The sequence below is a fragment of the Peromyscus californicus genome, unplaced genomic scaffold (assembly GCF_007827085.1).
Source record: "Peromyscus californicus insignis strain IS unplaced genomic scaffold, ASM782708v3 Scaffold_6__1_contigs__length_162567912, whole genome shotgun sequence".
Taxonomy (NCBI): domain Eukaryota; kingdom Metazoa; phylum Chordata; class Mammalia; order Rodentia; family Cricetidae; genus Peromyscus; species Peromyscus californicus.
The window spans coordinates 37951464-38023552 of record NW_026294584.1 but is presented as its reverse complement, the minus strand read 5'-3'; the positions used below and the strand labels follow the sequence as shown (position 1 = coordinate 38023552).

Sequence of the window (72089 nt, the reverse complement as noted above, 5' to 3'; positions counted from 1 at the left end):
ACCTGTACATAGAACTCATTTGACACAACTAGATGTTTGCCAGTCACCAGGGGAAAGTTAAAACAGATTATAGGGCTGGTAAATGTATTTTGGTTGGTAGAGTGCTTGCCTTGAATGCAAAAAACCCTGAGTTTGATTCCCCAAACCAAAACATCAGAAGTGGTGATGTATGCCTAGAATCCAACACTTGGGAGATATCAGCAGATAAAGGCAGGAGAAGCAGAACTGCAAGGTCACCCCCAGCTACTTAGTGAGTTTTAGGTAAGACTGAAATGTCTGAGATCCTGTCTCAAAAAATAAAGGTAAGAAAATAAAGAGGAAGGGAATCTGATTTCATTCCTGACCCACTTGTAATTGTCTGTGTTATCTTGGCTACGCCACTTAACCTCCCCCAGCCTTGGTCTTCTCATCGTGGAAACAGTTACAGCTTCTTCCTGAGGTGTAGTAAAGCAAAGACTAGAGCACTGGGTGTAATTAGAGTCTCCTGGGAGTTCTACTAGTGGCCTCTTGGTTAGTATTGCTATGGCTATTTGCTATATACCTTGAATAAAAGGGGGAGAACTGTATCTAGTATGTGGAGTGTTTCACATACTTTGATGGCATTCTGGACAACGCAAGACAGCAGGCACAGGCTGAAATCCAACTGCTCCCTCCTTATCCAAAAGTAGGTAGTAAAGGTTAAAAAGGAAAAATAAATTATTATCTGCAGTTATATAGATAAACAGCAGTGTTTAAAATCAAACCTGAGCAGCTTACTCTGTCATGATAGTTGAGCAATTCCAATATAACTCAGTTTCTTAGACTTATTTACAATATCACATTGCGACATCTTATTTTTCAATTTTATTTAGATTATTGTGATCATTAATATTGATTGTCAAGTTGACAGTACCCAAAATCACCTAGGAAACAAGCCTGTGGGCATGCTTAGGATTGGGTTAATTGAGATAGAAAGCTACACCTTAAATGTAGGTAGCATCAGTGCATGGGCTGGGGTCCTGGGCTTTATAAAAGGGAGAGTGAACTGAGTGCCAGCATTCCTCACTCTTTGTTTCCTGGCTATGGTTGCAATGTATTCAGATACCTTAAGCTCCTGCGACCAAGATTTCCCCATCATGCTGGACTCTACCCTCCAACTATGATCTGAAATAAATCCTTTCTTCTGTATGTTGCTTTTGTTAGAGTATTTTATCACAACCATAGGAGAAATAACTGAAAAAATATTGTTTCCATAAGTAACTATGACAAACCTGACCACTTGGTTCATCTTAGTTAGGGAGGGTTATTGTTGCTGTGATGAAACACCATGGCCGAAAGCAAGTTGAAGAGGAAATGATTTATCTGGCTTACACTTCCATATCATAGTCCATCATTGAAGGAAATAAGGGCAGGAACTCAAACTGGGCAGGAACCTGGAGGCAGGAGCTGATGTAGAGGTCATAGGAGAATGCTGCTTACTGTCTTGCCCCCATGGCTTGCTTACCCAGCCCAGGAATGTCTCCACCCACAATGGAATGACACCCCAGTTAGTCACCAATTAAGAAAATGCCCAACAGGCTTGCCTAAAACCATTCTGTCTTACGGAGGCTTTTTCTCAGCTGAGGCTTCCTCCTATATGATGACTCTAGTTTGTGTCAAGTTGATATAAAACCAGCATATGGTTCTCAGACTTCTTCCTTAAACTTCATCAGAGTATTTTACCACAGAACCAAACTCAGTTGTCCTTTCTCCTCTTCTCAACCTAATAAACTGCAGTCCTTGAAGTTGCAGTTCAAAAATTATCATCAGAGCATTTATGAGATTTTTCCTACAGTCACCAAGAAATCAGCTTTCTCCCATGACTGGAGTCACACTACCCTCGTCAGCTTCCTCCCAACACTAGAGTCACACTACCCTTGTTATCTCATTAGATTTTCAGGTCTGGCCAAAGCTTCTAAGCACTCCATTATACAAGGGATATTAATTGGATGTCCACAAATAGGTGTTCCAGGATACTCTGGGAACCATGCAATGAAAATGTTTACTATGAAAGACAAAGAAAACAAAAAGAAGTGTGGGGAGGTCATTTTCTTGTTTTACCAAGTAATTTGGGTATATAAATAATTTTTATGCCTACTAGGACCTGTACAGGTACTGAGTACTCATCAGTGACAGCATATGACAAAACAGCTCATCACTAGGAGGGATTAAAGCATATGAGATGTGGCCTAAGGGCTGGGAGATGGCTACAATGGTAAAACGCTCACCACTCAAACATGAGGACATGAATCTAGAACCCTAGCATCCACATAAAAAAAACTGTGTGTGCCCATACACTCCTGTAAACCCAGTGCTGGGAAAGCAGACAGGACTATTCTTGAGGACTGAAGCTGAGAAGCCAATCTTCCCAAATCAGTGAGATCCATTCAAGATCAATGAAATACTCTTAAAAAACACAAAGGTGCAGAGCAATTGGGAAAACAATGTTGACTTTTGACCTAAATGTACGCCTGCACAAACACACTTCTGCACACTTACTTACACTTGCACACAAGCACGTACACACATATACAACATGCCATTTCACATAAGAAAGCATGAATATGTGTCCTGCTGTTACAAGGATGAAGACCTGTCTTTATTTATTTCAAGATGAGCTTGAGCTAGAAAAATGTCCAGGAAGCTAATAGAGAAGAAAGATAAACACCCTTGGCTTTGCTTTCTGCCATGAATGACAACCCTAAGTACTTTTTGTGTAACAAACAGTGCTCTTGCCAGTGGAAGCCAAAAATGCAGATGTAGCAGTGTGTTTTTCTTCCAAAACGATAGCAGCATTGAATTTTTTATTCTAAGAAAGCAAAAGTGGGATTATCAAACTTTGGTTTTCTCTTGCCGAGTAAACTGGTTTTAAAATAGTGATAAGGTAAAATCCAGATAGCCCAGCATGGGTCAAGTTAACAGATGCAATAGGGGACTCCAGTGTCCCTATGAACTGAAATCAACTGTTTCATGGCAGTTATCTTTTAAAAAATTATTTTTGGGACATGTGATGGAGAACCCGATGCCATGAACGGTGAGTTCCTAGGTGCCAAGTCCTTCCTGGAGCTGCAAACCCATCCCCCTCATCTCAGTAGAGAACTCTACAGATGAATCTCAGAGGGCACTTATAGTGCCTAGAAATGCATTATCATGCATGATTTTTAACCAAAAGATAAGATGACTAAATCTCTTCTGGAGACAACTGGCTATCATTTCTGTTTCCTGAAACAAAATGCCTTCAAGAGTACAGACCCATTACTGTTAAGGGAGCTCAGGGGACCTGATGTCACTGTCTTCGTGTCCCTGTAGCTCTGTGATTAGCTCATGTGCTCATCATTGTGTGTCAAAAATCAGGCCAAGAGAGATGAAGATGAGGCAGAGTTTCCCCTGTCTTCAGTTGCCAGTTTTTCCTTTAATATACAAAAACAAAAAATGAATATATATATAAACCTAAATGGCATTTTGATCACTTGGACTCAATGGTCCAGCACTTAGAAAACTTGTTAGACAGATTTTTTTTTTAGATGTGGTTCTGAACCTGGAATGAAAAGAATACGAATTGTTTTAGTCTTCATTGTATTGTACAACATAGTCTCATGGGGGCAGCATTGTGTTAATAGTGGACAACAAGGGCTTAAGAGTCAAGATCGATCTAAAACTGATGCATTTCATTTGAGGGAGGAAAATATTTAAGGAGAGATGGAAGATAAAGCACACAGTGTTCAAGAAGAGACAGAAACTCTTAGTTCTGAGAAATCAGAGAGCAGCGACTGGCATTTCATCCCCGCAGATTCCAATGTCTCTCAGGAGCAATACTTCACTGTAGTAGTGATGGCTGAAGTTGAGCCTCACCACTTGGGAACCCAAGTTTTCTATAGACTACCTACTTGTAACTGCTCGATTCTCACAAATGTTTGTGTACTACCGATGACAGATTTTCTGCTTTTTGTTTGTTTGTTATTGTTTAGCAATGAATCTCTGTTTTTATTCTTATTGTTTTCAGTATTTCATTAGTTCTTTGGGAATTCTGTACAACATGCTCTTATTATATACACTCCCTTCCCAAAACTCTTCCCAAATCTAACCCCTTCCATATCCATGCTACCTTGTGTCATTTCTGCTTTTTCCATCAAGACCAACTCCTGCTGCCCAAATTTCTTTCTTGAATGTGCAGCTTTCAGCGAAGCGTGGTCAAGACCAACTCCTGCTGCCCAAATTTCTTTCTTGAATGTGCAGCTTTCACCGAAGCGTGATCAAGTCACCCAAGGCTATGCTCTTTAATAGAATGGATTCTCCTTCTCTGAGAAACTAACCATTGCCAATAGCTACTCAATTAGGGTGTGACTTCATGCCTTTCTCCCTTTACCACGTGAGAACTTGGTCTGGTGTGGACTTGGATAGTCTTTTGCGTGTTGTCACAACTTTCGTTAGTCCATTTGTGCAGATGCCCTGCTGTATACAGAAGACACTGTCTCCTTGTAGTCATCCACTGCGTCTGTCTCTTAAACTTTCTACCCTTCTGTTACACTGGTCCCCAAGCCTTGGGAGAGAGGGGGGAAAAGTTCCTATCTTAGTTAGGGTTTCTATTGCTGCATCCAAACACCATGACCAAAAAGCAAGTTGGGGAGGAAAGAGTTTATTTGGCTTACACTTTCACAGTACTGTTCATCATAGAAAGAAGTCAGGACAGGAACCCAAACAGGGCAGGATTTTGGAGGCAGGGACTGTTGCAAATGCCGTAGAGGGGTGCTGCTTACTGGCTTGCTCTTCATGGCTTGTTCAGCCTGGTTTCTTATAGAACCCAGGACTACTAGCTCAGGGATGACACCACCCAAAATGGCCTAGGGCCCTGCCACATTGATCACTAATTAAGAAAATGCCCTACAGCCAGATTTAATAGAGACATTTTTTTTCGATTGAGGTTCCCTCCTTTCAGGTAACTCTAGATTGTCGATTCAAGTTGACATAAAACTATCCAACACAGTTCCATTTAGGGCTGGACATTCTGTAGTGTCATATTCTTTGCAACTTGGCTAGTTGTGGGTCTTTGGGTTAATCACATCTATCACAAATAAAATCTTTTCAGGTGGAAGCTGAGAGATACACTAATCTATGGGTATAATGGTAAGTTATTAGAAATCAGTTTAATACCATGTTCATTTAGCAGAATAATAGTAGTACATTTTCTTCTAGAGTTTATGGTCTATTTATCCATAGGTCTCTGACTCAATAATTGTGCCAGATATGGATTTCATCTTGAAAGGTAGGAGTTAAATCAAATCAGAAAGTGAATGGTTACTCACATGATGTTCATGCTACTGTTGCACCAGTAGCCATATCTTAACAGGACAGTCATTATTGTAGTTCCCAGGGTTCACGGATGAGTAAGATTGACAATTACTTTTCTTATCCAGTGACATATGTAGCACCTTCCAGCACTAGGAAAGCTAATCTGTATGCGTGGAGCATACAGTTAGCACCAGCTTGATTTTCCATATTCTATGACTCAAGTATGTATATCTTCAGCCATAGGGTTTACCATCAAGTTCTAGAAAGCAACCAAGAATACTGGCAATAGCTTGTAATGTTTGGTCATCTGTGACCTCTCTGGCTAACAACTATAAAAGAAGTAACCCATCCCTGGCACTGTGCTTTTTATTTGCTATCCTGTGGCATCTAATAGGGGCACTGTTCTCCATTATAGGGTAACTCCATTTTAGCTCGTGTGTGTGTGTGTGTGTGTGTGTGTGTGTGTGTGTGTGTAGCTTCTGCAGTTGTAGGTTTTCATATATGTTCTTAAGAAATGTTACAGTTTGAACATAAAATAGCCTCTACAGACTGATGTATCTGAACACTTGTTCCCCAGCAGGTAATATTGTTTTGAAAGTTGTGAAACCTTCCTAGTATGGAGGCTAGCTGGAAAAGGTCAGTCTCCTGAGGTTGGTCATTCAAAGTTATTATACTTTGGGTCTGATCTCCTAGGCTGGGCCATATGAAGATACATCAGCCTTTATTACAGAGCCACATTAGCAGCCATACACTCTCCAGCTTGATAGCATTAAACATTGACATTCTGAATGAAATTATACCCCTCCCATAAGTTATTCGTGCCAGGAATTTTGTCCCAGTGACAGTAAAATGAGCTAATATTCCAGGTTCCCAGAAAATAAATAGCGAACAGAAGCCTTTTTTACTTTTCATCGTTTCAAAATTAGAAAACAGCAACAAAATAATTTATAATAACTTATACCATAAAAGTTATATAGCTATGTTATTCCAATCTCTTTCTTTTTATGTTCATTTTTTTCTATATTTTCATATACAATGAGAAATTTTTGCTGCTTGGTAAAAATTTCATATAAAACAGAAAGGACAAACCCTTATAATGGTTGCATCTGATAGAGTTAGAAACAATACTCTATTAAGTAGTCAAATTTGGATTATATTACTGTAAAACTTTCTGCAGAAAACCAACTGTGATCAGAAATCATCATAGTGAATAACAGTGATGCTCTTGTTTCTGCTTCTCCAGTGCTGGGATCACAGCTGCCAGTCCTGCCTGGCTTTTTTTTTTCCATTTTTTTTTTCTTTATTAAGAAATTTTCTACTCACTCTGCATACCACCCACAGATCCCACCTCCTCCCTCCTTCCACCCCCGAGTCCTCTCTCCCAGGCCACCCCACATCCCCACATCTCCCAAATCGAGGTCTCCCATGGGGAGTCAGCAGAGCCTGGCACACTAAGCCTAGGCAGGTCCAAGCCCCTTCCCACTGCACTAAGGCTGCGCAAGGCATCACACCACAGGCACCAGATTCCCAAAAGCCTGCCCATGCACCAGGGATGGATCCCTATCCCCCTGCCTGAGTGGCCCCCCAAACAGTTCGAGCCAAACAACTGTCTTCCATATCCAGAGGGCCTAGTCCAGTCCCATGGGGGCTCCACAGCCATTAGTCTACAGTTCATGGGCTTCCTCTAGTGTGGCCAGTCATCTCTGCGTGTTTTCCCATCATGATCTCGATATCCCCCGCCTTCAGAATCCCTCCTCTCTCTCATCGATTGGATTCCTGGAGCTCAGCCTGGTGCCTAGCCATGGATCTCTACATCTGCCTCCATCAGTCACTGGACAAAGGCTCTATGATGACAGTTAGGGTATTTGCTAGACCGGTCACCAGAGTAGACCAGACCAGACACCCTCTGGACCACTGCCAGCAGTCCAAGGTGGTGTCATCCTTGTGGATTCCTGAGAGCCTCCCCAGCACCCTGCCTCTTGGGCTGAGAAAGAAATCAGAGAAACCTCATCCTTTACAATAGCCACAAATAATATAAAATACCTTGGGGTAACTCTAACTAAGCAAGTGAAAGACCTGTATGATAAAAACTTTAAGTCTCTGAAGAAAGAAATCGAAGATATCAGAAAATGGAAAGATCTCCCATGCTCATGGATAGGTAGAATTAACATAGTAAAAATGACAATCTTACCAAAAGCAATCTACAGATTCCATGCAACCCCCATCAAAATCCCAACACAATTCTTCGCAGACTTGGAAAGAACAGTACTTAACTTTATATGGAAAAACAAAAAACCTAGGACAGCTAAAAGAATCCTGTATAATAAAGCAACCTCTGGAGGCATTATGATCCCTGACCTCAAGCTCTACTATAGAGCTATAGTAATAAAAACAGCTTGGCACTGGCTTAAAAACCAATCTCTTTCTTGTATCTATATCTCTTACGTAGATTTAGTACCTTGGGGTATAATGATCTATAAGCAGTCATTAGATTCCCTGAGGATGCTATTGTTTTTCAGATAACTGATTCACACATTTAATATTTGACATGAGTAAATAGCACAGTGCTAATGGTAGTTTGTATTTTTAGTCAAATTAAATATGTTCATACTAGAAATGCATTTCACTTTGTATCCTACCTGTCTAAATGAAGTCATCAATCCATTTTTGTATTCCCACTGTGAACCTCAGCTCATCAATGGGAAGAACATTGGGAAACAGGTTAAGCCTTTTAAACTGCTGCTGCTTTTTGGGTAGCTCCTATGTGTGCCTAGTGTGCCAGTTGACTTTGGCTGATCTCTCATCTTCTCAACAATTGATCTTTTGTAGTCGATGAAGCATACAGAGAAGAGGAATAATTATCCCAAGCCAGAAGCTTACTAATGGCTGTACTAGAGTTGGCTGGCTTTCCTTGATTTTTGCTACTTAGGACAGGAATTCCCACAAAGATTTAGATTTGTGATTTATTCTAAAGCTCTTATTGATGAATTGTTTTTCTGTATTAAAAAACCTGCAGTTACATGATGTATATGTGTGTGTCTATTTAGGAAATTTTTGAGATGTCATTTCAGCTATCAGATGAACAGTGGCTACAGAATTTGACAAAGTCCAGTCAGTGAGGGAACACCTGTTATTCACTGTTGTGTTGGTATTAGTCATGGTTCTCTAGAAAGACAGACTCTACAGGATGAATATATATAACGTTCTACATTCTTCTGGATTTACCCTATGCATCAGCAATTCCATTTCCTTGCATATACTGTGCCAAGATATAGATGTCCATGGTACTAACTGCAAGATTTTCGAACAGAAAAACATTTCCAGAAAACAGTATTTCTGTTAATAAGACCATTCTATAAAAAAATACCAAAATGGCATACTGGAATATGATGTGGTCCCTGCAAGATATGCTGAAATGGGCACTCAAAATATATAATGCATAGGAAGAGTATGTTGTATGTTGTATGTATATGTATGTATAAGAGTATGTATAACGGTATGTTGTAGAAAATTATGGGCAACACAGTTCAAATTGTGGTAAATCTACATACACACATTTGCATCCATAATCCTGAAAAATTTTATGCTATAAAACTAACCAGAAGCTAATAGTGGTAGAGTGCAGGAGGGTGTGGTGATTTGAGCAAGAAACATTCCCTATGGGCTCAGGTTCTCAGTTGGTGGCACCATTTAGGGCAGTGCATCAGGATGGGGCATTGTTGGAGGGAGAATGACAGTGGAGGCAGGCTTTAAAAGTATATAGCCCCACCTTACTTCCAATTCACTCTCTCTACTTTGTGCTTGTGGCTGTGAATGTGAGCTCTCAGCTTCCTATTCCAGCCATTATGCTTGCCAGCTCTCATGTCTCCCTGCCATACCAGCCTCTAATTCTTCCTTCTATAAGGTATCTTCACCATGGTGTTATACAGCATCAATGGAAAAGTAAATAACACCAAAGGAAATATTTGACTTTGACTTTTCATCATGTGGGCATGAGCAATATTTTGTTTACAATGCTAGAGAAGTTCAGAGTAAGATAATATAAAGGATTATGCAAAAAAAATTCAATTTAAAATATTGAGCTCAAGAATGCATAATTAAAATTTTATTGCTTTTGCAATTATAATTCAATACAAATATTTTTTAAGTTACACATAAAAACCTAAAATCTACAACACGTTAAATATATCTTTTTTCCTAATGGAAAGTTTAATGACCAAAGAATTAACTTTAATATCATACTGCCTTTAACTGAATCTATGTTAGTTTTAAAAAAAAAGACTATACAGATGGCATATCTCATACTGTACTATCACTCTGTCACTTCGTTTTGTTTCTGAAAAGAATTGAGAAGGCTAGAGAGATGTCTCAGAGGTTAAGAACTGCTCTTCTTGAGGACCTGAGTTCTGTTTCCAGCACTCACACTGGATAACTCACAACTGCCTGTAACTCCAGTTCTAAAAGAGCCAACTCTCTTATACCATCGAATGCTTGGCATCCTCATACAGGTGCCACACACGCACACACACACACACACACACACACACACACACACACACACACACAGAGAGAGAGAGAGAGAGAGAGAGAGAGAGAGAGAGAGAGAGAGAGAGAGAGAGAGAGATAAAATATTTTTAGAAGAGGCCAGGGACTAAATGAGAGGAAGAAGTTGGCAGTAACTCTTCTGGGAAACCACCAGGCATTCAATGTAACTGATCTTGGCTCCACAAGAAGTTGAAAGTTGATTATGTCCACGTCAAATGTTCTTCATGATCCTGTATAAATCTATGTTCTCAACAGGACCAGTGAAAGCAAAGACTGCCAATTCTTCTCACTTCCCTCTCCCTCCTTCCCTCTCCAACCTCCCCTCCCACCCTCGTCACTCCCACACACGCCCCTTCTTTCTCTCCCGTGTAGGTAGAGGAAATAGTCAGGTTGTCTTCAGTTTTATGGATGAGGTTTCACTTTCATATCCTTAATCACTCTATGTAAAATACTAATTTTATCAAAATGTCGTAACATTGTGCAGAATAATCATGTTAAAGCAATCTTGGCAGTTTTATGAATGAAAATGAGCTCACATACTCTTAGAAATAGAATACTGGCAGTTATGCTGTTGAGCCCAGGAATACCAATCATGAGTTCAGGACTCACAGTTCATACAAAAATTGCTATAGTTATTGTATTATTCAGGGTTCTCTCTTTTTTTTTTTATTTGTTTGTTTGTTTTCCAAGACAGGGTTTCTTTGTGTAGCTTTGGAGCCTGTCCTGGAACTCACTCTGTAGACCAGGCTGGCCTTGAACTCACAGAGATCCACCTGCCTCTGCCTTTCAAGTGCTAGGATTAAAGCCATTGCCTGGCTTCAGGGTTCACTAGAGGAACAGAACTTTGCAGTACACAAGGCTGGATGTTTCAGCTGATCTTCAGTACACACCAGAATCCTGAAGAAGTAGGCTGCAAGGCCAGTGAAGGAATGAACTTTCCAGAAAGAGCAAAAGCAAGCAGGAAAAGAGAGCTAACTTCCTTTTCCCATGTTCTTTATATAGGCTGCCAGCAGAAGGTGTGGCTCAGATCAAAGGTGGCTCTTACAACCTCAAAAGATCTAGATTAAAGGAATATCTTCCCACCTCGAAAGATAAGGTTTAAAAATAGCTCTTCCCACTTCAAATGATTTAATTGAGAAAAAAAAATCCCTCACAGGGGTACCCAGACACTTGGGTTTTAGTTAATTCAGATGCAGTCAAGTTGAAAACCAAAAGTGGTCACCACAACTCCATCTCTTGTCAACTTGACACACAATAATATCTTCTTATGTCTTGCTTGATGTTCAAATGAAAACAATAACCATGCCATAATTATGCCTACTATAACTATCCCACATATGAACACATTACATATTTACCCAGGTCATAATTATGCCTACTATGCTATAACTATCCCTTATACAACCACAAATGCATTACAAATTTTAGAACAGGGGACAATGTCCCTTCAGGGATTTTTTTTAGTATCTCAAACTTAAATATGATAACCATTGATGCCCTCCTTATTGAAGTTATATTACATATAAAGAAATTAAGGAAGGAAAACACAAATATCTGTATAAATACATTTATAACAAAATATGACAGAAACACTCATGTCGATAATAATCCTAATTTCTGCAACTAATCACATGGCCTTAGCTGGTGTGTATAACTACCTTCCTCTACTACCCATTCTGTATTTCCTCCACCTTCAGTGAGCATCTCAACACGTCTTGCTTCTTTTCCTGGAGGACTGACCCATACCTTCATTCCTGGAGGGTCTGTCCCCTTGCCATCCTGCCTATATTAGGTTGTTGTAGTTTCCCATTGACTTGAATCAGAGGCATATACCAAAGACCAGCTGAGACCTCCAGCCTCATGGCCTGAACAACTGCTGGATCCTTGGACCTTCTGTTGGTAGACAGCCATTATTGGACTAACTGGATCTGTTCCTCAAAAGAACCCTGACTAATACAGAGTTTAGTACCAGAAGTGGTTCTAGAGCAACAGAAATATAAAAATGAATTATTTAAGTGTCTGGCATAGGCTTACCAACACCTAAAGTAAATAAAACCTCTAGAATTACTAAGATTTCTCCTAGAATTTCAGAAAGTACTGACAATCCAAGGTGTAAACTATTTTGAAACTTCAGGAGACAGATAAATTTGACTATCTTATTTTTTTCATTTTTCTTTATTAAGAAATTTTCTACTTACTCCACATACTATCCACAGACCCCCCTTCTTCCTCCTTTCACCCCCAGCCCTGTTTCCCAAGCCACTCCGCAACCCCACATCCCCCAAATCGAGGTCTCCCAAATCGAGGGGAGTCAGCAGAGCCCAGCACACTGAGCCTAGGCAGGTCCAAACTCCTTCCCACTGCACCAAGGCTGTGCAAGGTGTCACAACACAGGCACTGGATTCTAGAAGACTGCCCATAGACCTGGGACAGATCTCGATCCCCCTGCCTTGGTGCCCCCCAAACAGTTTGAGCCAAACAACCACCTTCTGTATCCAGAGGGTCTAGTCCAGTCCTATGGGGGCTCCACAGCCACCAGTCCACAGTTCATGGGCTTCCACCAGTGTGGCCAGTCATCTCTGCACGTCCTCCCATCATGATCTCGACATCCCTTGCCTGCAGTATCTCTCCTCTCTCTCATCAATTGGATTCCCGGAGCTCAGTCTGATGCCTGGCCATGGATCCCTGTATCTGAATCTCTGTGTCTGCCTCCATCTGTCACTGGACAAAGGCTCTATGATGACAGCTAGGTTATTTGCTAGGCTGGTCACAAGAATAGACCAGTCTAGGCACCCTCTGGACCACTGCCAGCAGACCAAGGTGGGGTCAACCTTGTGGATTCCTGAGAGCCTCCCCAGCACCCTGCCTCTTCCTATTCCCATGATGTCCTCATCTAATTTGACTATCTTGATTCACTAGTTGTGAAAGGCAAAGGATTTGGTGACTCTGTATATAAAACTTTTGACAATTTGAAAAAATAATGATGATGATGATGATGATGATGATGATGATGATGATTGGTAGCTCCTAGTATCTCTGGATAAATTGGAAAAAAAGAATAAGCTCCATGATCAAATTAACCAACCTCTGGCATCTCTGAATATGGTGAAGGACAGCAATGAACTCTGATAAAATTGCCTGGATCCAGATGTACATAAGCAATCTAAGCATTTTAAAGTGTATCCCGGAAGAGGATTTTCTCTCTAGCAGCCACAGAGCTAATGTTGTAGGAAATCAAACTGAAGGACTCATTATAAGATTGGCTCAATTACAGTGAAAATTCAAGCTCTAGACTTGGAGGTTGTTGGCAGTTGAGTAAGGGCATTAATTGGTGAAGAATGGGATCCTATAACCTGGGATGGGGATGTGTGGGAGGACTCGATGGAAGCTGAGAACTTTGAGCCTTCAGATTCTCAAGAGTTTACCTCACCTGAAGACATAGTCTTTCCCCCATCAGCAGAAGATGTACTCCCACTCCCAACCCCTGAAATACTGCCTTTTCCACCATTGACTGAGGAAATTCATCTTTCACTGTCTGCTAAGCCAGCAGTAACTACCTCTGAAGTAGATGCCAGACAAGACAATGCTAATGTACCTCTGGGCTCTAGATGTTTAAGGCTAAGTAGGCTCCTTAGAGAAGACACAGAAAGTGTAGTCCATGAGGAGATTCACTATACTACTAATGACCTTAATGAGTTTGCCAATTCATTCAAACAGAAGTCTGGAGATAATTGTGGGAATGGATGTTAAGGGTGTGGGATCATGGGGGAAGGAACACAAATCTGGATCAGGCTGAGTTTATTGATATGGACACATTGAGAGGAAATTTAAGTGTAGTATGAAATCTCATAGAGTTTTCTTTTTACAGTGTTAAAAGTTTGTTTGATTGGTTGGCTAAAGCATTTGTCAAAAGATGGCCTACTGGAAAGGAGTTAGAGATGCCTAATATTCCTTGCCTTAGTGTTGATGAAGAGATTTAGGGCTTGGAGAAATTTCAGTGCTAGAGTGGGTATACTGTGTAAAACCCAATCCTCCACAATGAGAAGGTTCAGAAGACATGCCCTTCACTAATCCTACAAGACGCAACATGGTGAGAGGGGCACCTGCACATTTCAAGGGTTTTGTAGTAGTCTTTTCCCTTGTTCCAGACCTTAGGGTGGGAGATGCTGCTGCTCAGTTGGACAAATTAAATGCAGTGGGTTTGTTGAGCCCCAAATTAGCAAGGATCAGGTGGCAGGTGAATTACCAAAGGCAACGTAATCATAGTTATTGTAATGGACAGCACTGACGAAGCAATGTCCATAATGGCCTAATCTGTAATGGGCAGCACAGGCAAAGTAATTGTTATTATGGCATGACTTCTATGGATTTTTAGTACTGCTAATCAATCATGGTGTGTCCAGGCATGAAATAGATAAGCCTACTGCATATTTTTTTTTTGATCTGTGTGAATAGAAAAACTCAAACAAATGAAAGAAGGTCTACAATGGAGCATGGCAAAAAGGAATCTCAGCCTGTGGACCAATTTCCAAATTTGAGCCAGTTTGCAGACCCAGACCCTTTGAATGAAGGAATGGCTAGTTGCCCCAGAGCAAAGACCTTGATAAAATACGGGAGTTTTACTGTTAGTCTTTTTAACCCCAGAGGGATCTACAGCCTTTCACAAGGGTAATTGTACATTGGGGGAAAGGAGACAACCAAAATTTCTGGGGTCTATTGGATACTGATTCTTAATTGATGCTGATTCCTGGAGACCCCCAAGAAACATTGTGACCCCCCAATTAAAGTAGGGGCTGATGGAGGTCAGGTGATTAATGGAGTTTTTGATGAAGCCCAACTCACCATAGGTCCAGTGATTTCCCAAATTCATCCCATGGTTATTTCCCTAAACCTGGAATGTAAAATTGGGATAGATATGCTCAGAAGTTGGCATAATTCTCACATCGGTTCCTTGACCTGTGGAGTGAGGGCTATTAAAGTTAGAAAGGCTAACTGGAAGCCTTTAGAGGTGCCTCTGCCAAGGAAAATAGTGAATCAAAAACAGTATCACATCCCTGGAGGAACTGAAGGCATTAGCACCAACCCTCAGGGATTTGAAAGATGCAGCGATCATGGTTCCCACCACATCCCTTTAATTCTCCTATCTGGCCAGTATAAAAGACAGATGGATAGTAGAGAATGACAGTTGACCATGGAAAACTCAACCAAATTGTGTCTCCAGCTGCAGCTGCTGTACCAGACATGATGTCCTCAGCCTGAGCAGATTGACACATTTCCTGATACATGGCATGCAGCTATTGATCTGGCAAATGCCTTTTACTGGGTACCTGTCCATAAGGACCACCAGAAGCATTTAGCTTTCAGTTGCCAAGGCCAGCAGTCAAAATTTACAGTTTCACTTCAAGGATATATTAACTCTCCAGCACTGTGTCATAACTTAGTTAAAAGGGGTCTTGATTATCTGTTTCTCCCACAAAATATGACATTGGTTCACCATATTGATGAAATTGTGCTTATCGGATCAAGTGTGCAGGAGGTAGCGAATGTTTTGGACTTGTGGGTAACAGAATAAGCCTCAGAGGATGGCAAATAAATCTACCTAAAGCTCAAGGTTCTTCTACCTCAGTAAAAGTCTTAGGAGTCCTGTGTTGTGAGTCATGCAGATATTCCTTCTAAGGTGAAGAATAAGTTATTGCACCTGGCACCTCCCATCACCAAGAGAGAAGCACAATGTTTAATGGACCTATTTGGATCCTATAAACAGCACATTCCTCTCTTGGGTGTGTTACTCTAAGTCATATACCTCGGGACTAGGAAAGCTGCTGGCTTTGAGTGTGGCCTGCAATAGGGGACAGCTTTTCAACAGTGCGGGCTGCTGTGCAAGCCGTTCTACCACTTGGACAATGTGATCCAACTGACTGGGTGGCAGTGACAGATAGGGACGATGTTTGCAGCCTTGGGGAGGCCCCTATGGATGAATCACAGAAGAGATCTGTGGTGGTATTGTGTTCCCCAAAATATTGTGCACCCTAATAAACTTATCTGGGGTCAGAGACAGAACAGCCACGATATTAAACATAGAAGTTAGGCAGTGGTAGCACACGCCTTTAATCCTGGCATTCCAGAGGCAGAAATCCATGTGTTCAAGGATACAGCCAAGCATGGTGACTCACGCCTTTAATCCCAGGGAGTGACGATAGAAAGCAGAAAGATATGTAAGGCGTGAGGACCAGAAACTAGAAGCATTTGGCTGGTTAAGCATTTGGCCTGGTTAAACTTTTAGGCTTTTGAGCAGCAGTTCAGCTGAGAGCCATTGGGATGAGGACACAGAAGCTTCCAGTCTGAGGAAACAAGACCATCAGAGAAGTTGGCCAGGTGAGGTTAGCTGTGGCTTGTTCTGTCTCTCTGATCTTCCAGTGTTCACCCCAATACTTGGCTCCGGGTTTGTTTCATTAATAAAGACACTTTAAGATTTATGCTACAGAGATCTTTTGGGGTTTTGGAGCAAACAAGTAAACAGCACCCTTCTACGGCCTCTGCATCAATTCCTGCCTCTAGGTTCCAATCCTGCTGGATTTCCTTTCCTGAATTCCTTCAGTGATGGACTATGATGTGGAAGTATAAGCCAATAAGCCCTTTCTTCTCCCACTTGCTTTTGGTCATGGTATTCCATCATAGCAATAATAGCCCTAACTAGAACAGGTATCAAGTTCAAAGGAAACCAGTGTTCACAGGATAAAGAAATTTAGAATTAATTTTCTAAAATTACCTTTTCAGATAGAGTTTATTACTATCTGCTAGTTCACTAATATAAAGACAGACTTTTAAGTGCACATATTGAGGCTTTGGGATGACTAAGTGAGTGAAGTACTTCCTGTGTAAGTGTGAACATATGAGTTCTGAGCCCTAGAGCTCATGGAGAAGCTGCGTGTGATGACATGTATCTATAACCCAAGCAATATAACTGTAACCCAAGCAATGGGAGTCAGACATAGGTGGATCTTGGGGGCTTGATGGCTAGACAACATATCCCCAAAGTGAGCTCCTGCTTTAGTGAGATACACTGTCTCAGAAAATAAAATAGAGAAGCAACTGAAAGCAGCAGTATTGATTTCTGGCCTACACACACACCTGCAAGTAAGTGTGCAGGTGAAGGAGAATTAGAGGTATAAAGGTAGACAAGGAATACAAAAGCAAGCTCCCTGACATGGTGGCTTCATGTTCCCAGAACATATTACCAAAATGTGAGAAGGAACAGCAGAAAGGTACAGGGGCCAGTATATAAACAGGACAGGTAGGGGAAGGGGCAGACCCATGTGCCCTATTAAATATCCAAGCCAGAGCAGAACATCCTATCCAGAAGGAATAAAGTTATTACTTTCACTGTTCTTGAAACTTGGACTTCTTTCTGTCTTTCTCTGACATTCAATTCTTTGTTCTTCCCTGGTAACAAGCTTGGCAATCCCTAGATGACCACTAACACCTGTTACACATGCACACATTTGTACAAACATGCATGTAACACACACACACACACACACACACACACACACATACACACACAAACATATGCACAAAATGCACATATTGTTCCTTTCAACTAATATATAGAATCACTACAGAATAACCTTGATAAGAAACAAATATTAATGAAGATAAAAACATTGTTTTTCCACTACTATGAATCCACCAGGCAAAAATGTAGGTAGGAAACTATTTCTAATATGCACCTAGAGAAACAGAAGATGACAGAGTGTTTCCAAAGTCTGATGTTTCTATGATGTGTATCTAAACAAATGCTCATCTGACCAAGGAGAAATAATTAACCCATAGTATCTGATCAACAGAATCAGAAACTAACCCAATCTGCTTTCAATCAATTGCAGTTATACTCAGCACACATCAAAATCTTTTCAGGCTTCATGGCACTATGTTGTACAATATCAAGCTCACAGTTTGGCCTTCATTAAAAGTACCTAGGTGTCAAGTAGACAAGATACAGCCTGGGAATCAGATGTTTTCAAATGTCCTCATCACTCTTTATTGTATTTCTGTTTGTTCACTTCCTTACAAGTAGATTAGATGCTAAAGAACACTATTAGTTTGCCAGGTACTGATACAGAAATTTTCAGAAATTTATTACTTCATTGCCAAATGCAAATCATTATTTTGCAAGAATTTCTGTTATGGCCTTTTCCTCTTCATTATGTACTATATTTTCTAATGACTATGATTTTTCAATTAGGCATCATAAGGTTAGCACAGTATTTGCATGTGTTTAGAACCTAGCAATTATCCTAAGTGAACACACACACACACACACACCAGCCTCTCATATTCACACCCAAAATTCACTTCCAAGGTTATTCTTCTTTCTTTCCTTCCTTTCTTCTTTGTGTCTTTTGTCTTTTCTTTCTCTCTCCCATCCTTCTTTTCTTCCTTTTTTGTCTTTATGGTATCTGGAACTTAACTCAGAAATTTAAAGACCCTAGCAAAGTAGTCTGCTACTGAGCTATATAACCTGACCCTTGTGATTTGTTTGTAGAAAATCATCCCTTTTTGTGTGTCGATTACAGCTCAGTAAATATCTAACTCCTTTCTAAAAAACACATCGTTTTTTTGTTGAGGATGTCATACCTCCATAAAATGTTTTGATCAAGCACAACCTTCATTCTCTTCCTTCCAATTTCCCTCCATAAACCCATTATTATCACTTTTAATTCTCACCTTCTTGTGGAAAAAAAAAAACTCGATTCCATTCAATACTGCCTGAATGTACATGGCTGTAGAATCATGTATTGGATCATGGATAGCCTCTCCAGGGTCACATTCCTGAAGAAAACTCTTTCCCTCCCTGTCAGGGAGAATGTTTTGTATGAAACCTGATGTTTAAAGGTAGTCTGCATGCAGGCAAACTAATACTGAGTCAGTAGGAAGCCCGTTACTTTATTATTTTTAATGCTCTGTTGATTAATTGGGTGAACGTCTGTTTTTTTCACCTCTGCAATTTAACTGTATATATTTGTACCATATTCCATGGACATTGCTATTTATGGCTCTATCAATGAAGATGAGCAGAAACTCCCTATCATTTTCTATGTAACTCAAATATTAATGTGATACTTGATAAAAATATATTTGATGGAAATGGAAATGCAATTTGCTTCTGTAAACATCATCATAAACAAAGTTATATTTTATGCAAAATATTACCAGTGAGACTAATTTTCAACTTGGCATATTTTTTATCAGGTGCATAACCGTGAAAGACCTTTCAAGGTAGGTAAGTTTGTTTCAACATTCCATCCCCCAATACCAATGTGAGAGTGTTTCCATGATCAACAAAACATACCCATTTCCTTGCAGATCTTTACTGAACTATGTTTAAAGTCAACTGTTTTTAATGTATCATATCACTCAATCTTTTCAAGACCTTAAAAAGTAAATCTTAACTGGAATTGTGGAAGCCTATGCTGAACCTGGTTACCTCTCTCCGTGGAATTTGGATTTTGTTTTTCAAATTGCTCAGTTACAAAATCTCTTCAATTTTTGCGACCTCCTTTCTAACTCCTGAACCTTAGTTATTATGACACTCATCTCTGTAAGGTAGCCCACATATTGCATCTATTTCAGAACGTTATCAGATCATTTCTTTTCAATGACTAACTTTTGAAGACATAGCTTTGACAAAAATCTTAACAGGGTTGGAGTGTGAAAGACACAGTTTAAGGGAAAGCAAGCTTTGACCCTAGATCTTAAGGTTTAAAGTGCCTATGACCATCTCCAAGGTCAAAACCTTGTGCTGAGTCCTCATATTTTGTACTCAACAATTATTCAGTGGACTCATCCTAAGTCCCAGAGGTTTGTTGTCACATACTAGAGACATTTATAATACAAGTCACCAAATAACTGTCCTCATTGTGTATATATTACAGGACTATAATAAGTATAGAAATATAGACACATCATGTGGGTGAGTGAAGAAAAACGGGGCAGGCTTAGAGATGTTGGAGTGTCTTCACTGTAAAGTCCTGACTTCTCAGTTTGGGTCTCAAACATTACATCATTTGATCATTTTCTACTCTGTGTTCTTCTAGCAAGCATGCTCAGTTTTTCCTCCATCTGAAGTTTTTCTCTCTCATACTAACTTGTACTCATCCTTTCAAAAACGTTCACTCATTCCTTTCAGGACATTCTGACCTCTCAGCTTCTTATGTGCAAGCCAGAGCACTGTAAACACACTATAGCACTGAAAACACACTATGTTGTCATTCTCAACATTCATTTATTTCATTTCAAACATACAACAGACTCACTGAAGGAAAGAAATATGCTGCTTCACAAGGATTTAGTGACATTGAATACCAAGCCCGAAAGAAGTAAAACTCAATACATGCTTTATGATGCAGGTTAATATACAAGTAAGTGCTTAGATTTAAAAAAAAAAAGCCATTTTAGGTACACAAATTAAACTTGGCAATCAGAAATAAAAAATTAATTTGAATATTTTAAAATATGAGTTTTTAAAAATATAGTAAGTCATATAAAAATAAGATTATCATTTTTTAAAGTTTACTTTTCCATAAAGCCTAAATATAAATATTTTTCAAGATACAATAGCTAAAAATTACAGTTATGGCAGGTTAGAGCACTTCCATTTTAAAAGATATAAATTTTCATTTTCTTGAAGATTTTAACCAATGATAAATTACTAAAACATTACTAAATTTTACCCAACAGCAAATTACTAAAAACAAATTACTAAAAGACATTCATTTTAGAAACTTGATTTTATTTAATCTCCACTCTTCTCAGACTGTTAATCCTGTAACTATGATAGCCTTGCACTCAGTTTTTGATATAAGAATATATTTTGTCTCTGAAATTCAAAGTAGAATCTTTATTATTTCTATAGAATTGTTTTTGAATGATGATGTCCAATTTTTGAGTGATCGAAAAACCTATAGCAAATATTTCAAATGCTGTGAGTAGATAGAGAGAATAAAGAGATACCCACTGACATCTTTCCTCAGCACACATGGACCTCTTGTGGCAGATGATATAATATCTGACTGACTGCTATTAGCAAAATTAGGGCGTTTCCAGTTGACAGGTAGAGCGCTAGGTTCTTCAATTACAAAGGAATTAATGCAAACGTCTTCAACAGCACACACACTGATAGTGTTCACACTTTCCATGTCATCTCTCTCCTTGCAGTTCAGGTTGGCATAACAGTTACAACGGAAGTTTTTGGAAAAGTACTGTAAGTCATCAAAGGTTGGACTGCCACGGATTTCATACTTTCCACTTTTCACAAATTGAATCTGAAAATTTTGGGGGCTCAAGTGAAGATAGTCATCTGAATTCCAGTCTTTTCTCGAACACATGCCTTGACCCCGGCAAAGTGTTTGGCTACACATTTTGGCTGCCAGGGTGACGTTGATTAAGTAAGGATTCAGTATGTTCTCCAAATAATCACGTAAGTTCAAACAAGATTTCTGTAAAGTCATAAGATAGAATATCAAGGCATAAGTTCTATGTGACAATATACTGCATCAAGCAACTCTTAGAAAACAAAGCAACAGACACACCACATTCTTAGGAAGTACTCTTTTTCACTTTAACAAGCAATATATTTTAACCAATTATTTACAAAACGTTCCTGAGTTTTGTGTGCCATTTCATGGCACTGAATAATTATTTAATTGAGGCACAATTTATCCTTGAACTTCCACAATTATTAAAGAATTAATCTAAGGGATAGAATGTTTCAGCTTTTAGAATATGGGCTTTGAATCTCACTTGCTCAGAAAGTTGGAGTTAACGCCTTCATAAATAACCTTCTGTATGACTTGGGAATATATCAAACCTTGTAAGTTTTAGTTTCCTATTTGGATGACCCCAAGTCAAATTTATTAATTGAATTAATTGATAAGATTATGCTTGAGTTTTATCACCTGTAAGATAAGGATGTTTTTAAAGTCTGATACATGGGACTATTCTAAAGACAAAAAGAAAGATACATATATACATGCTTAACATGAGGCCTATGATTTCTTCAATTAACCATAAAAATCATAGTAAAAATTATAATTGTCAGACAAATTTAAACAGCATCAAAAATAGTTCCCAAAGTGATGGCTCAAAACAAATGGCTTCAACCTGCATAGTTTATATATTGCATAATTGGGTATTCATGACAGTCAGTCCTTTGGCAAATTTTGCAGAGTTTAAGTGTTGAGCATCTTAATACTGGTATAAATGAGGACTGCCAATAAAAACTGATTAGGCAGCTTAGGAATCTTTGCTGGAGTTATAGAATTCCGTAATAGTTCTGGTTCCTAATTCCTTGTTAATTCCTCTAAAGGAACACTCTGCTTAGAAGCTATGTGTTATGGTGCAATAGTGATATTAAACACTGCGGAAATAACCACTGTCTGACAAGATATAAGGCCCATTCCATGAGATGGAACCTATGCCTGACACTGTTCAAGGGGCCAAGAATTTGAAACTGGATAGTCCATAGACCTAGGGGAACATCAAATACTACTATTCTGCTAAAGGAACATAACAATAAAATGACTCCTAATGATATTCTGCTATACTCATAGATCAGTGTCTCACTCCATCATAATTAGAGAAGCTTTCTTCTGTACTAGATGGGAACTAGCAAAAAGATCCACAACTGGACAATGTGAACAGAGTGAAACATCTTGTAACCATCTTTTAACACTCAATCTTAAGTGGCTCTGTGGCGCAATGGATAGTGCATTGGACTTCTATTGACGGGATGTCTTTATCAAATCCCTCACTACAGGGCTCAGGGAATTATGAGAAAGAGGCAGCAGATAAAAGCCAGAGGAGATGAATGATACCAAGAAAACAGTGTCATTAAAACACAATAGGACTTACACACATAGGAACTCACAGAGACTGGCAGCATGCATAGGGTCTGTCTATGTTCTTTCTTAGTTTATTTTTGCTTTACCTTTGTCTATTTTATTTGCCTGTTTGCTTTCTTAAGAGAGAGAAAGAAGGCATGGAGTTGGAAGGGTGAGGTAGTGAGGAGGGTATGGGAGATGAGGGAGGAGAAACCATGATCAGGAATTTATTGTACGAAAAAGACTTTATTTTCATTAGAAGAAAGGAGGAGGAAGAAGAGAAGGAGGAGGAGGAGAAGAACAACAACAACCTGCTACCCATTAGGATATGACTGAAACTCTAGCCCATACACCAATCCCTTCCATGTGGAAATGGTTTATTATACATTCCCTAATTTCAGGTTATCTCCTACATGATTTAAGATCCCTATTCAAGGAGGGAATGTTATAAGATCCATAAAGGTCATTGAGGAGGGACCTTCTCTCTAGCCCTAGATAAAGACATGACATTCTGATCTACTCCAAAGATTCAATATTACATACTGTTGTTTCTTCCTTCAAAAGTTACTCCTAGGCAAGCCTGATGCTCAGGAGTTGACCAACACAAACCGACTCCAATCAGCGTGTGTGTGCTGGAGGAATGCTATATGTTACATTTTGGGTTGTTTTTGTATTCGTTGTATCTTATTAGGTTTTAGTTTGTTAGTTTTGATTTTTTTTTTTTTTTGCTTTTTGTTTTTAGTTTGAGAGAGGTAGGGGAAGGAGAGGGAGGGGGTGGGAAAGGGAGGAGGAGAGAGTAAGAAAAATTATGAAGTTGGATGGGTAAGGAAGTGAGAGGATCTGGGAGAAGTTAGGGGAGGGAAATATATTATCAAAATATATTATATGGTAGGACTCACATGCATATACTAATTGCCAGTAAAGCACTTCTAATATCAAATATTTTCTTCAAGCACATTTTCTTTTTTAGTGTCCCAAAAGCACTGTTTTTATTTATTTTTATTTTTATTTAATTTTCCATTTTATTGAAAATAGATGCTTTTCTCAGAAAATGCATCCTGATTACAGTTTTTCCTTCCTCTACTCCTCCCAGTTTCTCCCCAATTCCCCTCCTACCTGGCTCCACTCCCTTTCTGTCTCACATTAGAAAAGAAGAGTCTCCCAAAAGATAGTGTTAAAATATAACAAAATAAAATATAATAAGCAAAACCAAAAATTATCACATTGATATTGGAAAGAACAAACCAACAGAAGGAAACAAGCCCAAGAGAAGGCACGAGACCCACTCATTTGCACACTTACGAATCCCACAAAAACACTAAACTGTAAGTCATAATATATATGCAGAGGACCTGGTACAGACCCGTACAGGCCCTGTGAATACTGTTTCAGTCTCTGTGAGTTCATATGAGGTTTGATCACGTTGATTTACAGGGTTTTGTTTCCTTGGTCTCCTCCAGTTTCAAGTGTGCACAGATTGTCAGTATTCTTTAATGCTATATTCTCAGCGCCAAATATATGAAAAGTTATACCAAGTTCAAGTGATGTTGCAGATGCATTCAGAGACAAAGGTTAGCCAAAAGATAGATAAGTGGGATGAGTATGATTCGAGGATCACCTTATATGTACTCTATGGAAAGATTTAAACTGGCTGTATAAGAGATATAATGTAAATACAGCCACATTAGCCAGCTTCAAGTTACCAATCTAACAGTATTGAATGCAGAGTTGGGAACTGAGCATACCACCATTACACAGCATAAACATGTGACGTGGGTAGTATCCATTCTAGGATGTATCCACCTACATATACCTAACAGCTAGATCCACCCAACCTTGTACACTGAAGTGAACACAAAGGAACAACTGGAATATTTTGAGTATTAGCTATTACTTTTATTTTTATTATGAAAACATGTTTATATTTAATTTATATTAGTTATTGTTTTAACATTAATTTTATATCTTTTCATCTAATATACTGTATCTTCCTATAATTTTACTTTTGATATTGGCTATGGTTAACAACTCACAAATTCCTGAACAATAAACAATCAAGTCTCATAAGGTCAGACTGGTAGAACTGGCTTCATCACATCATTGGATCTGATAAAGCCGAGTGGAGGGAAACAGTTTTCTTTATACTTGCTTTAATTCAGTTCTAGCATCTGCCAACAAACACAAAACTGTGCAGTCACCAGTTTCTCAAGTTCTTGGAAATCAGAGGAAACGTGACAGGTGATTCATGGAAATACAGATCAGAAAAGATGAATAACAAAGATAAAATTAAAGTGATCATGGATTGGGGAAATTTAGCAGAAACACATTGAAAGAGTTCACAAGAGATAATGTTAAGATAGCGCCTTAAATAGAAAGCAGTGCCATCAAAGTTGAAAGCTGTCTCTGAGTGAATCATACTGAAGATCCTTCAGAGACATGGTAGAACATCAACCTGTGTCTATTTTTTATTCACAGACATTACAGTGAAATGTGTTCCTTCAAATAGAGGAAGAGACAGAATCTTATTACAAGTCAGTACTTGAGACCTGTACCCACTTGCATTAGACAGGAAATCCCCTCCTGCCCAAAACAACCAAACACACAAAATGCTGTACTGAGACTGTACAGGGTCAGCCTTCTCTTGGGAGGTGACAGCTAAGAATGCCTTCTTCCTGCCCTTGATGTGCCCATCTGAACAAGAGAGGCTAAGGGGATAAGACCTCCCGGGACCCTCTACTGCTGACCCTTAAGTCCTCTGAGGTGACAGGAGACTTGCCCCACTCTCTCATAACACTCTAACCCACACTGTTTGTCCCTGTAACTCTTATTGATAAGGATGACAAAAGTAAGGGGTAGCTAGATCATGCTTGGTAGATCTCTACACTCAAGGTGAGGAGGCCATGTTATTTGAGGAACTCTACAGGTGAAAGCCCAGTGGCTTACCATCTACTCTCTTTCCTGGTACACACACACACACACACACACACACACACACACACACACACACACCACACACACATACACACACACACACACACACACACACACACACACACACACACAATATTTCAATCTTTTTCAGAGAGCCAGGACTGCAAAACACTCTGCATGACCCTCCTCCACAGCTTGATCCTACATTTCCCACCTTGTTCATTATGCATTGGGCCTATTGTGTCAGTGGAAGGGAAAATGGGAAACATTTATGACAGCACTTTGCTGTGTGTGTATATACATATATATATATATATGCATATATATGCATGATTATTCAAACATTAAAACTATAGAAATATCTTCATCTATTTCCTACTAATTCAACTTACCATACTTCGTGCTAAACCAAGCGTTCCCCACATTACCATTCCAGAGGCACCCAGAGCAACTGTTTCACCAATTGTATTCACAAGGTCATCCTAGAAAATATGACAGGAAGAAAGAGTTATCCCATGGGGATGAAGTGAAAGTATTAAACATTTGACAGTAATACCAAAGTTAAACATGATGACCCAACAATTTAAATATTTCTATACTCTTTATACACTCTACACAAGCATTTTGTTACTGTTTTAAAATGGAGACTATCATTGCTTTAATTACTTCTTCTGGCAAAAGAACACATTCATTAAATAAAAAAGAGGAACAGTTAAGGTATAGTCTATACTACATATAATTATTCATGGATACTAGCATCTCATAGGATTAAAATCAGGATTCAAGTGCTGGGCTGGGGAGATAGATTGGTTGGTAAAGTGGATTCTGTGTAAGCATGAGGACCCAAGCCCCACCCCTAGGACCCATGCTCTAAAAAAAGGAATGGGGCATGGAAAGGCAAGCTTGCCAGTTTTCTAAGCCAGTGCTGGGAGGCAGTCAGGCAGATCTCTGGGGCTCACTAGCCAGGTAGACTAACCTAACAGGCAAACTTCAGGTCACAGAAAGAGGATCTGATTCAAAAATCAAGGGAGACATAAAGGAATGACACTTGAGGTGAATGAACCCTCACCCACACCAAAAATTTTGTTGTTCATTTTAAATGATTTAAAGTGTTCTCATTTTGCCTCCATTACAAACAGCACTTTCTTGATGTACATATTCATAAATATTAAATACCAAATTTCACCCTTTGAAAACATAAAATTCCGTTCAGCGCAGTTTGTAAAAATGATCTCTTAGCTGCCGTGCTTGTTTTACTTACCTGATACAGGTATTGGGAAGTCAGATCAATAAACACAATGCGAGAATATACAAAAACAGGAACTGGATTATGAGGGTCCCTTGTCTTGGACACCCTAATGGCCTCTCGGACCCGATTTCTGACATAGAGTGCTGCCTGTGGAGATGACTTCAAGTCACTTTTCAAATATATAGATGGGTAAAGCGCTGTGCTTTCCTTCCATATCCAGGAGAGAGCATCGTTTCTTTTCTTTTCTATATCAGGGCAATGTCCATTGTAGTTGGGGTCTTGAAATTTATTGTTATAACAATCAGGAAAAAGATAAAAACCCCATAAGTGATTTGGCCGAAGTGATTTCCCCAATTTTAAAGTCTCTTCCATAAAATTTCTTGCTGCATGTTCAAATTCTTTTTTGGCCCTCCTGGTGACTTCTGTTAAATTAAGTTGTTTATTTTGTTGGTGGACCAATTCAATAGACTTATTCCTGTAAATATCCTTGGGTTTCCAGTTTCTTGACCAGGTGGGCCTCCAGTCTTCCCAGTCAATGATAGCCAAGCCCACGTTGTCTATTGGCATGTAATGCTCAATGTCACTCTTAGATTTTGTCAAATGACTTTTTAGAGATCCCAACTGGGGTATCCCTCCATGAATACTTGTTTGTGCATCATCTATATGAGGATAGAGGCCAAGTCGATCAGTGTAAAATATTGTGACAGGCTGACCCGTGGCAGTTTTTTTGGGACTTCCTACTAAAGAGAACAAACTAAGATCTAGTGGCTCATTAAACTTGGTGAGACAAGCTTCAGTTGGGGCATTCCAGGCCCAGAGGAAAGGTACATTAGGTATAAGTGGGGGTGCCCTAAAATCTGCAGTCAAGCAACATGGAAGCAAAAGGAAGGTTAATACTGTCTGGAGTGCTCCATTAAACTCAAAAAAGCTCCCAGAAAAGGAGTGCTTCAAATCCAACACTCGCATTGCAGAGAATTAATCAGTATGCAAACACTTATTTCTTCTTCCACACTTTGGTCTCTCCAATATTTGGTGCAAACGGTGAGAAAGATAGTGACATGAGGCCTCTGAGGGACGAAAGTTTGATGACTGCCTTACAGCGAACTATTCTTCTTCTTGCATCGTGTTTCAGGAATGTTTTGTGACAAGTTGTATAATCTATAACTAAGAAAAGGGAAAAAAAAACAGTAAAGGCAAAATTTATTACCACTGGATTTGAAGGTTTACTAAGTCCTCAGCATTGATTATAGGCACTTTAATTCCATTCAGAAGACAGAATCTCCTACTGTGTTTAAATCAATAAGGTTTTTTTTCTCTTACATAAGATACAAATTCTGTAACAGCTAAGTTGCCTCCCCAAATCTCATCTTATCTCATAGATAACTGGCCGTAACTATGCTTCCATTTTCCTTCTTATATCCTCAGATGCCTTAGCAAGGACAAGTTAAAAGAAAATAAACTCTTGCTTAGCAGGGTTGAAAGACCACTCTGTCACTAAATGCCAAATTTTGAAAACAACTTCTCATACAGTTGAAAATTTTTGCCTTTTCAGATTCATTTGTATGTATGACTGTAGGAACAATTTTAGGAACTAAACCCAAGGTCTTGTCCATGAAGCAAATACTGCTACTTCTAAGTTACATTCTCAGTCAATGTATGTTTGAACAAGGTCTTGCTAAGTTCACCTAGCTGACCTGGAACTTGGGATTGTTCTTTCTCAGCCTCCTGAGCATTTGGGGTTATATGGCTGTGTGCCATAATTCTGGCTCATAATTTTTTCATTTTATCCACCTATACTTGTTTTCTTAGCAACAACAAGGGAGAAAGAAAAAGGCAGTTTTTATGTTTGCAACAAGTTAAAAAAGTTCAAGAGGCGCTTAGAACCCTGAGGGACCAAATCTTACAGCAATGTCCACATGTAGTTAAAATTCACAAGCTACTTTATATCTTTACAAAAGGAATTGGCTCTAGCCTACCTTTAATAAAAACAAGATATAGATTTTGGAGATTAAACAGTGTTTGATAAGCAAAATTGCATTGTTATTCTGAGGTAAACTGAAGGATGATTAATAAATTTGTCATATAATGAATGAACCAAGAACCAGAGATTAAATTCCATGAATCAGTATGCAAAACCTACCACCTCTAACACATGTTTAAATGTTTTACGTTCAAAAGGAAAATATGGCCTTTCTGTAATTATGTTGCCATGTGATGGTAGAGTGATAATTATATCCTTCTTGCTAGGAATGTTGTCCTTATAGCAAACTATTCACTCATTCTCGTTGTTGAAAAATAACCTCAAAAGAATGGCATAGTCAAAATAAAAGGAAATCCTAACCTTTGTTAGTCTCATGTTTTAAACATAATAAATTATACTCTCCTAATGTTTAGAACAAGTGAAAGTCCCAAGAAGTTCATTGTTTAAATTCATACATACCGCCATATTGTAAAATGTAGAAAGTTTTAATCTAAAATAAAGGAGGACAAAATAATTCTTTTCAAATATCAAGTGTCAACATCAATGACTGACTGACAGATGGGACAAGGAAATAGAATAAAGGCTTAGCTTTCTATAAATGCCAGATGAGAGAGACACTAGACTTTTGTCTTTCTGGGTCTGGTTCACACCACTCAATATAATATTTTCCTGGTCCATCCATTTACCTTAAAATTTCATTTTTTACAACTGAATAGTATTGCATTTTGTATGTTAATCACAGTTTCACTATCCATTCATGTGTTGAAAGACATTCAGGTAGTTTCCATTTCCTACCTATTGTTAATAGAGTGGCTAGTAACATTGTTGAGCAACCATCTGAAGGAGGATGCCAAATCCTTTGGTCATGTGTCAAGGAGTGGTATAGCTGGGTCATATGGCAGATTTAGTTTTAGTTTCTGAAGATTCTCCATTCTGATTTCCAGAGTGTATGAACCAAAGTGCATACCCACTAACAGGGAATGAGAGCTCCTCTTTTTCCACAACCTCACCAACATTTGTTGTCTCTTGTTGACCTTAGCTATTCTGACTGGGGTGAGATGAAATATTGGATATTTTATTTTGTATTTCTCTACTTACTAAGTGATTCCAATATACATTATAGATGTAGCTCTTGGTTGCCTCTCAGGGGTTGGGGTGGGTCCCTAATGCTGAACATGCTGCACATTTAGGCAACAAGACTCAAATTATTTGAGCTGAGTCTGACCTGAAAGCCTCTTTCATACAGTCTATCTTCCATGGTTCCAGAAAATATTATGCAATCTGTCAAGGGAAAAAAAGCAATTAACAGTCCTATGCAGTTGCACACTTAGAAATCATGACAATTACCAGCATGGCAAAATATGCATGAAGGTGTAATACGTGTCATTCACATGTCAGTGCCAACAACAGTTGTCAAATGGGATTTAAGAGCCACTCAACAGGAGGGGAATCAGGTCTGGTCCTGGAAACCTAGCCAGCCTCCCCGGGGCTAGTGAGGTTATGAACCTTAGAAGAACCTACGACTGCCACTTTTCTAGACAAATATAATTCTTTACTACACTCTAGATCTCATCATTATACCCACAAATAAGGGTAGCTGCCATCCTTCAGCAAAAATGTCTCCCTTTACATAAAACAGAGACCATCACAGAAAACCTCAACTGGGTTACAATGCAGAGATCAACAAATTGTGGACCATTCAAGCCCAATAGATACATTTACATCAACAGCTCCTGTATCCCTCCTACTCAAGGATCACCACGAGTCAAAAAGGTTGCTAGAGCCATATATATGGCTCTTGGATACCAGGAAGTCTAGTATAAAAAGTCTTTTTCTAGAAATGTCTTTGTAAACAAGACCAGAACAATTACAATATCAATGAATACATAATTGTGGAAAGGAAAAAGTTCACAGGGCCCCACCCTTAGATAAAGAACTACAGCAACTGCTAACTAGTGGGAGAAGAATTACTCTCCATTAAGGATAAGTCCCTAGATTGGTTATTCAATGCAAAGCTATCAACCTTGAAACCATATCCAAGTAAAATATTGACTCATCAGGTTGGGTTTATATATTTGTGCGCACACATACATACATATAGATGTCTATATGAGATGTATATATGTATGTACACACACACACATACACACACACACACACACACACACACACACACACACACACACACACACATATGTTACATATAAAAGGAAAAGAGGCTACCAGCTTCAGAGTAGAACAAGGAGTTTGAGGGTGGGTGAGTGGAAGGGCCCGGGGGAAGGAAGGGGAACACATAAAGTGACATAATTTTATTTCAACTAGAAATATTTTAAAAATAAAAATAATTTTAAAGGCTTAACTAATTTAACACCACGGAGCAAGTGGCCTTATCCTTCCTTTCAACTATAGGCAAAATATCCCTACTTGAAAAAAGAAGAAACAAAATTCAAAATATTCCAAAATCTACAACTTTCTGAGCACCAACGTGAAAGCACAAGTGGAAAACCCTACACCATTCAACTGTGTTCTGTGAATTAAAACATTTGAAAGTGTATATAAAATTACTTTCAACTAGGTATATATAAAGTAACAGCAGTTCAGTTTTCTTTGGTCCCATGCTTAAGATAGCTCCCTGTATACACAGAGGATTCAGATACTCTAAATCAATATGAAGGCTGTGATCTGAAGCACTTCCGATTCCATGCATTTCAGGTAAGGACTATGTCACCTGTATTCTACTACAGTTGGCTCCTACATGTCTTCTTGTTCAACCTGGGAACAGTTTTCTCAATACATAGCAGCTAGGTCCTGATAGCCCCTCAGGCTCCAGTGGGGAAACTCACCCTGTTTCTAAAACCAGCCACTAGACCACTCTTTAGTGGCTTTATGGCAAGAAATCTGTTAGTCTCAATGTCTTCTCAAGTAGTGGCATGTTGACTGCATCCCTTTACAAACAATTTTCTTTCAAAATAATTTTAGAAGTAAGAGAATGAAATACATTTGAAATCCTAGTTAAACTCTTATTCTTGTTGTAAGGAAACTTTATCAATGGAATACATGCCTGCTTATTAAATCCTTAGAGTTAGGCATCACTTGTCTGAGAAATCCCAAAATAATTTTGTAATAAAATTCTAAAGCCCTCTGTACACACTTACCAATATAGTATTTACCACTATATATTCAAAAAATCTCTAAAATGAGAATCTATCTAGAGTAAGTCACTGTGACACTTTAAAACCTTATTTTATTTTGATAGAATTTATGCAAATATCAGAACCAGTTATGATCCTAGTGAAGCAACATGTAAATTGTCTTAAATGCTTGCTAATTAAAGTAAAATACACAACTAAAAGTTGAGGTACACAAAAGCATGTAAGTAGGTGATTAAAGAATTACATTTCAGCTCTATGAATGCTCATTTTTTCTGACCATCTTTTAAATATTTTTAGCTACTCTTGGATCTAACTATCATATAGTTTTTCAAATAAGAAATGAAAGTAACATAAAGTATAAAGCTAAAAATGAATCTGCCAGAACAGATTTGAAGTAGTTGCTTCTCTTCACTGAAGAAAGAAAAATGACCACAAAGTTTCTCGTTCATTGCAAGGCTGATCAGGACTTCTGTGTTATTTTATGGCAAAGAAGTTGGTTATTGCTTTTTGTTTTGTTTTTTTTAATTTTGTTGTGTATATTTGAAATGTACAAAATGATTTTATTAGAAGGTACAAGTTGTTGAGATCAAAACAGGCAAGTTACGATAGGATAGGCCAAACAAAAGGGACCAAATTTCTTGTATTGATTTCTGCTTTCTTTACAGTAAATGCTTTCTTTCATAATGAATGCTTTGCTCTAGTACATCATAGTTAAAAGTACAGAAAATAAAGACATAATTATGAAATAGAAACCATCACACTGCTGTATCTAGGACTTCGTTATGATATTCCTCATCCATGTAACCATCAGCTTGATGATATTAGGAACTGCATGCAGCTATAGTCATTTTACCATTAAAATTATAGATTTTTAAAGATAAACTGTTACTGTAAATATAAACAGAGAACTTTCAGAAACATTGGTAAGTATTGATATACAAAGATGATGTTTTTGGTGACAAAAAAGAACCTAGGAGTTGGTGGGGCATAGAAAAGAGCATAAAGAATTAAGTCATTCTCTGGCCATTCCTTCATTCTCCATTGCTGTTCAGTTAGAACACCTGAGCATGATAAAGTCCATCACAGGACTGAGCAAACAGCTGGTAGCCTTTGGTGCCTCACACTACCGAAGTCAACTTTTACCATATCTGGATCATATCCACAAATATCTAAAGACTCATTCTTTAAAATAAAAATAAATAAATAACTAGATAGATAGATAGATAGATAGCTAGATAGATAGATAGATAAATCCATTTGAGAATAGACTCCAGTTTTATTGTCCTTGTACACTAATGACTTGGGTACAGAGTACTAAAGTTCTTCATGTCAAAACAAAGACAGATGCCTACTGCCAGTTAAACACTACAGGGATTCTAAACTGAGTTTCAGACAAACTTTTAAAAGGTAAGATTAAAAGGACCAGAAAGATGGCTCTTACAGAAGACCTGAGTTCTGTTCTCAGCACTCACATTGGGTGGCTCACAACTACCTGTAACTTTGGGTTCACGGGATCCAAAACTCTCTTCTGACCTCCATGAACACTGTATTCATGTGTACATACCCACATACCCACATGCTCACATACACACACACACACACACACACACACACACACACACACACACACACACAATAAATTTTTTAAAAAGATAAGCATTAAAAAAACAGAAAAAGTGAACATTTCTTCTCTTAAAGCAAGGATATTTTCTAATAATTTTTTCTTGAACTATATTTTACAGATAATTTGGCCAGAACTAGATTACACAAACTTGCTTCAAGAGGAAAATTTAGTATAATGTTGCATTTCTCCTTTCTTCCCTTTTCAGTTTCTCATTTTTCTTCCTCATCCTTGGCACCTTGTACCTTTGCCTTAGCTTTCAGAACGTTGCCCCAAATATGTTTGGAAAGTCTGGAGGCCCTCAAAGCCCAAGAAGCTTTACTTCTACATCTACCAGGGACTATTATGGCAGAAGCACCTCTCACACAATTAAGTGAGTTACAGGAAAAACGATGTGGAACATTACAGATACAGAACTTGATAATCATCTTCCCCAAAGCTAGGACAGCCTTTTCTCTATTTGATTATGACATAGAAGAAAAATAAGCAACTTACTACTGAAGTGAGTTTTCATATAGGGTCTCTGTAGGTCAGAAGTGCTTCCAGTCTATTGGTTATGCAGTATTTAACACTCTGAGTAAGAAAAAGTTAGCCCTTTGACCAAAGAAAAAATGTTTTGCAATGTTTATGATGGGGCAGAAAGACCAGTATTTCTGTGTGTGGCATGTGAGTCGCCGTTTGTGTTTGGTGGCAGGGAAGATTAGCAAGAATGGTACATTAACAACAGAATGCTATAAATGTTTTTATTAGCGTTTGAAATGAGTTCCAGGGTCCAGTGGTAAAGACGGCTCCCATTGGCTGTTTTTTTTTTTTTTTGATGGTTAAGCATTTTAAGGTACTGATAGACACATGTCTGCATTATATTACAGTTAACCTTAAGACAAATCAGCATGCACTGCAAATGTGATTTATTTTAAAATATTAGAATCAAAGTTTTCAAAATGTTAAGAAAAGTAGTGCTTGACTTCTTGTCATAGGAAAAGAATAGTATTCTGAGTCATGTTCCTTTCCTTGAGGTGGTGGTGGAGGCAAATATCAGTGACCAGGGATACCAGCTTAGAGTTCCAGTGCAAAGGAACACTGTCTTTATATCATCAGCCTTCACAGAAAATGTTAATTGTGCTCAGATTCTCACCTCAGGGGTGAGATGCTTCAAATGGATTCTGGGTAGAGGGGTTTTCTTCATTTCCTATGTCTTGAAATATTTCCTGTCTCTTACTTGCACAAAATAACTCTTCTTTTTTTTTAAATCTCACTTAATTGTTTCAGTCTCACACCAAAGCACAAGCTCATCTCTTGCTTGACATCTAAATTATTGTTTCTAAATTAGTCTGTTGGGGGCTGTTACACTAAAGTGTTATAGCTTTCGAACTGGAAAGGTGTTACTTGAAAGTAAAAAAATAAATCTTAAGAATTATAGACTTGGTAAGAAAAACAAGAGAATTTGATTTCATATAATGGAATTGTAAGAAAGATCAAAATGAAGGTCACTCCCACATGATAGGAATAAGCAAGCTCTCTGTGGCCCACCTGAGACAGTGACACTCAACCCATTCATGAGAGCTCTGATTTCATATGGTGATATTTTATTTGTACTGAAATGTGATTTTATTTGTATGTTAATAAATAAAGTTGCCTGGGGGTCAGAGCTAATAGCAAGCCATAGCAGAAGCTGGGTGGTGGTGGTGCACGCCTTTAATCCCAGCACTTGGGAGGCAGAGCTAGGCGGATACAGCCAGCATGGAGACACACGCCTTTAATCTCAATACCAACCGTAGAAGACCTGGAGGTATATACAGAAAGGCAGTGACGAGGAGGTCATGTGGTTGGGTTACAACCAATGAGAAGGCAGAACAGAAAGTCAATAAAAGGACAGACACACAGGAAGTAAGGCTCTCTTTCTGAGAGAAAGGACAACAGCGGCAGCTAAGGGTAACAAAGGCAAGTTTTAAGTCTCAGTTCTCAGCTATTGCTCTGACCTCTTGGGCTTTTAACTCTGCAATTGGCTCTGTGTTTCTTATTTAATAAGACTGCTCATCTACAGATTTCATGTCATCACTTCTCAAATGGCACCACATCTAACTATCTCCTTGAGGTTAAGTTTCAGCAGGTCCATACATACATACATTCATACATATATGTATATGTGAGGTGGGACATAAGCTTTCATACCAATATCTTAAACATTAAATAGATTTTAACTTAAATAATCAATATTATATTCCTTAATAATAGTTGCTTTTGACCTTAGACATGAACTTGCTTCTTAGAAGACACAAATTTAGAAGAGAATTTAAAGAATATTTATACTAACCTAATCCTATATATTATAATAGTTGTCCCAACTGCCATTATTTCCCAACACTAATGATATATTGTGATATAATATTAGAATGCTTGTGTCATGAAATGGAACTAGAAACACTGCTGATGCCACTGTACAGGAAAGGGGGTTATGAATGGTATTTAACATTTGTGAACAATAAAGCCCAATGTATGTGATTAGATTGGGGGTAATGCTAGAAGATTGGGAGTTCCTAGGCTGAGATACCAAAGTATATTTATCAGGAATCTGTATTTAGAGCAGTGGTTCTCAACCTTCCTAATGCTGTGACCCTTTAATACAGTTCCTCATGTTGTGGTGACCCCCAATCATAAAATTATTATTGTTGCTACTTCATAGCTGCAATTTTGCTGCTATTATGAATTGTAATATAAGGATATGACATGCAGGATATCTGATATACAACCTCAAGAAAGGTCACAGCCCACATGTTGAGAAGCACCGATTTAGAGGATACAGTTGTTAAGAATGACAGCAGCACACACTCACTCTCCATCCCAGACTGTGTGTCAGTGAGAAAAGAGAGAAGCAGCAGCAGCTAGAAAATCTCTCCAGAGCTAGAGCTCTTGCCTGACAGCCAAGCCCAGGTCCACAGGACTATCCCTACCTACTTCAAGATGGCAGTCTCAACATACAGGGAGTTTTGCCTGTGCTCTTGGCCAGCTGCCTGTATATCAAGTTTCTCCCAGCCTTCTCCTTGACTTTAGTTAATCTACTTAAGCAATTCCCAGAACTAAAGGAATCAGGCTTAACAGTCTGTCATACAAGTGCTACCAAGGACAGGAATGGAGAGAACCATAGTGTTGTGTGGGTGAAGCATCCACAGCTTCACACTCTCTCTGGGTAAACCTCCATTCAGGACTTTCCACATAGAAATTCCAAAAGTCTGTCCTTTCTGATTTCAATAGTGATTTCATTGCATTGGCGTGATAGAAGCATTGATAAATACGTCAAAATGAGATTAGACAAATAGAATATGTTCTGGTGATTGTGAACTGGAAGTTCCGGGCAAGGCCTGTTGTTGTTCTTTGGATACTTTGTGCCCACTTCCAGCATGCACTGTGTTAGGCAGGCAATCTCTGGAAAAAGGAGTCTTAAGACCTCTTATCAGACACAGAGAAGTCAGAGAATTTATGGACAATTCAAAGACTAAGTTCAGAGATAGTTAAAGTTTCCACAGCATGTCTGGGAAAAGAAAAGTCTCATATCAGGGAGGAAATTAGGAATCAGGACCTACAGATGGGAAACACTTGAATATTAAAAAATCCTGGTTACATAATAATATGTTTGTGTATTAAGTACAAAATACATATTGTTACTGAAGAGTTGATCAAATCGCTTTAATAGACAAAAATTTTATAGTTCAACACACAGGTTTGAATTATAAGAATGGCTATGTTCTAATTAATTGGCCATAGGCAAATTACTTCCTCTCTTTAATTTGTTCTCTCAACAACCAGAAGAAAACTCTTACCTACTTGAAGAACATATAAGTAATGTCAGTGAATGTCTTAACTACCAATTAAATATTCTAGGTTAGGACCATTAGTATCAACATTGAGATAAGACCAAATCTCAAATTACCTTGTCCAAATATTTTACTTCAGTATACTTTAGAGCTCTTATGTGTTTAACTACAAAATGTGAGTGATAAATAACTAGTACACAGGATTCTTTGTGATAATGCAGCAAAATAGTGTGCATAAAAAACGTGGGCATAACACTTCTGGAGGGGTTCAGAGCACATCACCCTTAAACACAATGTTTGCCATTTTAAAGGGACTAAAGTTCCTAAAAAGGACTGAGCAAAAGCCGATGAGAGAAGGGCTCTCTCATCTCCCCCAGGAGATAATATGAACCACATACTGGATACCCTCTCCTGTACATGAAAGAGGAGAATATCCTACAGCTGGAGACTGGGAGCAGATGCTAAAATGAATTTGTGCAATCAAAACTTGGGTGTGTTCTTTTTTGACAGTGAGTTTGCCCCACATACATCCTAGTCACTTCCCTATAAGTTACTCCCTCTAGAGGCCTTTCCTATGTCTTGTTAGTTCTTCCTAAAATTCTTTGTTTAACATCTTTCTTCTTTGAATTTTTCCTGTGTGCGTGAAAATATTAAATAAATTTTGTTTGCTTTGCTCTTATTTGTCTATTCGTTCAGTTTATCGGCCCGAGTCACAGAACTTCAGAGAAGTTTGATTTCACAGGATGGTTCATCATCATTGCCCAGGATGCCCTGCTTACTCCTAAGGCTACCGCTGGCATCTTGGAGGCATTAGAGCCAGTCAACAGCAGGACATTTTTAGATCAGCCTCCCAAATATCTGCCTGCAGAGTGTGGTCAATTAAATAAAATTATCGCTGGACCATGCGTACTGGGAAACAAGAAAATTGCCCCAATTCACTTTTCCGTATAGGATTTTGGAGTCTGTTGTGCTGATAATAGCATTTGAAATCTAGGGATTTTTCATTTTTCTCTGCTATTCCTGTTACAAATGGGAATATAATGCTGGTGTTTCAAACTGTTCCTTTTCCTTCTAAACAGTTTATCCACCATCACAATTTATCCACCATCAAGCGTGCCCCTGGGAAGATGAAATCTCTTGAGGATAAATAAACCGACGTATTTGCTATTATACGTAGCTGGAAAACTGACCCCTGGTTTCCTTCCTCCACCCCGTTTGCACACATACTTTATACTGATTAATATTATTTACATTCAGGAAACTGGGGGGAAATATATAAGGTTACTGAACAATTAGCAGGTGGTTCTTACCCTGAGCCGGAAACTGTTCTTGTGGTCTGTTTTGTTTTCGTCACTGGTTCGCGCTTACTTCCCACCGGATAAGATACACACACAAGGAGTGAGAAATAAGGAACCAAAATGTAATTGACCCCACCCTGGTATTAGAATCCTGAGCAAATTCTTTCCTGTTTCACTAACTATAAATATTACACACTTTCAGGAGGAAACCATTCTGCCCTTATGAGGTCTCACAGTGCTCTGATGACACTCCACATGATCTTCCAGACGTGTCTCCTGCCCTCAACTATTCACACTGCTAAATTATACACCACGTGTTCAATGGATGGACTGAATGTAATCCAAGTCTTTGTGCCGACACTATGACAGTGCAAAGATACTAGTAACTGAGATTATTCCTCACTTTGACATTCCATGATAGACTGGATTTGATCAGGAAACTCATTTTTCACTACAAATAAGCTATTTGTTCACAATAAGTACTTATACTCAAAATAATTTTATAATTGATAACATCCTTAATAATCACAACAAGTAAGACATAAAATCTAAACATAAAAGTTAAAAAAAATACTTAGGGACAAATTTCAGTCAAGCAATTGGGCTTAAATAACTAAAATGGACCTGCCTTTATAATAATAAAAACTTCGGTTTTGAGCAGAAATGCTTCTGGTGACTTTATACTTAGCAGGGACCCCCAAAAAAAAAGAAAAAAGAAAAAAAATTATATATATATATTGTGGGTGAACAAAGGATGGCCTCCATTGAACAACAATTCTTGTCATTGCTTTCAGTCAAGAAGTCAAGTGTGTATCAAGAAGCTTAGGAAATACCATGCATTGTTACCTTGCTTGGAAGGGCCTTATGAGGAACTCCTCACCACCTGCACTTCCATTATAATAACAGACACTCCTCCTACATTCAAGTGAACCATGGCCTAGCTAGACTCATCAACATTCCCAGAACAGCTGGAATACCAACTTCACAGGTGACCTCATAGAAAGGATTTCAGAGTCAGTTCAAGGTCCTAGAAGCTGATGACATCACAAAGTAGACAGATTTTTCCCCAAGACCACAAATCCAGAAACTTTACTGTCTCTCTTTTGCCTCTTTTAGCCTCTCACTTGCCTGAGGGAGAAAATATTCTTAATACAAATCTTCCTCTCTCTTTCTCTCTCCTCAATCTATCCTGCTCAACCTCTGATCTTCTGAGAGGGGCTTTGTTTCAAACTTGTCTATCCTATCAGCCGTACTGTTTTCCTAAGTGAGGCATAATTTTTATAGTGCCTCACAACAGCTGTCCAAACTTGTCATGTTAACTACTCGGTCTGATTTTTAGTAATGTCAGTATCTAGCTAATATCAAAAATCTGAATTACATTAGTCTCTGCCAGTATGATCATCAAGTAGACTCATGGTAGCAGATGGATAAGTGAAGGGATAACATCTACGACCAGACAAGAACATCCTGCTATCCTTCCTGCAGGTGAGACCCTAATGCCTAAGAAAAAACTCATGGAGTGTTTCTTGTTTATAGTCTATTATTCTTCAAAATTATCACCCTGTAAATACACAACTACTGTACAAAGAGAAGTGTTTCTAGTCACTGTGAGAAAATGCTGCTCACTAAGAATTATATGGCATAGAGTATCTATTTTACACGTGAACAGAAGACACCAGACAACAGACTACCCATCAGACAACTGAGATTCAACCATTTGATTGGACTGCCATATTCACAAGGTTAGAAGATAAATTTAATTGAATTTGAGGCAGTGTGCTTCCATTTGTTCTTTTCCATGTATTTTCTCCTAATGTACCTTCTCTGCTTCCTTTGCAGAGCCCTGACTACTCAGATACTGGCCAAATTCTTTCCCCAACAGATACCAATTCCGCTTTTACTTTAAAATACCTTACCCTGAAGTTTTAGACAGAGGAAATGAACGGCTGCAGAACACTCCACCACAAAGTATGGCATGTAGGCATATCAGGCATTTGAGCTAATGGTGATGAAGGAACAGTAAGTGTAGAAAGGACTCTCCAACTTTTCACAAGATAGCAAATCCCTCACCGATGCAAAGCCATCCCCAAAGCAGGGAGATGAGACCATTCCGAACACTTGCCGTGTGAGTGGACACTAAAACGAACCAGTATAAGCAAGCCTGGTAATGTGACCTGAACCCTTCATTAATTTCCAACATATATTTTACTTTCTCAAAAATTATTATAACTTACAAGCTAAAACTAACTTTTGCCTTTGTACTCTCAATTTTCACAGTTTAGTATTCTTTACTTCTAAAATTTCGAAGTTCTTAGGACTAGTTGCTTCTTTTGATCTTCCTTAGCTCATGAAGTCTCCTTTGTACCTGTAAAATTATTAAATAAAAATGTATGTTCTCTGTTAATCTGCCTTTTGGTTTATTCAGTCAGATACACAGAACTTAAAAAGAGTAAAGACAAGATTTGGTTGTTTTGTTTTGGTTTTTTGTTTGTTTTCCTTTATAACTTGATACATTAAAAAAAAACATTTTTCTTTAGTGGAATGTCATTGGAGTATACCAACCACACTCCAGGTCAGGCCTCATGCCCAGGAATAGTCAGCCAACACAAGGCAAAGTGAATTCCATGGTTTGGTGTGTGTGTGTGTGTGTGTGTGTGTGTGTGTGTGTGTGTGTACCATTGTTTTGCCTTTTTTGTTTGTTTTGGCTTTTTCTTTAAGTTCTCAGGAAGAACATAAGGTCTGGTAGGAAGGCAGGCAGGGAGGATCTGGAAAGAGCGGGAGAGGGGAAAACATGATCAAAATACATTGTATAAAAAATGTAAATAAGCAAACAATAAATTAAGTTTTTTCTATTGCTATTATTAATTCTTTGAATTCTTGCCCACTCCCTTTTATAACTAATGCAATAGCAGCAGGTATGAAAAGAGAAATAAATCCCAAGCCCATTTAATGATTTGTATAACCATTGGCACTAAAAGTCCCCCAAAACAAAAAAGGAATCTAAATATGTAAACCATGGAGAAACTGTTTTGGTAGAAATGAAACACTCCCAGAATTTGTGCTGCAACAGATCTGGTGATGCTCTCTGCCATGGTGATGATTCTCAGGAACCAAACTGTGATGCCGGAGAGACAACCTGCACAAGGAAACCTTTATGGACCACGACTCTATCAACATATCAAATGGACTCAGCCTCTTTGTGGACTGCGTTCTCTGTCTTCAATTCTTTGGGAGGGAGCATGATAAGAAAACACCCTATTCAAAGTTAGGCTTTAAGTTGCCTCCATTTAATCCAATGAAATGGTTTTCTAACCAGCAAAACGCAACTTCCCTGGAAAATTTTACTCCTTTGAATTAGAATATTAGAATAAATTATATATAAGTTGCTGTGGGATGTTCTGTATGGCAAATGTGTTGCTGATTGGTCAATAAATAAATCACTGTAATCAGTGGCCAGGCAGGAAGTATAGGCAGGACAAGGAGGAGAATAAAGCTGGGAAGTGGAAGGCTGAGTGAGAGACACTGCCAGCCTCCGTGATGACAAACAGCATGTGAAGATGCCGGTAAGCCACGAGCCATGTGGCAAGGTATAGATTAATGGAAATGGATTAATTTAAGCTATAAGAACAGTTGGCAAGAAGCCTGCCACGGCCATACAGTTTGTAAGCAATATAAGTCTCTGTGTTTATTTGGTTGGGTCTGAGCAGCTGTGGGACTGGCGGGTGACAGAAATTTGTCCTGACTGTGGGCCAGGCAGGAAAACTCTAGCTACAATAAGTAAGTAACACTTAAATGAAATAGTAACACACTATATGATTAATACGAAATCCAGACACTTTTCCAGTGTCAGGAGATTATATTTTAGTCTAGTCAAACAAGCTGATTGTGCTTCTATTCCACAAAAGAGGAAGAATGGTTATCAAAAATCAAAGCAACGATAGTCTTTCTTTGGCTATTAGTGTGTTCATTGCATCTATATGATACCAGCAATCATCAATAAGCATTATTGCAGCATAGAGAGTAAGTGTATGGCAGATGTTATACAAAAGGAAAGTGGAATAAAACTTTAACTCAGAATGCCACACATATAAATATGTGTCAGTAGAGTCTCTCTGCCTCTCTGTACTCCATAGACATCTGCAGACATTTACCCTTACAGATGAGAAGACCAGACAGTTGTATTTGTCTCATCACCAAGGACAAAGGAAAGCAGAAAACTTCCAGCAATCTCATGTGAGACAAAGAAACAGAAACTCAGTGCTAGAGCACCACTGAGAAAACAAGAATATGGCTACATAATGACCATGGGAGTCTCAGGTACAGGAAAGAAAAGAACTCTGAGAGAATCTGGGAAATCAGATGCAAAAATACCCGTGGATGTTTCTGGAGGTGGGGGCTGTTCTGTTTCAGAATGCTTGATGAGTTTAAACCAAAATGAGATTGGGGATAGAGACAATACCTTCATAAAACATACTCTTTTGATTAAAAAAACAAATGTAACAACATTATAAAACATAGGAAAATATCCCAGAGCAGAGAAATTGATAACTCTGAAGACTTAAAAAGAAACTTCAAAAGGCACAGACTCCATTGTAAACATAATTACAAAGCATCCAATGCCTTGGAAGTCACATCTAATTAGTACTTTAGCTGCATGATTAATGTTATGGTTGACACAACAGATATTTTTATTTAGTTGCATATGGCTTATTTGCTTTTATTTCTTAGCATGCAATCATTACATTTCCCAAAATATACTAAGTAAAATAAATACTACTAAAAGTTGTATTTTCTGATAATCTACACTTTTAATAAAATTGAGATTTTTGTTATATTTCAAAAATTGAGAAAATACAGCAATTTTTTAATAAGATTTCATTGAAACATTATTAACAACAGAGTAAGAATATCAAATCTCTAAAAACAGACCATGTGTAAATGAATATAGAAACATTTAAGAATTTTCAACAAAACTAGGGTAGAATTATCATTGTCATTTTTTTCCAAGTGGGGTAATAAGCATTAGAAAAAACTTCAGTGATTTGCCTCCCAATCCAATTAGGAAATCTAGGTCCAGCCACATCTCCCTAGGTGAGTCTCTGTTGTTACAGAGGTAACACTGAAACCAATGTATTTCAGACTGGATGGTTTGTCTTGTGCAGGATGTAGATGATGGAAATCTTTCTCCTCGTACAAGTAACCAAAAAATTTGGAGTTAAAATCTAGTTGTCTTGGGCAAGGGAGTAGGGAGGAGAGAAATTAAGCCCATATCTAGACATCTTCAAAGATATCAATTTAGACTCCAATATAGTGCTCTTATGTTTGAATTTTCACATAACAATAGGTTTTATTTAGCTACATGATAAGAAGTCTGAATACAACAATCAAGTTACATTTTGTGTTTTAAGTCGCCACTAATGATCAGAAAAATAGAATTTCACATTCACACACACACACACACACACACACACACACACACACACACACTGTTCCTTCAGTGGGTGGGGCTTAAGAATCAGAATTAAGACCTTTGCACTGAGACCAATACTTTACCTAATCAAATTAAGTTTCAAGGCTAGGGAAATGGGACAATGGGTAAAGTGTTTGCTACATAGGCATAAGGACTTGAGTTTGGACCCCTAGCACCAGCTTTAAAGCCAGGTGTCACAGTGCACATGCTAACCTGAGAGCTGGGAGGTGAAGAACAAGAGAATCCTGGGAGTCTAGATAAAACGGAGTGTTCAGGGTCCAGTGGAGATCCTGCCTTAAACAGTGAGGAAGATGACTGGATGGCAATCTGTGGCCTCCACACATGCCTCCCTGGGTGGCCACACCTGTATGCCCACACACCCACACTCAGACACACAAACGCTGGTATAGAGAGACAGAGGAGACATAGAGTAGGTAAATTTCATTTGTTTACAGGAATCTTTTCTCTCCTGGCTATCTAGTTATTATGGCCAAGTGATTGATGCAAAATTATGTAAGGCCAAACCTTACTATATAATTTCTCAGATAAATTTGAAGAATAATTAAAATACCTTGCTGAGTGTGGTGACACACTCCTTTAATCCCAGAACTCAGAAGCCAGATGAAGGCTGATCTCTGAGTTCATGCCCAGCCTGGTCTAGAGAGCAAGATTCAGGACAGTCAGAGCTACACAGAGAAACTCTGTCTCAAAAAACAAACAAAAACAAAAAGAATAAGCAAAAAATTCCAATACCATATTCATTTTTGTCATATAAAACACAATGAAGAAACATGACAAATGGTATTAGCTTATGGCTAGCCTCAGTTCCAAAATCTGAGTTAAATAATCATGTGGTGGTTTGAAAGAAAATGACCCCCAATGGGAGTAGCACTATTAGGAGGTGTGGCCTTGTTGGAGTAGGTGTGGCCTTGTTGGAGGAAGTGTGTCACTGTGGGGGTAGGCTTTGAGGTCTCTCATGCTCCAGATACTGCCAGTAAGACAGTTCATTTCCTGTTGCCTATGGATCAAAATGTAGGATCCTCAGCTCTTTCTCCAGTACCATGTCTGCCTGCATGCCTCCATGTCCCATCACGATGATAATGGACTAAACCTCTGAAACTGTAAGCCACTCCAATGAAATGTTTTCCTTTATAAGAGTTTCCATGTTCATGGTGTCTCTTCACAGCAATAGAAATGCTAAGACAGAGGTTGATGTCAGGGACTGAGGTGTTGTTGTGGTAGGCCTGACTGTGCTTTTGTTTGAAGGAATATGGACCTTGGTACTGTGGATGAAAAAAGTAGTTGAACACCTTAAGCACTGCTTAATGGGCCATCCTAACAGGAACATGGAAGACAGTGTAGCTGGGTGTGATTTGAACTGTTCAGGCCTGGCTCAAGGGGTTTCAGAAGAGAAGAATTTTAGTATGTTGCCTAGAGATCATTCTTGTGATACTTTGGTGAAAATGTGGCTGCTTTTTGCCTTTGTCTTAAAAGTCTGCTAAGTTCAAATTGAAGAGTTTTGAGTTAGTTCCATTGGCAAAGGAAATCTCAAAACAGCCTAAAATAGGCTCTGTTGTGTAGTTATTAGTGGTAGCTCTAATGAAGATTTAAAATGAAAAAGAACAAACTGAACAAGTAAAACTATAAAGTGTACACTTTGAGGAGAAAAAGGGTACCAGGAAGTGGAATGGAGCTAAGTCCTATGTTCAAGGAGATAAACAGATCAAGAAATGGAATAAAGGGAGTGGTGACCTCAGGGCAAGATCCTACCCAGCTAAATTTCCAGCTTGTGAAAAGGAATTCAGGAAAAGATTAGAGATGGATGTGGTGGTACATGCCTTTAATCTTAGCACTCTAGAGGCAGAGGCTGGCAGATCTCTGAGTTTGAGGCCAGCCTGGTCCACAGAGCAAGTTCCAGAACAATCAGTCTTAGGCAGTGAAGGACACCATGGAAAACAGAAAGCTGGTGAAGATGTAATTGAAAAGGGGGGTCATGTTCCAGCCCCAGGAAGCAGCAGAACTTGGCAGCTTTGGCCACGTGATTCTGGCTTTAGAGTTAAGGATAAAAGAAAGGGACTATGGAATTTGCCTCTAAGTGATTGATTTGTTTACCTAAGTTATTCTAATATTGACAAAAACTCAAGAGTCAGATACTGGGGTAAAAACCTGATAGATCCAAAGAGCAATGAAGGAACAATCAGCTGACCCTAACTCTTCACAGTTCTCATATCAAAAAGGACCATGAATCTCTCTAATCCCCTTCCTATATCTTCCTGTGCCCAAAACCAAATTCAGGTCAATCAACTGTTGACTCCACCCTCTGATTCAAGGTAAATTTTATTGTCAGTCACAGAGTGGCAGTGCAAACAAATATCCTGCAACATACAAGTCTAAGGAAAGCTGCTGAGTCCAAGCATATATCAGGGGTGTCCCTGAATGGAGGCCCAGAGAGGCCACTGTGTGAAGCTGTGAAGTGAAGCCTGGATTGTTTTGGAGACCCAAAGAGATTAGAGATGCCAGAGCAGTGAGATACCTGCTAAGGAAATCTGCTAACAGGGAGTGGAACCAGCTCAAGAGAGAGAAGTGTGTTGCAGTCAACAAAGCTGATAAGAGTTGGAGATCTAGCCGGGCGGTGGTGGCGCACGCCTTTAATCCCAGCACTCGGGAGGCAGAGCCAGGTGGATCTCTGTGAGTTCGAGGCCAGCCTGGGCTACCAAGTGAGTTCCAGGACAGGCGCAAAGCTACACAGAGAAACCCTGTCTCGAAAAACCAAAAAAAAAAAAAAAAAAAAAAAAAAAAAAAGAGTTGGAGATCTGGCCGGGCTGTGGTGGTACATGCCTTTAATCCCAGCACTCGGGAGGCAGAGCCAGGTGGCTCTCTGTGAGTTCGAGGCCAGCCTGGGCTACACAGTGAGTTCCAGGAAAGGCACAAAGCTACACAGAGAAACCCTGTCTCAAAGAACAAAACAAAACAAAACAAAAAACAAACAAACAAAAAAAGAGTTGGAGATCTGAAGAGCATTTTGACATCAGATATGGAGATACAGGGTTTGGAGTTTGCCCAGCTTCTTTTCTATCTTGCTTTGTCTGTTTTTTCTTCACTTTGCTCCCTTCCCTGTGTTTTGTAATGGTAATGTATATCCTATGCCATGATATGTTGGAAGTATGTGACCCGCCTTTTTTATTTTAATTTTACAGGTGATTACAGTTAAGAGATTGCATGAATCTCAGAAGAGACTTTGAACTTTAGACTGTTATAGTATATGGAGACTTTTGAAGTTGAGCTGAATGCATTTTTTGCAATATGATATGGCCACAAGCCTTTGGGGTCCAGGGAGTAGTAGAATATAGTGGTTTGAAAGAAAATGCTCCCCAAAGGGAATGGCACTATTAGGAAGTATGGCCTTGTTGGAGTAGGTATGGCATTGATAGAGGAAGTGTGTCACTATGGAGGTGGGCTTTAAAGTCTCCTATGCTCAAGCTACACCCAGCAAGACAGTTCATTTCCTGTTGCCTGTGGATCAAGATGTAAGACTCTCAGCTCCTTCTCAAGTACCATGTCTACCTGTACATTGTCATGCTTCCTGCCATGATAATAATGGACTAAACATCTGAAACTGTAAGCCAGCCCCAATTAAATGTTTTCCTTTATAAGAGTTTCCGTGGTCATGGTGTCTCTTTACAGCAAAAGAAACTTTAACTAAGACAAATCACTGACTTTTAACTTTTTCTTTTTCTTCCTCCTCTTCTTCCTTCTCTTTCTCCTACTTTCTCTTTCCTCCCACATTTTTACAAGCATCAAAATACTTAATTCTTTATGTGTATCTCCCCCTCTACAGGTGACTCTTCACTCCTTCTGATTTCAAGACAAATTAATCTATATTACCCCTTGGTTCCAAACTTCAGAGCTACATCTCCTCCATTGGTAAAGCTTGGGGTAGGGGTGCTGAAGGAATTTAGTTCAGCACTTCATGAGAGGAAAGCAAACCAGTTTGGGTGAGGCCAGAACTTCAAGAGAACAGAACCATCAAAAGGCTAGGTTGATCAGGCATAGTGACATATACCTGTATTCCCAAAATTTGGGACTCAGAAGCAGGTGGACTGCATCAATTTCAAGGCAAGTATGATCTACCTAGTGAATTCCAGACCAGCTAATACCATGTGAAGAAACATTATCTCAAAATAAGGGTTGTGGGGGGAGGCTACTATAGGTGAATGATATGTGGACCATCTTGTAGCTAGCTTTAAGGATTTAAAGGAAGATCTAAGCTCTGAGGGAGAGAAATTTAAAAATCATAAAAGTGAAGAGTGGAGTCAGTTAAGATAGAAACATGAAGAAGTCTTGTTAGAGACACCAAAAAAATAGACACCAAAGACCAGAATCAGAGTTTTAGCCAAAACCAGATGTGCCCAAGAACTCTGGATTTCTTATACTGTCAAAATCTATCAAAAGCTGAGATTCATTGTAATTGTAAAAAAAAAAAAATTCAGTTGCCAGTGATCCACAACAGAGAATATTCTCAGAAAGAGTCCCTTTCATTTACCTATTGATAGAAAATGAGGAATAATATAATCATATGACTGTTTAAAGGGTCTGATGCCTCAAATGCCTTACTTCCTCACACACAGAAATGATGCTATAGATTTCCCATAAATCACCTTGCACCCACAGCCTATGTGCTGGTCTGCTTATATTTCTACTCCTCTCATATCAGTTTTATTCTGTGGCATAGTTTTCATTTCTCCGCTTCAAGTGGTCTGAGGTACTGTGACTACCCTTCCTATTTTGTTTGGCAGTCTGTTTTCTTCTCTATAGTTTTACTTAATAATCCCTTTAGCCACTCTATAAGCAAAGTTGGACTTCCAACATTAGAGACAAGGTCTCATATATAATTAGTTTGAAATTCATTAAATTCTACTTTATGATTCTGATATCCTCTTGATCCTTGTTAAAACAACTTTTTCCGTAACTCCAATTCTATAATTTACTTTCATACTCTTCTGAAATAATAATTTATACATTTCTACCTATATATAACATTTTATATTTCTAAATTTTACTTTATGCTTTTTTAAAAAAATATTTGCATGTAAAGAATGTGATGCTTTTAAATGAAATCCAAACCTAAACTTGAAATTCATGTATTTATTTCATATGTCCCTTATACTCATAGGCTAAAAGTAATTGCACACAGTATTTGTTTGACTAATCACTTAAGGTCAAGTCTGTAAATTTCTATTGACAGTGACACCTTATAACTGGACAGAAGTCTTTCTTGGTTCCTTAATTCTGGAAGGAAAGAATCTAGCCAGAGATACAGAGACAGAGACAGTTTAAGCAGAAGTTTATTTAGTAAAACAAAGTGACAGTGTACTCCAGAGGCTTAAGAAGGTTGAATCATGGTGTGGGTCGGGTGTCCTGCTGGGTTCTGTGTCCTGAGCTCCTAAGAAGTTTATTACAGTTCCTTCCCTCTCGTGATGCCATTGTTAAATTCTCCATCTTTTGTGTCCAATTGTACTGCACTTGGTTTAGGACCAAGATGACTGTGTGATTTTCTTTCCATGCTCTCAATCTGCATATTCGGTGATGTGCGTGAATGGCTGTTGAGAGTGTTCCGAGAACCTTGATTTTTGATGCAGTGCGAACAATCTAACTGCAGTTTCAAGGATGTTAACCATGAAGTGCATTTTAACTACCTAGAGACACAACCATCATGAAACAACTGTCGTTTCCCTGGTTACTTCATGTACAACTCCCAACTCATACACCAGGCTGTGCTTATCTGTAGAAAGGGTAGATATATATGACACTATCATGCTTATGCCTGCCTGCCTACCTGCTCTGAATTTCTGTTCTCAAAGATTTGCAATTCAAATCTTTCAGGGTAAGAGCCTTGAGTTTGTTCTATAACAACTTCCTCCTGAAGGATTCCCTGTCAGGAAGGGGTGAAGATGCCTTACCCTCTTGGATTACTAACAAAAGGGGGCCCAGATCTTCTAGGCGAGGGGTTAAATTCTGGGAAATCTTGTCTTGCTATATCCAAAGTCCAGAATTGGGTTATCTACAAGTAAAATTTCAAAATTTGGAAGTATTGGTTAAAAGAAAAAAATTTCTTTTTATGCTTAAGGGCCCAACTGAAAAAAAAAAATCCAGCTTGCAAATTTTCCACAAGGAAGGCAGAACAATGAAGTCAATAACCTGAGCATCTGGGAGTATACTGATCACAGTGTAGTTTCTCGTCACAAGTGGTGAGGCTTAGGCAAAACTTCCTATTTAAGAAACATCACATAGTCTCAGATAAGAAACTTCCTAGTGGAGCCAAATATAGGTATGGTTATTGAGAATACCAGTAAATTTCTGAAGCACTGGAGGATCTCAGAGGCACTAAAGAATAAACGAAGATATATGAGTATCCAAAACATAATCATCAATGCATAGAAAGGTAAAATTTCTTAGAGATGAATTATAGGTGTGGGGAATTTATGAATATGTGCTAAATTAGAAGATATGGTTGAGCATGTGGAGTAAAATTTTCAGTTACATTATAGAACATTCTAGTTCTAAGCCTACTCTTACACCCTCAAGAAAGACAGTTCCTGTGGGGACAGACATTTTGAAAGTAATTTTAGTTTCATTGCTTTTATTATGGACCCTCTATAAACTATGGTCCAAGGTGTTCCACTATAGGTAATAGGCTCCAAAAAGTCAGCTCATGCACCAGAGATAGATCCTGATCACACTGCCAGGGACCCTTCAAACAGATCAAGCTACACAACTGTCTCACTTATGCATAGGGCCTAGTCCAGTCCCATGGAGGCTCCACAGCTGTTGGTCTAAAGTGTGTGAGTTCCCACTAGCTTGGTTCTGAGAGGCCTTACCTTTTTGAGGAAGGGATGGGGAATGGGTTGGGGGGGAGCTGGGGAGTGGGGAATAGGAGGAGGGATGAGAGGAGGATCTGTGATTGGTATGTAAAATGAATAAAAAAAATCTTAATAAAAAATCATAATTAAAAAAAACTATGGTACATTTTGTACATGTCAATACTTGAGTCCTTGTAAGCCTCCTAAATTTAAATGACTTAATTTTACAGAGTAGGGTAGTTACATAAGGAAAATTATAAGAATATCTGAATTATTCTGGGAGCTTGAGAAAGGGATGAATGGTTAAGAGCATTAGATTAGCACTCAGATACCAGGACCCGTATCAAACGACTCACAAGAAATCCCTGAAATTTCTAGAACCTTCTAAATGGAAAAACAGAGGTAGGCTTTGGCATCAATTCTCCTGGCCAGAGCTATAAAATTAGTACTAGATGGGGGACTGCAAATTTGACCATCTGTAGGGACTTAGGCCCCTCCAATCACTGACTGGGTTGTTTCAGTTTGCAAAGTATATGAAAATCCTAAATATTCTGAACTCAGTTTTTGACATAATTTTGATAGAGACAAAGAGAACAATAAACACATATACTCTTTGAGGTTATTTAAGGATATGCCCAACACTTTTACTGGCCTGTGGAATCTGCAGTTTTTTATGAAAGGGCCAAGGAAGCCGTGGGTTTCAAATGAACCTGGTAACAGCCACAACACAGACAGAAGGATGAGCATTATGAATAAGTAGCAACTCACCATCAGCTCCTGACGCAGACAAGACAGGAGCTGAGTGGGAAGCACAAGGGTCCCAACAAGCAGACAGAGGCCGTGAACTGAGGCTCACTTATGCTGTGGTAGAGAATTCCACTCTTAATGGGGGCCACATATCTGTTTTGTATGAGGCACTTTAAGTCCTCTGTGGGTTCACAGTTCCTGGAGGACTGTGGTGGGTCTTCTATGGGTCTGCTGGAGGGGAGTAACACTTGACTTGTGAATGAACAATTCAGCTGGAGAGCCTAAGCATCACAATTGCTGAGGGTGGAAAGCAAGACAGTGATAGGAGCTTTCCTGTTGGCCCAGGGAACCAGCTTTCTAGGTCTTGATAACCACTTGACTGCCTAATGAGCAAAGGAGAGGTTTCATCTCCCCAAAGAGGCCAACAGCGCTTCATGCCATAGGCCTATGTGGCCTCTTAAAATTACCCCAGAAAGACATGTTGAGTTAGACTAAATTTCAGAACCAAAGAGAGTCATGGGCGAAGCATGACCTCCTATACAAAAGCATAAGGGAGTTAAGTTTTGATGGGACCTAGGTCTTGGTCTGTATTCTGAGAAGAAACAAGCCAGGGCTGCAATGTCATAGGGCAGAGTCTACTCAGGGTGTGCTTTCAGGCAGGACTGGAAGACTCAGTGTTTCCTGGGGATTGTAATTTCAGAGAATAATGTAGGCTCCTTTGTCACCTGGTAGGAAATCCGGAATGTGGAAGATGACACCTTTTCATTTTGTAGAAATCAGGGAAGCACAACACTGGAGATTATTTTCTTCATGAACAGATTATCCAGCTAGACAGTCTTTTCTGTCAGGGTTGGAAGTTTTCTACACACAGTAAGGTATCAAATCATCACAAGTACCGTACTTGTAGCCTCAGCAAGAGGGTGACTGATAAAGTGCTTCTCCCAGTTTTCTGTGAGCACCATCTGTTGGCCATGCTGAACCAAGAGAGGGCACCTTGAAACTTGTAATCACTTTGCTTATATGCTCAACAGACTGTCCATGGATTTACTTTTGTTTGTGGAGGGGTGAAGGAGGAAAGGTCTTTCATGATCTTTTTAGTTGGTCTTTTATTTCTGTTTTTGTTTTGAGACCTGGCCTCAGATAACCCAAGCTAGCTTTGTACTCACTATATAGCAGAGGCTGGTCTTAAACTCCTGATCTTCATGCCTTTAATACCTAAGTGCTGAGATTATGGATATGTGCTACCCACATCTGGCTGTCTGTAGCTCTTTCAAGTTTCTTCCCTCTGTGGCCTTTATTTTTTTTGTACAAAACAAATCTCATTCATTTCTATTTCAAGTCTTGTGTCACCTTCAATATCTGGGTGTGGTTGAAGCAGGGAGGAGGGAACAAGGAAAGATAAAAATGCATGGTGAAGACAACGATGATTTTTTTTTTGTTTGCTTTGGGCAATACTTGTATAATTATTTGCTTTATTTTTTGAGATTATAACATAATTATATCATTTTCCTCTTACTTTTACTCATTCCAAACCATGTTACTATTTTATTGCTATGAGGAGACACATGACCAAGGAAACTTATAGAAGGAAGCATTTAACTGCAATGCTCACAGTTTAAGAGTGTTAGTCCATGATCATCATGGCAGGAAGCACAGCTACAGGCAGGCAGACATGATGCTGCAACAGTAGCTGTGAGGTCACATCTGATCAGCAAGTTATAGGATAGAGAGAAGGACACTGGAACTGGTGTGGGCTTTGAAGTCTCAAAGCCCATCCCCAGTGACACACCTCCTCCAACAAGGCCACACTTACTCCAACAAGGCCACACCTCCTAACCCTTCCTAAACAGTTCTACTAAGTAGGGAATAAGCATTCAAATATATGAGCCTGTGGAAGCCATTCTTATTCAAACCACCTACTTCCCATATGCCCCTCATGACCACTTCTTTCATCAATTGTTTTACACACACATACACACACATACACACACACACACACACACACACACACACACACACACACACACACACACGTTAGATGTTAGGCATCTAACATCTAAAGAAATACTTTTTAAAAATAAATACTAGCTGTGACCATTATGTTTGTTTGCTGTATAAAATACAGCTTTATTATATAACTGTGGCTGACATTGTGCTCATTAAGTACTCCTGACTAGCCTCAAAGTCATGACAATTGTCTTGTTACAGCTTCCTGACTGCTAGCTTACAGGTATAAACCACCTCACCAAGCTGACAGTCTTGCTCTGATCATCAAGATTTTAACAACTTGATAATATTTTCACAATATTTTAGAGGAGAGGAAGCCCATCTTATTGTGCTTTACAGGATTGCCAAGAGCAGAACACACTTCAAGTTGACAACATAACTGACAGCTGCTCACCTGAGTTTACATGGGTCTTGATGGACTAGCATTCCCAATTCCCTGCAGTATCCTCTACCAGGCTGGCATCCATGCCTGCATGTAGGTCATACAATAACCCCCATCACCTGCTTCATGCAATCCAGGAAGGGCCCTATCACACAATGAAATAAAGAAAACAGCCTGTGTCCTGTCACAGAACAATGGTCACTTGACACTGGGTACCTCTGAAACCTCAGGTTCAGTGAATTGACAGGGTGAGAAGCAGCAAATGTATCTGTCCCAGGCAGCATGGATCCATCTCATTCTAGCCTTCAGGGATACCAAGGAGATTGCTTGGTATGAAGTTACTGATGATACAAAAGAAGCCTTCCTCACAGCTCTCAGAGATGGCTTTGATGATGTCTTACTCAGCCAGGCCAACCAGACCTGGTAGAACCACAGCTTGTTGGGGAATATTATTTTAAGGCGTGTTACTTACATTTATGTCGCATTTGTTTAACTCTGTGAAGCTGTGTTACTGTGCCTGTCTAAAACAGCTGATGGTCTAATAAAGAACTGAATGGCCAATAGCGAGGCAGGAGAAAGGATAGGCGGGGCTGGCAGGCAGAGAGAAGATATAGAGGGAGAAGAAAAGAGATGGAGGAGTGAAGAGAAGGAAGTAGCCAGAGAAGGAGGGGGACTTCAGGGGCCAGCCACCCAGCTATACAGCAAGCCATGGAGTAAGAGTAAGATTTACAGAAGTAAGAGAATGGGAAAAGCCCAGAGGCAAAAGATGGACGGGTTAATTGAAAGTTAATAAAAGCTGGCTAGAAACTAAGCCAAGCTAAGGCCAGGCATTCATAATTAAAAATAAGCCTCTTTGTGTGATTTGTTTGGTATCTAAGTGGCGGGCTGCCTTACAAGAGTATAAGCCCCCAAACAACAACAGCAACAGCTGACTCCTAATGCACATGAGCTGGGAAACTGGTTTTAGCTGTGATCACTTCAGTACACTGGAATCCTTCTGTGCTGCCTCTCCTGCTGAGGACTCCATGGTCTGTGTCTTCCCTCTTCCTTTTCATTAAACTTATTTCAACCACAGACACTAATCCTGAGCAGTTAACTGAGTGGCAACTTTCACTCTTGGGTGGATATCACATAACTTCCTAATAACTAGGAGGAATTACATCATGTAGTTCTCTCTAGACATAAAAAAAAAGAATGTAGTAGACCAAATGCTGAACAGCTATAGAAAATTCTTAAATCTCATTTCCCTAGTTAGTGTTGCCACTCAATTCCTGTGTTGTGATTCTAACACTAAGGGTGGTGTTAGTAAATAAGCCTTTTGGGAGATGATTATATCACGCTGGTAGAACCCTAGTAAATGGCTTTAGTGTTCTTATGAGAGAGATTCCAGAGATCAGGCATGATCTTTCCACCACATGATGACATTGTCAGTGCTTTTGAGCAGAAAGAGCTGTCCCCCTGACCTTGGACTTTCAAACTTCCAGAAACAGAAAATTTTCTGTTTTTAAAAAGGCACCTAATATTATATTTTGTTATAATAGTTCAAACCAGACAAAAAATGCTGCAAAGTACTGTTCTAGTTGACAGAAACATAAAAGGAGAAGAAACCAAAAGTCTTAAAATAAAATTACATTCTCCAATGAAGAATGCACTTGTTGGATAAATATATCCTTAGTTGTATAAATATGTAGTAGATCAGTATCTTTAAAAAACTCTGAATTCCTATGAACACTACAGCAGTATTCACAAGAGCTAGGATATGAAAACAAATTTAATGACCTGTGACAAAATAGGAAAAGAACAGAAATATCTTACCATTTCCAACAGCATGGAAGAACCTGACCATTACGCTAAGTGTACTAAGCCAGACACATAAAGACAAATGCTCCATGATCTCACTTATATGAGACACCTCAAGTGGTTAAATTCATGTGCACCAAGTACTACATAATAGTGGTTTCTGAGAATTGGGGCTGAGCAGTGGGGGTACAATGGAAAGATGCTGCTCCAAGTGTACAATGTTTCAATCATGGCAGATGAGTTTCAGCACAGTAAAGTGACTATGGCTAGTATTGTAATGTGCCATATACTTGAGATTTGCTAAAAGATTAGTTCTTAAGTGTTCTGAACACAAAAATAAAGATAATGGAATCTATGTGAGATGATGGGCATGTTAATTAGCTTGATGGCAACTATTTCACAATGGCATATTTCAAAATATCAAATTGCACACATTAAGTATATTGTTTTTGTCAATCCAAGCTATGGTCTGGGAGAAGAATAGAGTTATAATAAGGCAAGGGAAAAAAAATCATTGGTGAGGTCACTCAGTTGATATTTATCCATATTATATGCTGCTAAAGAATAGTCCATTGTATATTTATATCTCAGCTTATTTGTATGTTCATCAATAATGCACATTTGGCCTATTAGTTTGGAGAATGTGTGTGTGTGTGTGTGTGTGTGTGTGTGTGTGTGTGTGTGTGTGTGTGTGTGCATTGCTATTATGAACATTTAAAAATTATTTGCAGGAGGATATATTTTTATTCTTTCTTGAGTAAGCACTTGGAAATGTATTTATAACAAAGGGTCAGACACTTTTTCCACAGTTGTGGTAGCATTAAACTCCTACAAGCAAATCTGTACAAGGAAGTTGTTCTATATTCTATACCTTAACAACCACTGGACACTTTATACACACTGTGAGACTGTAGTGATATCTTACTATAATTCCTATTTAACTACACTCGAATGTTATTAAGGACTTGCCTTAATAATCTTCTTCCTAGGGACCCAGAAGAGAAGCTTTGAATGGTGAGAATTATTAGGAAAAGAATCTAGGTACACTGAGCTCTCACTCCATCTACTCTGTTCCTCTGGGATAAAATCCTATCTACACAGCTTCAGTTCTGTTCTCATGCCTAGGTTTTTTCTTACCTGATTTCTCTCTACCTTTATCTGCTGTCCCCTCTAAGTTATATCTTAAGTCTCTCATCTTAGTTCTGCCCCATCTTGGTCTTTTTTCTCTCGTTCTTACCCATCTGGCTCTTCCTCATCTTCCATCTCTTTCATCTAGTTCCCATCTAGTTCTCCAGTCAAAATCCTCTCTAAGTCTCCAAGGTTTACAGCTATATACCTATGTAATAGCAATGTTCTAGCCAAAGCAAGGTCACCAGGCTTAAATTCTAACAGGGTCATAAAGGCAGACAAGAGTTTTCCTCAGTCAGTGACTGTCAGGCTTTCTTTTACAACTCAAAAGGGAAGTGGTAAAAGGCTCATTAAGGAAGGGAATGGCTCAATTGCCTTTAACCTACTGGCTATGGGTGGGATAGGACTTCTGCTGGTCTTTTCTGTGTCGAACACACAGATTGCAAGCCCAGCGCCACTTTGAGATCTTTGGTAGCAGTTAACTCTGCAGCTCACACACAATTGAGCCTGTATTATAATGAGTATTCAGAGACGAATAATGCCTCGGGGGTGCTCAGCAACCTAAGACAGAGCACCTGTGTGGCCTGGGCAGGCGTCTCCATGACGGGTAAGGTGACCTGCTAATGTCCCACGCAACCTAAGTCAGAAGCTCATTTTTTAACAAAAGGGGGGAACCTGTAGGTCCCTGGCCCCCGTTTTGGGTAACTGTTGCCTTGCTTGCTGACCTTGACCTTGATATCCTCCCTATGCTAATTTCCTGCTGGGTTCCACACTCCTGAATGCTTAAGAGAAGATCCTTGTCTGTGTATCCTGCATAATGGGCGTTAACAGCTTAGATGCAAGATTGTAAAACATCATCAGGCGAACTTCTGCCCTCCAGGGTTGTCCCATTGTGCTGTAAGCCTATATTTAAGACCTCCTCCCTCCTTCAATAAACAACATTTGGCATTTAATTAATTAATTAGCTAATTAATTAATTAATTTAAAAGGAAGTGGTAAAGAAAGAGGTCAACTGAGAGCTAAAATCAGTAAATATATCAGAAAAAAGGGAATTTGTGTGCTCAAACTACGTTCCTAGAAGTAGTTAGGAGTCCATAATGTTAGTAAGGCTGTATAAAGTGTTACTTAGTTCAGGAGATTGTTTGGCCTTGGATGCTTGATAGGTATTTTAGATAAATACACTGTTAGGAGTTCTTGGAGGCACACATAGCATATAAGAAAATCATTGTAAAAACCAGCTAAAAGCTAAAATATCACCAAGACTTCTCAAGTCATGGCTTGACCTTCAGAAAAGTTCTTGACCTTTCCAAGTAGTAGCTTTTGTCATAGCAGCTGGATTCCATTACATTTTCCAGCGACTTGCAGCAAACTACAGCAACATTGAACAACAGAGATCAGAACAGGACTTATTTTCAAATATCATAGGTAAGTTGCTTAGCTCTCTATACCTGATGTTCTTCTTCCTCTAATTGTTGCTAATTATAGTACTGGCATCATAGAATAATTTGGAGGATTGGTACATAAATGATAGAAAATTCTCAGAATAGTGTCTGATGCATAGAAAATGTATAATGAAAGTTTTCAATTTTTGTTACTGCCCATTTTAGCTAAAAAAAAGTTTAGTTATATCAAATTCAAGTATCATTTGCATATATCAAATGCAAACTTTAGTTATATCACAATGTCAACCTTCTTAAGCTATTCCTGGAAATATTTTACAGTGTGGAGAGGCCACCAAAACAAGGAATAGTGTGGGTGCATGTTAACTTCTCTTACCTCCCAGTATCCCAGATAAACATAAAATGTCAGGAAGCAGGCAGATGGTTTCATTAAGTAGATTTCTGTATGGCTAATGAAGAAATTAGTTTAAGAGTCCACATATCTTGGCAATGTTGGGGTTGGAGTTGTAGGTAAAAGAGAAAGAGAATGGGGAGAAGAAAACACCAAAATAGATTTTTGGGAGAAGAGAGGAAGTACAAGGAAACATACCAGGGCAGACAGACAAACCAGATGAAACCTGGAAAGGGCTGAAAAGGTATCATGGAAGCCCTGGGATTGAAGACTGACTCAGTAAACAGGGTGTAGAAGGTTAGAACAGCAAGATCTAGATCAAATATGAATACCAACTCATGCAGAAAATTGAATCGAGTATGAGAAAAGAAGAAACTGATACCTTCTGTTCACTAAAGGTAGAATCTTTAAAAAAATAAACCAGTGCCTCCAACTGAATTGTAAGCTCAAGGAGGCCCCCAACATTGGAAGCAAATATTTCTACAGAAAAAATAAAGTCTCCCCGGTATACTGAAGAAGAATACATTCACCAAGGACAGGTTACAGATCCAAGTCTTTAGTAAATAATAACCCACTCTTTCCCTTCCCCTTTCCATTCTGGCCACTAAGCACTGTAGTCTGGGCCATTATGAACTTTTGCCCCTGGACTAATTATGCTTCTTCTACCATTCCTCATTCTGATTGCCCTAATCCACTCCCCCAACTCCACAACTTTACATTCAGCCACTCTGTACATACCTCTTATCCCAACACTTGGACTTTGATCCTTCACTTTTCTCTTTGCCCTACCTTACCTCCCCCTTATCCCTCTTTACTCCCCAGGCCTCCGCCAAGAAAAAGGACAAAGCACAAGTTTAGCCTGTCTCCAGAATTTTTTTCATGCATATATCTGTGTATCAGACATTTGTATAGAAGTTTCTCTGGAAGCTACAATAGGCTTTCCAATCCCCTGAAGCTTAAGTTACAAGCAGTTGTGAGCCATGCAATACGGATGATTTACTTTGAACTCAGGTCCTTTGGAAGATCTGTAAGTGCCCTTAACCCTTGGCATTCTTTCATCACAAACCTGTTATGCCATCCATGAAAATAAAATAATATGGTTTACTACAACATGATAGCCCATAATGAAAGTTATCAAAAATGACCACTACCATTCAGAAATATCAAAAGCCTGTACAGAATCCCCATTAGATTTCCTTATTCAACAAATATTTAATGGGCTCTTCCTATGTCCCAGGTACATTTTGTCACATTATATAAACAGCTATGCATAAAACAGACCAAATAGCCATTTTCATGGTGCTGAAACTTTAGGTTGAGTGAGGAGCAAAAGCAGATACTGTATATTGTGAGTGGAGAAAAATAGAACAGACCTAAAGATGAGTGAATGTCTTTATTGCAAATTCCTAGTTCTCAAGGTGGGTCATTAAAAGATTCATCACTTGGTTATCTTTTGCTTCACACCACTCTAATAAGCACAATCAATAATCTCCTTCTCTGAAGTTCTTTCTCTCATATACCACTTATTAACTATTCTCACTGTAAAACAACTTCCACAGATGGGAAAAGATGCTTCAGTGGTTAGGAACATTGGGATGCTCATGCGGAAGACTGGAGTTCAGTTACTAGAATCTATATGGTTGACTTATAGCCATTTATAACTCCAAATCCATAGGATCTGACACCCTCTTCCAGCCTCTATAAACTCTAACACATGTTAGGCATACATACACACAAATATATAAATAAAATACAATTAATCAATAAACTAATTAAAACATAAAACAAGACATTCAACTTTTCTGCCCAGCTAGGCCCAGCACACGTTCCACCAGGGCCCAGCCAAGAAAGTCCTCCTGATCCTCCGCTCCATGTGCTCCAGCCTAGTCTGGTCAACAGTGCTGCCACTGTCAACAAACTCCAGGTTTGGGCAGGATATGCATCCTTCAAGTCAGCTCGGGACTCCTCCTACCACATGACTTCATCTCTCAAGACACATCCAACCTCTTCATTCATTCCAGTCCTACACATCATGTACCAGAGCTGAGCCACCTGATCCTCCCCTCCACATATCACCCAACTATCCCAGGTCACATAGCCTACGCTGGTGTTTTTATCATCCCTGCCTGTACCATACCCAAACTCTAGGCTTTGGCCAGGATGCACACCTTGCATAGCAGCCCAGATTCCCCCTCCTACCACCTGATTTCATTCCTCCTATGCCTCATCCAACTTCCAGGTCCAATCTGGTTCTGTGTATCTTGTACTAGGGCAAAGTCATGTAAGCCCATCAGATTTTTCCTTCTATGTGCCCTCCTCGATCCTCAGATCTAACCAAATCCCACACCCAGTGTCTTGACCTACTCTGGTCAGCCCTGCCCATGCCACCCCTAACCTCCATGCTTGAACCATGTAACACATCCTGTATGTGAGCTCAGACTTATGTCCACCTGATTTAAAACACACTGTTGTCATTTTCTTTTTTTTTATTGAAAATAGATTTTTCTCTCATACAATACATCCTAATCACAGTTTCCTCGCCCTCTACTCCGCCCAGCAACCCCCTTCCTCCCCGGATCCACTCCTGCTCCATTTCTTTCACCATCAAACAACAAAGTCACATTTGGCAATACTGAATAGCAAGCTTGAGAGAAATAAATAGTCAATAAATGTGTTATGAAACAAATGAATGATCATGTGAGTGATTAAATGAAAATGGTCATTTGGGAAACACAAATTAAACTTGACAATTAGGAATGAAAAATAATTAGCTTACAGTATAAAAGTGGTTTCTGAAAACATGTAAAAATATGTAAGATTGTCATTTGTAAAGTTTATCTTACTATAAAATAAAGATATACAAATTTTATTTAAAAAGTTACAAAATTCACAGTTCTATAATTGGGCTGACTAGCACACTTCAGAATACTTTAGCATACTTTTTTATATAAGGAGTTTTTAATACTTCCTTGATCATTTTTTAAACTATGACAAACTACTAATAAAGGCACTCATTTACAGGAATTTGATTTTACTCAGTCTTCATTCTCCTGAGACAAAAACTAATATCCAAGTATGGCTGCCTTGTTTGCTACCAGTCTTTCCTAGAAGAATAGACATTTTGCCTTTAAATATCAAAATATAATCTCAATTATTAAAATAGAATTACTTTTGTAAAATAGAATCCCATTTTGCATTTGAGTTAGCACAAGACTATAACAAAAAAAAATTTTCAGAGCAGATATAACTAAGGGGCACCCACAGATACCTTCCCTAGGAAATTCAAGGGCCCCTAGAGCAGATGATAGAGTATGTGAGTGATGGCTGTGAAAAAGAGAAAGCTTTTTCCAGGTAAGAGACAGAATGCTTGGTCTGGTTCTACACAGGTATCTATACAAATACCATTTGCAGTGCACACTTTAACATTTTCCACATTTTCAATGTCAGATCTCTCTTTACAATCCATGTTGGTAAAACAGTTGCATTTAAAGTGCTCAGAAAAGTACTTCAGGTCTCCAACCGTGGGGTTGCCAACTACTTCAAAACTCCCATTTTTCAAAAGTTTAATTTCTAAGTTCTTTGGATTCAACTGAATATAGTGATCTGAATTCACATCTTTCCTTGTGCAGATGCCTCGATGACTGCAAAGTGTTTGGCTGCACATTTTGGCTGCTAGGGTGGCGTTGATTATGTACGGATTCAGGGTAGTCCTCATGTATTTATGGAGAGTTGGACAACCTGTCTGTAAAATAATAAGACAGTCAGTGTAGCAAGGTACAAGTTCCTATGTGAACAGATATACTATAGTAACTCTTAAAGATAAAGGAAGCATCAGACTGAATAATGATAGGAAATACTCTTTTTCACTCAACAAGCAAGGTTATTCCAACTGTATTTTAACATTTGTAAATTTTGTAGGCCATTTCATGCCACTGAAGAATTGTTTAGTTGAGGCTTAACCTATCCTAGACTTCATCTTTCCCAATGATAAATGGATTAATCAAGAATATGGAATTTTACAACTGTTAGACTATGGGCTTTGAGGTTAACTTGCCTAATAGCAGTATCACTTTCGTTAATAATCATGTCTGCCAATCTAAGATAGCTCAAATTTGTAAATCTGAGTTTGCTCTTGGGATCACATAAGGAAAGGTGGTTAATTTGATTATGCTTCAGTTTCATCACTTGAAAATTAAAGATGATGTTGCAGTCTGCCTCATAGGCTTATTGTGAAGACAAATGATAAGATGTATATGGAACCTACCATTTCTTCAGTTAACCCTCAATAAATCATAAATAATTTTAATAAAAGTCACATTTGTCAGATGATTTAAACATAATTAAACAGATTCAAAATTGATGTCTCAAAATAATAAAATATGTTCAACTGTGTATGTTTTAGCTAAGTGATATACAGTTTAAGGTGTGCACAATGACAGTTCTTTAACAAACTGTGAAGACAGAGAGAAAAAAAGCAGAAGTGGTCCATCTTAACATTACTGTGCTCTAACACTTGGTCACTGGCCATTAAAAAACATTGTTGATCAAGATCTGTCATGATCAACAGTTCTACTGGATGAGCCAACTGTGGTAGCACATTGGCAGGAAAAGCAAAGGACCTTGGCACCTCGGACTCGAGTCTATTTGCTATTTTCCTTGTGGTGAGACTCTATTTTTGGTTCAATAATGGCCTGGCAAAGATATGTGCTCTTCTGTCCCCAAATCCTGTGACTGAATGAGTTTACAATGGAGGAGACTGTAGATATGATTAGAAGCATGTTCAAAGGGCCAAAAAGGGAAGTAGGTGAAATTGAGCCTGGAAAGCCAGCTGCCAGGTATCCTTCCACTATGGCTCTGTTTCAGTTCCAACTTCCAAGTTCCTGCCTTGAGTTTCTGCCCTGTAATCCCTCAACAACGGACTATGATCAGGATATATAAGCCAAATATATGCTTTCACTATAAGTCACTTTTGATCAGAGTGTTTTGTTGCAATAGAAACCAAACTAAGAACAACTAACTTAGCAGGTTCATATGAAGCTCTTCTGATATTCCATTGATGTGGAATGCTGTATATTTAGATTTTAAATGTGATTTACTTCTTGTCATTCTGGTTGTACTTTAATTAGAAAGTAACCATCCAAGACACTTTTTTGTAGACTCATATCTCTGTGTTAGTTGCTTATAAAGCGCCTATATTTTAATTTTTATGTAGTTTTTCCTGAACACTATTATATTCTAAGTGTTTATGGATTGTGTCAATATTCTTTAATATTACATTCTCAGTACTAATGATGCATTAAAAATTATACCAAATTTAAAGAGTATTGAAGTTGTTTGCAGAGACAAGGATTAGACAAAAGAAATATTACAAGGATGAGAATGATTTGAGAATCATCTTTCATCTTCTCTATGGAAAGATTTAAACTGGAAACCTAAGAGATAATGTATAATTAAACCCACACTGGCCAACTTCAAGTTGCCCATCAATAACACTGAATGCAGAGTTGAGAACTGAGCAAGCTACTATTTCACAGTATAAGAGTATGATGTGAATAACATCCATTCTAGAGTGTTCCCCCAATGCATACACAATCTCAGGTACTGGGGTACACATGAAGCAAAATAGCTGATGTATTCTAAGCATTAGTTATTTTTGTATTTGATGAAATTTATTTATCCTTCAATTTTTATTAATGACCATGTTTAATAACTGGCTCATGAGGATCCCAAATATTAAAAAAGCATGTCTCATTAAGTAGGACTGGTCGAACTGGCTTCATCACACCATTGGATCAGATAAAGTGGAGTAGAAGGAGATGGCTTACTTGACACTTTTTGTGAATCAATTTTAACAACTCGGGGAAAGGCCATGAACAGGAAGACTAAGAAGATGGTTCATGTGAAAGTATAAGAACCTGGAATTTGGCCGGGCGGTGGTGGCGCACGCCTTTAATCCCAGCACTCGGAAGGCAGAGCCAGGCGGATCTCTGTGAGTTCGAGGCCAGCCTGGGCTACCAAGTGAGTTCCAGGAAAAGGCGCAAAGCTACACAGAGAAACCCTGTCTCGAAAAACCAAAAAAAAAAAAGAACCTGGAATTTATTCTCATAACTAACTTCCGAAAACCAAGTAGAATGTCATTTGATTATATGCCCAGCACTAGAAAGACTGAGACAAGTCAATATTTTAGGTTTTCTGGCCAGTCAATAGAGCTGAACTGCTAAACTCTGGGTTAAGTGAGAGACCTCCCTTAAAAGATAAGGTGGAGAGCAACAGAGGAAGACTCAATATTGCCTCTGTGTCTACACACACAGAGAGAGAGAGACACACACACACTTTATACTTGGTATCATCATTTTCTCAGGGAATCTGAGGAAACATGAAAAGTGATTCATGAGAATCCTGAGCAGAAATGACACAAAACAAAGGAGTGTGATGATGGAAGTAAAGCTCATCATAAACTGGGGAAAGTCACTGAAATATGGAGAGTCTATAAGAGACAATACTAAAACAGTACCTAAAATGGAAAACAGTGACATCGAAGTTGAAGCCTACCCTTGAATAAATCGTATGGTAGATCTTTGCGGGGAATGGTAAAACAATGGACAGCTGAGATCAAAGTGACATTAAAAACAAATGTGACAGCTGAAGAGTGACCCTCTCACCTACTCACTGTGGATGCCTAATTGATTCCTCCCAGAGGAAGGAGTTCTCAATTCTTTTATTTTTAAAAGAGGTAGTATATAGAGATCATAAACAGACCCACCACCAAATTAATATCCTTGAGAAAGGTATTTATAATTTTGGAAGAACATCATGTAGTGGGTAGCCATTCCAGCTTTGACCTGGAAGTTCCAACCCCCACTGAGGCTTCGGTAACTGTCATGCCTACAAGGCAGGGCCTAGAGAGGACCCTGAAGACCTGAGATCCAGATGCGCCGGCTCTCTTGGTTCCTGGACCCAGGACGCTAGAGGCAGACTGAGCAGAGTGCTCCAGAGAACACCGCCGGACTGCGCTACACCTTTCCCAGACCCTGTAACCTATCCCTTCACTTGTAAGTTACTCCACAAAATAAACCTCCCTTTTAACTACGTGGAGTGGCCTTAATAATTTCACCAATAACAACAGCAAGAATTTGAAATATACCTCAGAAGGTTATGATTTTAAGAAAATTTTCTTCAACTCAAAAGATTTTACCAAGAGATAGATCCCATTCTCTGACTTGCATTTTCCGTTGCTTACATTCTATTGATGATCAAACTAAAGACAATAATATTATATGAGATAGGTTTTTGAAAAGTAAGACTTGGAGAATCTAGCATATGAATCTGTTTCAGTGATTTTACATGATATATTGATGTTCTCTAAAAGACAAATGTGCTACTCAAAAGCCTGTCTTAGCCTGAGAATATAACATCTGTTCTCTACAAGAGCAGGACAGGACTCCTGGGCAATAAGCTTCTCTGAGAATCTCCATGATGTATTCATCATTTGTATACACACACACACACACACACACACACACACACACACACACACACACAAAACCTTCAGCTTCTGCTTAGCCATGTTAAACTCACATACATTGACACACACAGATGCACAACATATATGCACAAAACTCTTTCTTGTATAGAAGAGACTAGTAAAAGTGAGAACAGGACTTGATATGGGGAAATAAATTATAGAGACCTGTTGTCTGACATTAAACATCATGCCAGAAAACTGAAATAGTAGTCCTGGTTTTGCTACTTACAAACTATGGAGCCTAGAGAACTTCAGTTAATCTCATCGAGCATCTGATTCCTCACTGGAAGACAGGTTCAACATTTTCTACTTCATAACAACAACAAAAAATACAGCATATCTGGATCTGGCAAATACCAGGCATTTACTTATTGCCAAGTATAATGCTATTTTCTTAACACAAAGTCCTGATGAGCATTAAGGATAAAATTATTTTCTCTTTCCTACCGATAACTCACCTGTGCACGTTGTGCTATATATGTAGAATCCCATATTACAATTCCACTGGTCCCCAGTGCAACCGCTTCACCAATTGTATTCACAAGGTCATTCTGACAAAGGCGATGCAAAGAGTTAGCAGGGAGTAATCGCTGGAAGCATTTACACAGGACAACGTCACCAAACTGAGCATGCTGACCTAACAATAACACTTTAAATACGTCTATGGTCTTTAAAGCTTCTCCTCAGGCATTTCTTTACTATATAAGAATATATCATTGTTTTAATGACTTCTGCTAGCAAAAGACCCAGATCCCTGGAAGAAGAAGAAGAAGAAGAAGAAGAAGAAGAAGAAGAAGAAGAAGAAGAAGAAGAAGAAGAAGAAGAAGAAGGAAGAAGAAGAAGAAGAAGAAGGAGAAGAGGAGGAGGAGGAGGAAGAGGAAGAGGAGGAGAGGAAGGAGAGGAAGAAGGAGGAGAGGAAGAAGAAGAAAAGAAGAAGGAGGAGGAGGAGAAGGAGAAAGAAGGAGAAGGAGAAAGAAGGAGGAGAAGAAGAAGAAAAAAAGAAATAAAATATTGTCTACATTTTGCAGTTCTTTCATGGTTGCTAACAGATCATATGATTATATTAAACACTAAAAATATAGTAATTTTGTCTCCTTTGGAGAACATAGAACTACTGATGTGTATGTTCCTAAATGATGCATAAAGCTGAATTACACTTTTGAATAACATTACATTCCTGTTGACACTATTTCCTGCACAGTAGCACAAAACTGTAATACTTTCATTTACTCACAATAGAAAGGAATTCCCAGACTTGGTTAGTAAAAACAACGTGTGTATACAGAAAGACGGGAAGTGGATTGTTTTCCCCATGCACTTTAGAAGTCCTGATGCCCTCCAATATACGGTAGCGACTGTAGAGTTTTGCATTTGGAGATAATTTCAATTCACTCCTCAGATAGGTCGATGGGTAAAGGGCAGTGCTTTCTTTCCATATCCAGTCAAGATCATTATTTCTTTCTATTTCTATACTAGGACATTTTCCATCATAGCCTGGCTCTAAATAATTATTGTTATACCAATCAGGAAAAAGATAAAACCCCCATAAGTATCGAGGCTTAAGTCTTTTACCCAGTTTTAATGTCTCTTCCATGAACTTTCTTGCTGCCTTTTCAAATTCCTCTTTGGCTTTCTTGGTGGCTTGTGTAATGTTCATACCTGGATCTTGGGTCTGTACCAACTGAATAGACTTGTTTCTATAAATATCCTTGGGTGTCCAGTTTCGTGCCCAGGTAGGCCTCCATTCTTCCCAGTCAATGACAGCTAAGCCCAATTGGTCTACTGGAATATAATGCTCAATGTCAGTCTTAACTTTGTCCAAATGCTCTTGCAAATTTCCCGCCTGAGGTATTCCTCCAAACACTTCTGCTTATTTCTTTTTTTTTTTTTTTTTTTTTTTTTTTTTTTTTTTTTTGGTTTTTCGAGACAGGGTTTCTCTGTGTAGCTTTGCGCCTTTTCCTGGAACTCACTTGGTAGCCCAGGCTGGCCTCGAACTCACAGAGATCCGCCTGGCTCTGCCTCCCGAGTGCTGGGATTAAAGGCGTGCGCCACCACCGCCCGGTTCTGCTTATTTCTTATCTATATATGGATACTTTCCAAGTCAGTTAGCATAAAATATTGTGACAGCCTGCCCTGTGGCATTTTTTTGGGGACTTCCGGTTAAAGGGAAGAGACTCAAATCTATTGAGTGATTAAATGCTCCAACACAAGCTTCAGTTGGGACATTCCAGACCCAAAGGAAAGTCTCATTTGGCAAAATTGGCGCTGCCCTATAATCCACCGCAGTCAAGGAACATGGAATCAGAAGGAAGATTATTAACACTGACTGGAATGTTCCCCCAGACTCAACAAAGCTCCCCCAGCAGAGGTGCTTAAATCTCAGCCCTCCCATTGGAGAGAGCAGTTACTGTGTAAACACTTATTTCTTGTTGCACACTTAGGTTTGTCCAGTGTTTGATGCAAACGATGAGGAAGACAGTGACATGTGGTCACCCTGAGAGATGACAGTAGGGTGACTGCTTTCTATTGAAGATTCTTCTTCTTGTGTCACGTTTCAGGAATGAACTTGTTTTGCAGCAAGTTCAATCATCCAGAACTGAAAAAAAAAAAAACAAATCTAGAATTTACTGTTCACTGTAACAGAGATGAGAGCTTTACCAATCCCTTAACATTTTATGCAGAGAGCTTAACTCGGTTTCAAAAGATAGAAGGTCTACTATTGTGTTTAAAGCAATAAGATTTTTTTCTCTTCCATATGATACAAAATCTGTATCAGTCAACATTAATCTTCTAAAATCATCCCTGATCCCACACAGAACTGAAGGTAACTATTTTCCCTTTCATTATGTATATAAAATATTGTATCTAGCAATGCTTTAGCAAAAACCAGTTGAATAAAAATAAATTCTTACTTAAATTCTTAACAAAAAAAACACTGTGTAATGATCTACTAAATTTTGAAAATAACCTTCCACAGAATTTAAAAAAAAAAATTTCAGATATGAAAGGAACTATTTTTTTTTTTAAACAAACTTTTTTTTTTTGGTTTTTTTTCGAGACAGGGTTTCTCTGTGTAGCTTTGCGTCTTTCCTGGGACTCACTTGGTAGTCCAGGCTGGCCTCGAACTCACAGAGATCCGCCTGGCTCTGCCTCCCAAGTGCTGGGATTAAAGGCGTGCGCCACCACCGCCCGGCTTGAAAGGAACTATTTTTAACTTTGGAAATCATAAGAACCAATGAATGCACTTAGATTGAGGAAAACTCTTAAAGTCAGCCATGAAAACATATACACACAAACAACAAAAATGGACCCAGGAAGTTGTATTTATGTGTACAGCATAATAATCAAAGAAAAAGAGGCTACCGATTTGAGAATGACGGGAGACATGGTAGTAGTTGGGTTAGAGTATTTGGGATAGACTGGAAGGAGAAAAGTGAAGGGGCAAAGTCATGTAATCTTTTAATTAAAAATCTATAAAAATTGGAGATCATACATTACTAGCCCAATAATACCAACGGAATATCTACCAGGAGTCTTGATTTAGGTAATGCAGAGGTGTTTGGGGATAATACAAATAAGCAAAGTCTCCTTCAAAGACTGAGAGTCAATAAAAAAAATGAAAGAAGAGGAGAAACTTCTTAGCAGAATTCATTTCAATTTGTAGAAATTTAGGAAAACCCATACAGTTGCCCCCACACACACATATCACTGATTTAGGTTCTCACACTCCCAGGTAGAATAATCTAGATATGTTAGTTGGGAAATTTAAAAAGAAAAATCAATGCACTCTGAGGTATCAGATATTTGTGGAAGACATCACCACAAAATAAGGGTGGAACATCTGTATTTACATTTAAATCACCCCTTCATAGTACTCAAGAGATTGCTATGTTGCTGTTTTAACCTCAAAAGTGATCATCAATATTTTGACAGAAAAATAGGACAGTGAAGATTCCCCTTCGCAGGATGGTTTAGTCAGGCTCTCCACAATGAGAACGTCTTTGGACAAATCTAACTAGAAAGAATACTTCAAAGCACAGCCCAAATGTCACTTCCGCATCCCATTCATTGTAGGTAAAATTGAGCTAATTGCAACCACGATGACCCAAGAAAGTGACAGTCTACTCACACTTTGTCACACCTTGTCAGGGACATACATGCCACAAATTCAGTCTAACGGTCGTAATGGGTATTTCAATAATAATTAATAATAATAACTGAAATAGATTAAGGTGGAATAAGTTAGGATGAAATGGGCTAGAGTAGGAAGCCCCAGAGTAGCAGGGCGAACAATAAGGGTGCTAGTCTATGGATGCTTTCTATTAGTCATTCTGTGTTGGGAAGACAAGGCTTCTGGTTTTTCCTCTGCTCTTGCACCACATGCAAGAGATACAAGACTTCTGGTTGCTCTCTTACTCTTGCTCCATGACCTTTAGAGACATGGAGATCTCTAGGAAGAAAGCTATGAAGTCCAAAGGGAACACTAGGTGAGTGTCTTCTCATCAAATGTAATGTGACACCAGCTACCTAGAGACAGAGCCCACAGGCTGGCATCTCAGTCACCAGGTGGCCCCCTCCGCTTCCGATGACAGTCACAAGATACAGGCAATTTTGAGCAACTGGCTATACAGGAGACTTCTTACAGCCCTCTCCTAGTGTTTAACTTTTAAGGAAACTCAGAAATCAAGCAAACAGGTTAAAGTGTTTGTCATAACAGATGCTACAAAAGATAGATGAAGAGGTACAGATGGTCAGATTGGGAGAAGCAGGAAAGAACTTCACGTTCTTTCCGTCCAGGACTCTTAATCTGCAGTCTGAAAGTCCCCCAAACTCTGTTCTTTTATGTTTTTATATTGGTTTCATTGAATAGTCAGGATGCAAGCATCGGTAACTATGTCAAAATGAGATTATGCAAAATAGAAATGATCAAATGCTTATAAACTGACTTTGGGAGGGTAGGAAAGGATTGTCATTCTTGTTGGCCTCTTGTAGAAACTTCTACCATATGTAGTGTGGAACAGGACAATTGTAGAAAGAGGATAGCCTCATGATTTCTAATTAGATAAAGGGAAATCAGAGGATTCATTACCAGTTCAAGTCAAAGCCCAAGGACAGCTAGAAAGCCTGTCACTTAGAGTCAAAAGGAAGCTGTTAAGTGGGAGCTAAAGATGAAATCCAAAATTTATGTCTTATAATGTCACAATTAGGTACACATTTGTATGTGTGCTGAGGTATTCATTTGTGTGTGCTGAGTAAAAGTACAAAATACATATTTTTACTGTAGAATCAAACAAATTACTCTGATACACAAAAATATTGGAACATGATACATTTGAATTTGAATCCTAGAAGTCATTTTCTTATTAAGTGACCAAAGGCAAGTTACTTGTTTTCTTTAACTTAATCTTTTCAACAACCAAAAGAAAAATCATCATTCAAAGAATTCCATAGTATAAGTATCTGAAACTACTGGACTAAACAAACATTTTAGATAGGACCACCTGCTGTGGGATGGTCTGTATGTCAAGTGTGTTGCTGATTGGTCAATAAACAAATCACTGATTGGCCAGTGGCCAGGCAGGAAATATAGGCGGGACAAGGA

At 38.8% G+C, this 72089-nt stretch overlaps 2 protein-coding genes across 2 annotated transcripts; both read right to left on the bottom strand.

Annotated features, from left to right (window-relative positions):
* Positions 1 to 20796: 20796 nt before the first annotated feature.
* LOC128099127 (hyaluronidase-5-like) lies at positions 20797 to 28968 on the bottom strand. Its single transcript, XM_052720820.1, is given in 4 exon segments — positions 20797 to 20974; positions 20976 to 21350; positions 26057 to 26146; positions 26926 to 28968. Coding segments are annotated over 4 exon segments (1512 nt in total). The 5' UTR covers positions 27880 to 28968; the 3' UTR covers positions 20797 to 20881.
* Positions 27908 to 68879, bottom strand: LOC128098784 (hyaluronidase PH-20-like). The gene is given in 5 exon segments (XM_052720202.1): positions 27908 to 28077; positions 62365 to 62704; positions 66946 to 67038; positions 67722 to 68350; positions 68543 to 68879. Coding segments are annotated over 5 exon segments (1569 nt in total).
* Between the last annotated feature and the right edge of the window lie 3210 nt (positions 68880 to 72089).